Genomic DNA, 72,089 nt, shown 5'->3' on the forward strand with positions numbered 1-72,089 from the left:
TTTGCTCCTAGCCAGCAACCACTATCTTTCTACATTAAAAGCATTTTGGACCCCAGGTCTTCATCCGTAAATGAGGTTTCAAATTCTGAGAAAATTCCAGGAATCGCTCCACTGAGACCCAGAGGGAAGCTGGAGGAAATTTGAGAGAGTGGATAGTCACTAGGTATTGAAGAATCTGGGCTCTTTCTGGTATAGAGCAGGGAAGACACAAGAAAGGGTGCTGCTGTTCAAGGACACTGAACTGTGAGAAGGGCAATGGCCATGTAGCCCTCTGAGGAAGCAAGAAAAGCCTCAGCATCGCTGGAAAATTGTTAGCCCACTGGGTCCACCTGAGTGGGACTGTCTATTGCATTCATCTCCACATCGCTGGAGCCTCACTAGGCGCCTGGCATGTGGTGAGCATCAGACACGTTTACTATAGAGTGGAACAGCCTTAAGCTTTAGGTTCCCTTCTCTATGCATTCTAAAAATATTCACTTTTGTACCTGACTTTGTATTTACAGTCTTACATTCTTTATTATAAGAGGGTCTCCTGACTCCTACAAACTTCAAGCCCCACAAAGCCTGTACCTGTCTCCTGTAGACATGCAGTAAAGATTTGTTGACTTAATGAGTAAGCAAAAATAAAATAAGGAAAGACAGGAAGTAAAGAAGAGAAGCAGGGAGGGGAAAAGGGGGAAGAAAAGGAAATCCAAATAAAAAAATCCAGTGGCAACTGGGAAGACCGAATTCAACCCTAATCAGTCAGAGGAAGCATTTCTAAACTGTTCCTAAATAGCAGTAAACAGTGATTTACCTCAATTAATTCAGCTAGCTAGAAGTTTAGTTTTCACTCGCCAACCGGAGGCTAAAAGGCAGGTGTGTCTGAGCCTCTGTTCTTAGGGAGTTTTGTGTGACTGCAGTATAGGTTGTAAATATCTCCAGGGGGGTTCAGGAGGGGGAACTTATCTAAACCCGGGGCAAATTCATATCAATGTATGGCAAAACCAACCAATATAATATTGTAAAATAATTTGCCTCCAATAAAAAATAAATTAAAAAAAAAAAGGAAAATAAATAAATAAATAAATAAATATCTCCAGAGGTAGGCGAGAGAGGTAAGAGCAGCTTTGTGCTCGGCACTTCACATCCCTATCTCACTTAATTTATTGTTCCCATTTCATAGATGAGAAAACTGAAGGTCAAAGAGGTGAAATAATTCTCCTTGATGACGCAACTATTAACCAGTAAAGTTGGGATCTGACCCTCGATCTGCTGAGTCCGCAATTCTACATCTGTTCTCCACTACTCTCTGCTATTCTACAGGGAAAAATAGAGGACCTCTTCTGCGGGTTATAAATATGTAAGTAAGAAATAAGCACAAAGGAGGACAATAGGAAACTAGATTGAATAGGGAGTAGCGGACACTGATAGCAGTTTATTACCTGATTACCTGTGGCATCTTTATTCCACTACTTATTGGAATAAGACCCATACAGTTTGGTGTAGACTGGGAAGAATCGTATGGCATTTGGGGCCATAGGAACTTAATCAGAGAAATTTGGAGGAGCAATTTGAAATGGAGGCTGTGGATGATTCAAAGATCAAATCTGAGGAAACTTGTGATCAGAGGGAGCCAAAAAGATGCTCAGGCTGAAATGATAAAAAAGGAACTTCTCAGTGGAATTTTAATTTCTGTGTAGTTCTGCAGAGCTCTTAGTTATTCATTCCTGGTATAGGAAGCCCTCAAGAAGTCGGTTTTGGGACACTGCAATGTGTCTATGGCTGTGCGAGGCATTGTGGGTATTCAAAACAAACACATGGTGTAATCTCTGCCCTTTAGACTAATAGGGTAGGGAATCATGATAAGCTCCAGACCACAAGGAGATAGAGTCATTTGCAATTATAGAGGCTAAAATTATGAGGAAGGGGTAGAAAATAAGACAAATAGAATGCACTGCTAATTTTGTGAATTTCTTGACATTTTGAGAGCCTCACAGTTTAGAATATGGTCTCATATGCACCTCCTCTGACAATCTTGTGACATAGGCAAGGAAGGTTTCATTATTTCCATTATGCAGATGAGAAAGGAAAGGAAGGCTCAGAAGGGAGAAATGAATTGCCCAAGTCCACCCACTAAAGAGCCTCTTGATGAAAGTGAAAGAGGAGAGTGAAAAGGTTGGCTTAAAACTCAACATTCAGAAAACTAAGATCATGGCATCCAGTTCCATCACTTCATGGCAAATAAATGCGGAAACAATGGAAACAGTGGGAGACTTTATTTTCTGGGGCTCCAAAATCACTGCAGATGGTGACTGCAGCCATGAAATTAAAAGATGCTTGCTCCTTGGGAAAAAAGCTATGGCCAACCTAGACAGCATATTAAAGAGCAGAGACATTACTTGCCAACAAAGGTGCATCTAGTCAAAGCTACGGTTTTTCCAGTAGCCACGTATCGATGTGAGAGTTGGACTATAAAGAAAGCTGAGCACCAAAGAATTGATGCTTTTGAACTGTGGTGTTGGAGAAGACTCTTGAGAGTCCCTTGGACTGCAAGGAGATCCAACCAGTCCATCCTAACGGAGATCAGTCCTGGGTGTTCATTGGAAGGACTGATGTTGAAGCTGAAACTCCAATACTGATGCCACCTGATGTGAAGAGCTAACTCATTTGAAAAGACCCTGATGCTGGGAAAGATTGAAGGCAGGAGGAGAAGGGGATGACAGAGGATGAGATGGTTGGATGGCATCACCAACTCAATGGACATGAGTTTGAGTAAGTTCCAGGAGTTGGTGATGGACAGGGAAGCCTGGCATGCTGCAGTCCATGGGGTCACAAAGTTGGACACGACTGAGTGACTGAACTGAACTGAACTGAACCCAGCTGGTGAGTGGTAAAGTCTGGAGTCAAGTGATTTTCCCAGTTCCAAAGGCCAGGTTTCTTCTGTCCAGACAATAACTTTTTACTGAGTCACCTTTTATTGGGCAGAATCTTCATTACCCATTGTATTTTAAAAAGTGGCAAGTTTCCTATTCACTGAATTGACCACTAAAGAAGTAATTTGACTCAGGATTAAAAAGTGTGAGAGTAGAAGTCTGCAACTTTGGAATCAGGCTCAAGATGTATTTGGACACATTCTAGGAGTTGACCAATAGTGTGCAATAAGTGCTTCTGGGGGCAGGGGTAAAGGGTAGGAGGTAGATGGGTGGGTGGGAAGCCTGTTTTGTAGCATTTGCTTATTTCTGTTGTGTAAATACTCCCTCCAGGGTCAATTTTAAGCTATCAACCGTCTAAGATCTAGTTCAGGAAATTCCTGAATATGTTAAATATAAAGCCTCTTAGCTGGTAAGAAGCTAGCTTACTGCTGGCAGCTGACTCTTCAGTCTTTTCCACTTTTATTTTTGGTTCTAAGAAGCACCTGTATAAAAATTTTGGACCCGACTTGAAAATCTTGAGTCTAGGACTGTGGTTATGCCTTCCTCTCTTATTTCTTTGTTCCTGTCCATTAGAAGATAAATTCATATTCTGTATCGCATTGATTTTTTAAAAGTGGCTTGACTTTATCTGTCAGACATACACAAGCTGACTACATTATTGATAATTACTTCTCCCTTTTAATTCTTAAAGAACAATGTACTCCTCATGGAGCTGAAAACCAGACTTCTAGGGCAGATAAGAAAGATGTACTTTCATTCAATCATTCTTCCTTTCTTTATAGTCTGCAACATTTCTATAGGGAGCTAATTCATTTACAGTCTCCACTGTTGATGAATTTAATGTAGCTCAATGTTAACGAATGGTTAATTCTGAATTTCTGATGTCCTGGTATTCCTTGCTTAGTGGCACTGCTTGACCATGATTAAGTCAAAAGATCTGCTTTGTTCACTTTGCTCTGAAAATTGGAGTGCATGGTATCTGTTCAGTTTTGTTTCTCCCTGGTGGGTACAGCCCTCATTGGATACTAATGAGAATTACAAATGTGGGTAAAGGAAAAACTGGTGCCTTTGGAGTTGAGGGGCTGGTTATTTTAAGATGTATTGCCATGGCACTTAAGGAAAATGATTTATCTGTTTTGTTTTGTCCTCCTATAAATCAAGAATACAGCACAGTGTTAAACATTCCTCAATATTTATGCTAATATAAATTTGGGTTTACATACTTGACACTAATTCAGAGGGAGCGGTGGCATTAGAATAATGGCTACCTGTGACAGCCACGAGTGTTACTTTAACTCTTTCTTAGGCTGTGGATGTTTCCATGTAGAGCAGACACATCAAACAATTCCCCATCTAGAGTGCTTTCTCTAGTAGGTGCGTTCTGATCACATTCTCTATCTTTTGTTTGGTTCTGTTTGGGCCATTAGATTAGCAATTATATTTCTAAATTTTTCATTAACAAGTCGCTGGAACAGACGAAGAGACAGAGGATGGGCTCTGTGGGAAATGAGAACCCAGGATGTTTGACTGTATCTTGCAGGTCTTAGGGCAGTCCGTGGATACAGCAAGCAAGCTAGCAAACGAATGAAATACACAGTTGTGCAGTTTCCTTATAAGCAAAATGGGCCTAATAATAGGACTTGCCTCTTAAGTGTACTCTGAGAGTAGGGAGACACAATCCACGGTGCTTATATGTGCTCACGGTACATAGGCTCAATACATGCTCTGGGCCTCGGCAGTCACCACAGCTGGAATCCTGACTGTACCTTTGCCCTTTCCATCTTACTACAGTACTTGTGAAAGTCCAGTGGACCCCACCAATCACAGGCAATTTTCTGAGATGTTTTGTTAGGGCTGTCACTTCCCCAACCGGGCCCAGTCTACAGTAGATGCTCAGACTTGCTGGAGTTCACTGCGTTGCCAGTATCTTCAGAGCCTCCCTAAACCTTACGAATAGGGTCAGTCTCAGATTAGCTGCTTGGCTATCTTTGCAGGGAGAGCACTGCAGCTCTACTCTCCATATTTCTCATGTCTGCGTGCATTTTTGATGTCCCTATTTGTACTCAACCCAATACGCACACATTGAATTTGGTGATAGGCTTCCTTTGGAAGATGTAACTGATGTAGACCAACTATCGTACTTCCTGTGAAAATTTGTAACTTCTTTGATTACTTTCGATGTAAAGTACAATGAGAATTCAAGGCCTTATTATTATTCTTGCTAACCAGGAGACATGCCAGGTTTAAAGTCAGATTTGTTTCTGTGTTAATAATACATTTGTATTACCTTTCCTTGCAGTCCGCGTCTCTACTCCTGCTATCTTCAATGTGAGTTTGCACTTGTCAAAATGAATAATATGCGGCATCAATTCAAACTCCACTTTTCCAGTGTGTTCAGCCATAATAGTTTCACTTTGCCTTGATTCTGTTGATTGCTATTAAATCCTGGATTGCTTTAAATTCTGTGAGATAGTCCTCAAAGTATCACTTATAAATTGTGTGCATTTATTAGAATCTTGCTTAAAACAAAGAGTGTTTAAGCCTCTGGAAAGACTGCCTTCTACTTCTGCTGTCTAGATAGAAGAGGCTTTGGAAACATATTTTATCTTTTGAGAAAAAAATTAATTGTTTAAAAAATAAATATAATAAATTATGGTGGGGAGGCTTTTTGCTTGTATTCTTTTCTTTTTTTATTTGGTGGAGGAAAAAGTAATTCAAGCCCAAAACACTTTAGTGAAGAGTGTGGATTGAGGCCAAGATTTATAATAAATTCCTTTGTGTTCATCTGTACAATATTGATGTAAATGAAGTGTTGGTTGAATTTATTATGAGGGCATTGTTCCTGTGTAATTTATCTGGTTTCAAAAGCCAACCTCCAGTTCTTTTATTCTTGCAAGTATGGTTATTATAGACTACATTTTAAGAAATCCTGTCAGATAGAGTATTACAAATACCAAATTTATTTTCTATTAAAAAATTGGACTCGCTTCAAATAAAAATCCATCCAAAGTGTAGTTAAGTTGAGTTGAATAGTGGTTGTACATGTTGATTAGTGCTTCCCAGGTGGCTCAGTGGTAAAGAGTCTACCTGCCAAGCAGGAAAGGGCAGATTCGATCGCTGGGTTGGGAAGATCCCCTAGAGAAGGAAATGGCAACCCACCCCAGTATTCTTGCCTGCAGAATCACATGGACAGAGGAGCCTGGCGGACTCCAGTCCCTGGGGTTGCAAAGAGTCAGCTAGGACTTAGCGACTGAACAACAATGTTGGTTAAGTACACTGTGTAAGCGCAGCTGTGTGCTGGGTGCTGGGCCTGGGAATCCTAGGAGGGGCTGGCCTAGAAGAGCCTAGAGAGGAGGAAGGGTAGAAAAAAGTGATGTGTCGATCCCGGTTATTGTTTCAACTATCCTCAGGTTTACCACAATGCTAATGAACCCTAAACTTAAATGAGGTCCCTCATTTGTTTACATTTCCTTCCAAGACACTGTATAAGGACCAGGTCATATGTTTACATGGCCACATGTTTCTTTTTTTAATTTGGAAAAGTCCAGTATTTAAATGCAATTAGTTACGATCACTGCAACTTCCCTTCTTGATCTTTCTGCTAGTTGGTAACCAGTATGTCTGGAATGGCTACCAGTATTGTGGCAATCCAGTTGAGGGAAATTGAGTTGGAACAACATTTAGTTTGGGTTTCCTGAGGTGTATTTATGTGGCCTGCAGTCACTTCCATGTTTAGTTAGGTTCTTGTTAACCATCCTAATATAGAAACTTCTGTCCACTGTGTGGGCTCACTCAGCAACAGGATATAAGAGGCAGAGTCCAAAAGTCATATCATAGTACTGGCATGGTTTACAGGTCCCAGCATAGAAATAAGTGAATGGTGAAGGAGATATAAAGTTTAAAATGTACAGAGACAGAATCTAGCCACACCAATGACTAGTGAAAATCAAAGTTCTTTTCTGTCAGAAATATACTCAATAATGAACCATCCATCATATATGTGGATACAATGCCCAGATGTGGATGGGTCTGGTGGTGAAAGTAAAGTCCGATGCTCTAAAGAACAATATTGCATAGGAACCTGAAATGTTAAGTTCATGAATCAAGGTAAATTGGAGAGCGAACATCAACATTTTAGGAATCAGTGAACTAAAATGGACCAAACTGGGCGAATTTAATTCAGATGACCGTTATATCTACTACTGTGGGAAAGAATCCCTTAGAAGAAATGGGTAGCCCTCGTAGTCAAGAAAAGAGTTTGAAATGCAGTACTTGAGTGCAATCTAAAAAAAGACAGAATGATCTCTGTTCATGTCCAAGGCAACTCATTTAGTGTCACAGTAATCCAAGTCTATGCCCCAACCACTAATGCCAAAGAAACTGAAGTTGAATGGTTCTATGAAGACTACAAGACCTTCTAGAACTAACACCAAAAAAAGAGAAAAGATGTCATTTTCATCATAGGGGACTGGAATGCAAAAATAGGAAATCAACAGATACCTGGAGTAACAGGCAAATTTGGCCTTGAGTACAGAATGAAGCAGGGCAAAGGCTAACAGAGTTTTACCATTTTTACTGGTTATTGCAAACACCCTCTTCCAACAACACAAGAGAAGACTCTATACATGGACATAACCAGATGGTCAATACTGAAATCAGACTGATTATATTCTTTGCAGCTGAAGATGGAGAAGCTCTATACAGTCAGCAAAAACAAGACTGGGAGCTGACTGTGGCTCAGATCATGAACTCCTTAATAATAAATTCAGACTTAAATTGAAGAAAGTAGGGAAAACCACTAGGGCATTCAGATATGACCTAAATCAAATCCCTTACAATTATACAGTGGAAGTGACAAGTAAATTCAAGGGATTAGATCTGATAGAGTGCCTGGATGGAGGTTCATAACATTGTATAGGAGGCAGTGGTTAAACCATCCCCAAGACGAAGAAATGCAGAAGGCAAAATGGTTGTCTGAGGAGACCTTAGAAATAGCTGAGGAAAGAAGAGAAGTGAAAGGCAAAGGGGAAAAGGAAAGAAATATCCATCTAAAGGTCGAGCTCCAAAGAATAGCAAGGAGAGATAAGAAAGTCTTCCTAAGTGAACAATGCAAAGAAATAGAGGGAAACAATAGAATGGGAAAGACTAGAGATCTCATCAAGACAATTAGAGATACCAAGGGACTATTTCATGCAAAGATGGGCACAATAAAGGACAGAAACAGTATGGACCTAACAGAAGCAGAAGATACTAAGAAGAAGTGGCAAGAACACACAAAGTACTATACAGAAAAGATCTTAATGATGCAGATAACCATGACGGTGTGATCACTCACCTAGGGCCAGCTATCCTGGATTGTGAAGTCAAGTGGGCCTTAGGAAGCATTACTATGAAGAAAGCTAGTGGAGGTGATAGAATTCCAGTTGAGCTATTTCAAATTCTAAAAGATGATGCTGTGAAAGTGCTGCACTCAATATGACAGCAAATTTGGAAAACTCAGCAGTGGCCACAGGATTGGAAAAGGTCAGTTTTCATTCTAATCCCAAAGAAAGGCAATGCCGAAGAAAGTCCAAACTACCACATAATTGCATTCATTTTACAGGCTAGCAAAGTAATGATCAAAATTCTCCAAGCTAGGCTTCAACAGTACGTCAACTGAGAACTTCCAGATGTTCAAGCTGGATTTAGAAAAGGCAGAAGAACCAGAGATCAAATGGAAACATTCCATGGATCATAGAAAAAGCAAGAAAATTCCAGAAAAACATCTACTTCTGCTTCATTGACTATGCTAAAGCCTTTGACTGTGTGGATCACAACAAACTGTGGAAAATTCTTCAAGAGATGGGAACACCAGACCACCTTACCTGCCTCCTAAGAAACCTGTATGCAGGTCAAGAAGCAACAGTTAGGACCGGACATGGCCAACAGACTGGTTCCAAATTGAGAAAGGAGTACATCAAGCCTGTATATTGTCACCCAGCTTATTTAACTTTTATGCAGAGTATATCATGAGAAATGCCAGGCTGGATGATATACAAGTTGGAATCAAGATTGCTGGGAGAGATATCAATAACCTCAGATATGCAGATGACACCAGCCTTATGGCAGAAAGTGAAGAGAAACTAAAGAGACTCTTGATGTGAAAAAAAACTGGCTAAAAGCTCAACAGTCAAAAAACTAAGATCATGGCATCCAGTTCCATCACTTCATGGCAACTAGATGGGGAAACAATGGAAACAAATAAACAGACTTTATTTTCTTGGGCTCTAATATCACTGCAGATAGTGACTGCAGCCATGAAATTAAGACACTTGCTCCTTGGAAGAAAAGCTATGACCAACCTAGACAGCATATTAAAGAGCAGAGACATTACTTTGCCAACAAAGGTCCATATAATCAAAACTATGATTTTTCCAATAGTCATGTATGGATGTGAGAGTTGGACCATAAAGTAGGCCGAGGGCCAAAGAATTGATGCTTTTGAATTGTGGTGTTAGAAAAGACTCTTGAAAGTCTTTTGGACAACAAGGAGATCAAACCAGTCAATCCTAAAGCAAATTAGTCCTGAAAGTTCATTGGAAGGACTTATGCTGAAGCTGAAGCTCTAATACTTTGGCCACCTGATGTGAAGAGCTTACTGATTGGAAAAGACCCAGATGTTGGGAAGGATTGAAAGCAGGAGCAGAAGGGGAAGACAGAGGATGAGATGGTTGGGTAGCATCACCAGCTCAATGGACATGAGATTGCGCAAGCTCTGGGAGGTGGTAAGAGACAGGGAGGCCTGGCATGCTGCAGTCCATGGGGTCACAGAGAGATGGACACGACTGAGTGACCGAAAAACAGCAACAATCACCATATGTAAATCCACTGCTACAGACTGAAAGTGTCCTCCCCAAATTTATGTTGAAAACCCAATATCCAAGTTAGACAGCACATTAAAGAGCAGAGACATTACTTTGCTAACAAAGGTCCATCTAGTCAAAGCTATGGTTTTTCCTGTGGTCATGTATGGATGTGAGAGTTGGACTATAAAGAAAGCTGAGTGCCGAAGAATTGATGCTTTTGGACTGTGGTGTTGGAGAAGACTCTTGAGAGTCCCTTGGGCAGCAAGGAGATCCAACCAGTCCATCCTAAAGGAAATCATTCCTGAATATTCATTGGAATGACTGATGCTGAAGCTGAAGTTCCAATACTTTGGCCACCTCATGGGAAGAGTTGACTCACTGGAAAAGACTCTGATGCTGGGAGGGATTGGGGGCAGGAGGAGAAGGGGACGACAGAGGATGAGATGGTTGGATGGCATCACTGACTCAACGGACATGAGTTTGAGTGAGCTCCGGGAGTTGGTGATGGACAGGGAAGCCTGGCGTGCTGCAGTCCATGGAGTCGCAAAGAGTTGGACATGACTGAGGGACTGAACTGAATTGAACATCGAAGGTGATGGTTAGGAGGTTTGGTCTTTGAGAGGTGATTAGATCATGAGAATGGACCCCTCATAAATGAAATTAGTGGTGTCATTGAAGAGACCCCAGAGAGCTCCCTTGTCCATCCTGCCATGTGAGGTTACAGAGAGAAGACAGTCATTAAGGAAGAAGCAAGCTCTCACCAGACACTGAATCTGCCAGCACCTTGATCCTGAACTTCCCAGCCGGGTACTCTGCTTGGAATTCACTCGTCAGTCTTCACCTCAGTGATTTTATCTCCCTGTGTTAAAGACTTCACCCACATTGCCTCCTGCTTTTGGCTCACTTTTTAATAATCTAGTTGCTGCTCCTGTAATGAGCTTCACGCTGGCCAGTTTTGACAGTGCTTTGCCTCAGGTCCTCTATGGACCTCTGGCTTCCTGCCCTTCTGACATCAAGGCTGAGAGAGTTGCCTGTGGAAACCCACTGCTACACGCAACCTGGAAGGGGGAACTTGCAGCTCCCATGATAGACGGGAACAGAGGCTGGAGGGAAAGAGCTCCCCTTCCTGTTCCACAGGTCTGTGATGCTGAGGTGCACTCTCACCGTCCTGGTGGGGCTGAGCTCCGGTCACAGCGCTGACCAACTGGACCACACACCTTTCTCTCCTATTATATCGTCCACAATATCTCACTCGCATTTCCTGTGTTTGCCTTTCCACCTTATGCAACCCACCGTCTTTGACTCTGCCTGGAAGCGACAGTTTGGGGTAAAGAGTTGAGGAGGCATCCTGACTCAGAAACCCACGCTTTGCACCATTAAATCGTGGACATTAGGGCTCTATCTTGGAGCCAAATGATACTTCTGCAGACAAAATACAGAAAAGAAGCAGGGCAGGGAAAGAAAAATTATCAGAATGGCTGGTCAACACCTTCTGTAAAAGGATTTGTTTTCACTAAATATTAAAAAAGTTACCTTCTAGTGTCAATAAGTCAATTCATTCTTTTTTCCATAATATGGACACAGGTCCCAGTGAGAATACATTTTTTTTCCCCCAGAAACAAATGACCTCAAGCTGAGAATCCTTGTGAGGTGATCTGCCTTTTTACCTGATAAATGGACTTTCACATAAAGATATCATGGATTCTGCCGCCAAGAATATTTTTAAAAAGGAAACTTTCTCACTGTGAAATATCCTGTGAAGGCAGTTGTCACAATTTTTATGTGAGCTTTCACAACACATACTTGTTTTGGAGTTTATACAGCATGATTTTGTCAAGTCTTTCATTTATTAATTATTCAAAAGAGGAGAATTCCACTAATGTTACTATTATATTTCTAAAATGTATTTTCCCACAGGGATTTCCTAGGGATCAGGAATCATGGAAAAATCTTTTTTAAAAATATGTATAAGATGGGTTTGTGTAGACAAAAAGGAAAATAGAGCCCAGAAATCACAAACACAAGGTTGTCTTATTATCTGAGACATTTCCATTATAAAATGCGCACAGGAGCAAAAGTAACCATGATCTGAAAGCATTCACTAAAGCTATTCATTTATTTATAAAATTAGCCTCCTCTTAAAAGTCTCTCCCCTAATTAATATTAGATTTGCCAATTACTTTGACAAAATAATATAAATCTACTGCAAAGTGAAGTTGTAAATCTTGCAGAAGATGCGAGAGTTTGTGAAGCTGATAAAAGCAATGTTGACAATTGCACACACAAAGCTGCTGACAGATAGGAACAGAAGGCTTAGAAAACTGAGCATAAGGGGAAAAATCAAGGAGAATGATGATGGAATAGTAAGTCTCAGAAATGTTTGAAAAGTCAATTGATGAAGAGGGCCTTTGGAAAAAAGGTTAAGTCCTAAATTATTTTACTATTTTTATGTCTGTAAGGGTTATCATAATGTGGTATTATCAATCATAAAATTTGGTAGAAAAATTATGTGAAAAAAATCTATTGCTTTCATTCTTGGTTCCAAAATGTAATTAACAGTTGTAATTAAAACCTCATATCAAATTTAAAATATGATAAAGTAAGCCTCTTTTAATAGTTTTTAGTTTTACTTTTCAAATTGAAGTCTCATTCACACCTTACCCACAAGCTCCAATAATTTACTCTGAATTTTTTGTTTTTGCTTTGAATGGATTCACTTGGAGAAGCTTTTCTAAATTATGCTGTATATTAAATCAGAGCTATGGGTCAGGCATTTTGGAACTTGGATAACGCTTTTGAGAAACCATCTGCCGTTGTATGGTGTTCACTTTGCAGTTGAACACCTAAGAAGTTGGATGACACAGCTGATGGCTGGGGACACGTCGGGTAGCAGAATGGACACCAGGTTTGCTGGGGTGACTTCTCCGACTTGTGATACCCAGCACCACAGCTCCCTGTACTACGCTTCTGGCAAATCACCCAAGTGCTCTGCATCTAGGATGCACTATATTTGGCACCAGGTCATGTCTGTGAAGTTTTTAAAGATCATTAAGTAAAAGTGCTATCAAAAATTTAAATATAGTTAGTTAACTCTTGACTGTGGATTAGAATGAAAATGCAGGTTCATGGGGAAAACATCCAAACTTTAAGTGCTTAGACATATTTTAGCTCTGTTCTGTTTTATAATGCATGACTTATTCTCAAAATTACTTGCTTTCTACTATGAAAGTTTAGCAATGACTTCTGACCAAGCGTATTAGAGAGATATTTTCAGACCACTAAAAATACTGATTATCAATAAGAAGTACAAATAAAGCACTCATCTTGTTATCCATTTCATCTATGTCCTTGATTTTCTCCCCTCTTCCCTTTTGAAATTACAGCTGGTAAACAGATGGTAGGCACAGCAGTTGCACAAATAAGCACACACACACACACACACACACACACACACGATCTTAGTGGGGGGACTTTGTTGGGGTGTCTATTGAAGACCCTGACTGAGGAAGACCCAGTTCTGTCAGAGTTGTGGAGATGGAAGAGTTTTGGAATATACTGGCTCTGCATGTACGTCCCACAGCAAACAACCAATTGGTGAGTCATATATCCTAGGTCCCAACATAATGGAGCCTTCTCTCAATTTCTATGTTCTTGAATTTTTCTTCAAGTCGCTGGGAGACAGAAAAGCTCCTGAAGCATTTTGAGAGTGAGAGTGGCATGATCAGATTTAAAACACTGTGCTGCTTGCAGTGAGGAGAAAGACTTCGTAGGTGTGGGGACGGAGTGGAGAGAGAGGAAGTGGCGGAGCGGGGGATGGAGATGAAGCAGGAGACTAATAGTTGATTCTTTCAGTGGTTCAGGTGAGTGTGATAGAACCTGAGCTAAAGAAATGCCCATATTCTGGAAAAATGGAGTGGAATCACCAGGGCATGGTGATGAATTGGCAGTACTAATGAGGGAGTTCCGTTCCAGTCCGTCGCTCAGTCATTTCCGACTCTTTGCGACCCCGTGGACTGTAGCCTACCAGGCTTCTCCGTCCATGGGATTCTCCAGGCAAGAATACTGGAGTGGGTTACCGTTTCCTTCTCCAGGGGATCTTCCCGACCCAGGGATCGAACCCGGGTCTCCTGCATTGGAGGCAGACGCGTTAACCTCTGAGCCACCAGGGAAGCAGGAGGTATAAAAAAAAAACTCATAGGCTTCTGGCTTAAACATCTTGTTAGGTGGTGGAGCCATTTGCAGAAAAGGGAAAGTTGAAGTAGGTAGAAATTTGTGGAGGTCCATATTGGATGTGTGTGAGATGTCAGTAGACCAGATAGAAATAACAAATAGAGCTCTCTCCACCCTCCCACCCCCAACCCTTGCCCCAAGCTCAGAAGAAAGGTGTGGAGGGATGTACATTTTAGGGCATGTGGTATCTTTCAAAGCACCTATACAAATTTTCTCTCATTTAATCATGAACAGTCTCTGTATGAAGTCAGCAGAGCAGATACTGTTATCCTGTTTTTCATAGTGGGGATACTGAAACAAAAAGATGTTCAGAGACTTGGCCAAGTTCATGTGGGACGTGGCCATTGGGCCTATTCATCCATTTCAAAGTCTTACTGAGTGTTTTATTCTGATTTAAGGCTTATTTTCTAGTTTTCTGCCCGTGGGGCAAGAAGTAGGCTTTGTCCCCTTTACAGAGAGTCTCAGACTCCACAAACATTGATAGAACGCGTCAACTTTATTGCTGTCTCTTGTCTTGAGGTCCAGTGAAAAAAGAAAGAGGATGATTTTTGGTCAAAAGGGTAGTTCAGGGCCCTGGTTCCCACCAATCCAGACAGAGTTGGTGCAATAGAAAGTATGGTAGAGGTACAACCTGTGGGTTCTGAAGAAAACTGGTCCTTCTGTGACTGGCCAGTGGAGGGATGGTTCTACCATTCACTGGGCCCGAGCAGGGACAACAGCTGCCCAGCAGACTGAGCCTGTCCTCTTCCTTCAGACGGCCCCAGAGAGGTGATCCTCAGGCCCTCCTTCTCTCGGTGGAGCTGTCTTACTGAATGTCTGGGTCTCCAGGAGTGCAACTACCAAGGCACATTTAGCTAAAAGCCACATTTCAAACCTATCTTTGGTGTCTATAAGACACCTCTGTTTTAATCAAGGTGTAGTAGCTTCGATTTTTGAGGGACAGTCTGGTAACCCAAGAAAGAGTCTTGTAAAAAGTTTTGTTTGCTGAGTGAACCACATCCCCCAGGGAGCTGTGAGTCTCAAGAACCAGAACCAAGACTTCACATTCTCTTTTCACTACCAAAGCCCTCTAGTTTTAAAATTTCTTTCTGTGTGTATTTGGATACTCCCTTCTCCTGTTAGCGCCAACATACCTTTTTCTCCTTTTATTAGCTTGACATTAAACATGTCTCCCCGCAGCTGCTACACACACTCTATTTTCAGTAGGAGAAGGTGAACGTGGTTGCACTTTGGGTTCATCTAACATCTTGAACTATTTTTCAGATGTTGTGGGTAAAGCCAAACCCTAAATAACTTTAGCTGAACACTTTCCCTTAATTTCTAGCCTCATGTATAAAGGGAAATATATTCCACATGTTTCTGATTTCACGTATACCTAATTCCTCGAGAGGTTATTTTCTGAAACGTGGTTGAGGTTCCAGAAGCCTCATGTTGCCTTCTCCCTCCCATTCAGTCAAACCCATCTTTCTCAGGCTTAGATGACCACTTTGCACCAAGAGTGAGTCACTTAATCATTGAAGTTTCCCCCTGATATATATGTGTGCGTGTGTATTTCAGAAATTTTGGTCCAAAAAGTGTCCACAGTTCTCTTCCAATGTGTAATTTTCCAAGTCTTCTTTGGTCTATGGATTTAGGGTGTTAAAAACTGCATATGCATGACAAAGATTTTCTTTTGACTTAATTTTCTGATTTCAATCACCCAACAAAGATTTATTTAGTATCTCTTGGAAGTCTGGCGCTGAGATAGGTCCTTGGAGGATGTGGCATATGATAACATTAATTTTGAACAAGATGCCTTTTATGACATCAGGACAGTTTAGGAAATATGTCCATGGCTGCAGAGCGGGTGTGAGCACAGAGGGCAAGGTAGTGGTCCAGAGACGAAGTGTGCTCCCAGGGGTTAGAGAGAGGAGGAGGAGGAGAGGACCCACAAATGGGACACCGAGGGCTGGGAAGGAAGCTCGGAGGTGGAACCCAGGAGGGCACATCTGTGCTGTGAGGTGCGAGTGAGACCTGGCACTCCACATCTAGGCATCTGTCTTCTGAGATTACAGATCACTGTGGCAACAGGAAGTCTTTGCTGACGGAAGTAATTCTTCACCTGGCGGTTTTTTTTTTAACACCAAAGGAAAAAGTGGGCAGAGAATGTACTCAGAACTCACGTCCTCACAGGTCACTTGGGACATGCGCTGTGAAAAAGTTACAGGAACCAGTTTTTTTCTTTCAAAAATATATTTATAAAAGAACAAACAAACTGGAGCAACAGCCTTAGGGCCACTAATGACCCAAACATCAGCTATTTCAAACGCGCAAACACGCAAGAGGCTGGGGGGAAACGAGAGGAAATTCCAGCGAAAGAAAAGGAGAACACTTGACAATAGGTGGGTTCATTTCCTCCCTGCCTGGCGTTTTCTCCAACACTTGCCTCAAGGCTCAGTGCTTCTGGTATTAATAATTCACAGGAAAAGGTAATGAAGTAACTCCAGCTAGTCAGGACTGGAGCTGATTTAGAACCTGCATGAAGGACGAACCTTCCTGGGAGTTTCACCCTGGCCCTGTTGGGCATCTCCCAGCGTACTCTCTTGGGTTTGTTATAACTGACCGAAGTGTGGTTTCATTGATGATACACAATAGATTAGTGTTTGGCAAAAGAATTACTACCTCATGCTTGGTTCAGCTGACTATGGATCAATGCCATTTCCACGGCCAATTTCTGTTGAGCAGGAGCATCTAAAGGCAGCTCTTGGCTCATGTATACCGTTAGCAGGGTTAAATGAAGATTTAATGACCCGGAATTCAGCTGTTTAGTTTTCAGTACACCTACAATTTCCACCGAATCATTCGGAGGCACCTTACCTTGGAGGAAGCAGAGCATCTGGGATAGCTTTTTGTGGGCACAGTTTAGGGGACTCAAGGGCCAGTGATGGTGCCATCCTAGAGGAACTGACTAGAGGAGCTGATGAAAGTGAACACTGCAGGGTTATTCCCATCCGGAATTTCCCCAGAAAAGTGAGTGTGGACTTAGCGCCAGTATTAAAGGTCTGTGTTTCTCAGCTGTGATCCTGGTCCCTCATGTAGCCCAGGGAAGCCAGGACCCACCACCCATCCAAACCAAGAAAGTAAGTTCGTGGCCAGAAGAGATGAACTCTCTCGGCTCTCTGTGTCCAGTTTGCTGGTTATTTCACTGCCTCAGCCTTGTCTTTTGGCTCCTGATATTCACACAGAAAACCCTCCGACCTTCCTCTGCAGTTAACAGAGATGTCTTAGTAGAGGGTGACTGCTTTCGCCCACAACCCCCCAACAATGACAGCATCCCGGCGAAAGCAGACAGGGATGCTCCCCCGTCCCTCCCTCTCCTGAGACCCACTGCTGTGCAGCGGCTGTGGCCGCACTGCTGGAGCCGCTGGGGCCTCTGTGTAATGTTACCTGGCTTATACATATTTTATTATGTTTGGCTGTTGGTGATATTTAGATGAAAATTATTTCCAGATTATAAGAAAGGCTGCCCTCTATTAAAGGAGTGCAGTTAGATCACTGACCATATTAAAATCGTCAAAACTGGGGACTATATATCAAAGCCTTGAGGAAGCAGGGGTTTCAAAGGTTGGTGGGGGGAACGACATGGGGAACCAGCAACCCACATGTAGTATTCTTGGCTTAAAGGAACTGCTGAACCTTGGGAGAGATTTATACCACATTTATTCTGATGCCGCAACGTCACCAAGGATATAAACCAGTCACTGGCACTCTCTCAAAGAGCACATCATTGTAACTTGTTCTAACAATACTGCGGTGATATGTGCTCGTAATATTTATAAAGGCTAAGCTATGAAAACAGTACATGCCAACTGTCAGCGGTGATGGATCATTTTGAAAAAAGAGAATGTACACGACATAATGGTTTAAATGAACTCGGTAAAAATATGCTGCTCTGCTGAGGCCGCTCGGCCATCTGGACCTCCGGTGTCGGGCACCGCTTTCCAGGACTCGCTGCAGCCTGGCCTCTGGGAGCTCCCTCCCTTTCCTGACGCTCCCGCTGGCTGTTTTCAGAAATTCTGCAGTGTTCTTAGCAACCTCCCCTGATCCCGTACCTGGTTACTCTGCTAGTGCCTAGCAGAGTGCTTTGCTCAGAATGCTGGCAATCAACAGATGTGGGTGATTTGATGTTTATACAAAAGTGTGATCTTCTTTGGCAGCTAAAGGATGGGACAGGTGGTTTTGCTTCTTTGTGGAAAGAAAAGTGACTGAGGCCATTTTGAAGGGGTGGTCATGGCGTAGGGCTGACGACTTAGCTTGTAGAGTTTTTCAGAAACTGGGATGATGTGATGAGGCAACAAAACCCCAGCCAGACAGCTACTGGATAGTTAAAAACCACAGCTGCGACCATGGAGCAGAGAAGAAACATTTAATAGTCAACCCAGGCACCAACCATGGGGACTGACTTCTGAGGAGCAGCACAGGGCTTAGCCCATAAATTACTCTATCTGGTAGAAAGCTGAGAGAGTTGGTAAAATTCCTCCTGTTCTTCCAGGAGGGAGGAGACGGAGGGGGATAGGGAGAGAAGAGAGAGTGACTGCCCTGTAAAGTATGAGTTCTGAGCATGTGGACACAGACAGAATGGTAAGTAATTAGCAGGCCAGAGATAAAACTCAGAAGGGAACGGTCCTCTAATGATGGTAGAAGGTGAGCAAGACAGGCACATTTCCTTCGGCCTGTCTGTGTTAAAGATTCCAAACAGATATGGAGGTGCTTAAGAGCCGAAGGGTTACTTGGAGCTTTATGTGCATTTATGAACACATACATGTATGTGTGAGTTATCTATTTAGCAACCTCTATATTGGTTATTCCAGAAGGCAAGTTTATTTGTCTCAATACACCTTTATTCTTTTTGTTGTCCATAAAAGTCTTGAGTTAAAAACGAATTCTGGCATTTTGAGGAGTAATACTTAAGTAATTTCGAGCCAATAAACATTTATAATCAAAATACTTGGCCCAGCTTTATCAACTCCTCCGGAATGATGATCGACATTCCTGCTTTACAATGCCAGCTGGCCTTGGGTGTAACAATCACACAAATGAGATGCAAATATACCTAGAGCAGTGAGGAAAGGAGATGGAGGAAGGGGAAGGAGCTAAAGAGTGGGGCCAGAAGGCCCAGGCCAGCAGGGTGGAGCTGTGGCTCCTGTGAGAACGTGAGGGCAGAGGAGGGAACTCGCAGCAGGGAGGAGGCCAACCTAGAGGAGCAGAACACATTTCACAGGCTTCTTCGGGAAGGGTTAGCCATGCTGAGAGCCCTCTGGGCTTCTGGCTGATCAGACTGCAATAACCTGGTGACCCTAGTTTCAGGAAGGTATCAATCCACTATGAAATTCCTACAGAAATTCCCACTCTTGTCAGAGGTGTCAGCAGGGAAGGAAGCTGGGTTCCATGCTCTGAGAACTCTGCAAGTTAAGACGTTGTCTGGGAATGCCCACGTCTCTCTGGAGAAAGAAGGGCCCCGTTTCTCACGAAGCAATCATTCCTGGAAGCTGACTTGCTTTATCCACGCTCTATCAATCTGCCACCTTTTAGGAGAACTAAATCTAGTCCAAACATTTTTATAATGCTATTGGATAGTTTGAAACCAAGTCGTATTTTATCAGGCCCACATTGTCATAGCTCCAACAGAGAGGCGAAAGGGCTGCCTCCGAATGTGCAGTTTAAAAAAACCTGTGTTCCTCATTAGCCACAGACTTTAAATTTCACTGTTGGAACCTTCTCAGCTTAGGAAAATGTTAGGTGAAACAGCTTTAACCATGGACATTCTCACAACTGGGAAAATTTGATGTGCATACTGAGAAATGTTCTTGCCACAAAGTTGGATATGTATCTCTCTGTTGTCCTCAAACCCTCAGACTTAACAAGGAGAGGACAAAAATGTGACAGAAAGACTTAGATGCTCTGACAAATCAGCTACATCCTGCCAGGGTTTGGTATTGAACACCCAAGGATGATCCTTTCCTAAGAGGAAGAAAATGGTTTCCTGCTGAACAGCAAATCTTCCTGCCCATACGGCTTCCTGGCCGATGTCCTCACTGGGTCCCAGAGGTGACACTGTCTTCTCATGAAGGAGCATTAATTTAGATATGACCTCATGTGACAGCAAATTATCACCACTAGAAGTGCAAACTTTTGGAAATGGAGGTTTTGCTGGAGAAAATGCTGTACTACTTCATTCTGAAACTTTGTCTCTCGTGTTCTTCATTCCAGGACTGCACTGTACTTTTAAATAAGGAGAGTTCCTCCACAAATGCCTAAATAGACATAACTTTTCTTCTAATTTTGGACCTGGAAGACAACTTGATCCAACCCCTCAATTTTACTGAGGAAGAAAAGACAACCAGGAAAAGACCACTTGACTCACCCATGCTCATATTTTAAAAATGATTTATTTTAGGAATTAAGGGGCTGACCTTTCAAAATGAAAGGAGCTACCCAAGCACCTGTTTTGTTTTCTACTGTAGCCAGAGTGGAGTTTACAATTCAAAGCCAGTATTTAAACTGTCATGGATACACTTCTATTGTTCCCCCTGCCCCTCTTCCAGACTGAGGAAGCAGGTCTAAAGATCTTCCCAGTGACCTTTATTCCCGGGTCACATTCAGCCCTTCCTTCTTGGTGGTATCAGAGAATGTGTCACAAGTCTACAGGGACACCAGGCAGTCAGACTGGCTGAAATGGAGCAGAAGGAAGAGTGACAAGAGAAGAAGGTGGCCACAGTCCCAGGACATGGTTCTGAGTTTCCACCTGGAAAAGAGCTTGTGTTTTTATCACTCTTCCCTGACCATCGTGGAACCTCTTCTGAGATAGCCCGACATCCTGAGAAGGTGCTGTGACTCTGGAGGGCCGCGTTGGCCCCTTTATTTAGGAAGGAGGATCCCAGAGAAGACGGGGGCATCTCTTGTCCCATTTGTTATACCTCTAAACCATTCTGTCTTCTATTGGAAGATCTGTTCACTCTCCTGTCTCCCCAACAAGCAGCCAATGGCAGGGCTCCCCCGAAGGACACAAGCCTCTTTAGTGGACAGCATTAGGCTTTGCACTCAGGAACTGGCTGGGTCGAGCCCATCTCTATGCCCCTTGCCCCCCAGCTCTGTCCTCTTTCGCGACTCCCCGTTGCCCCCTCCCCGCCGCCTGTAAGCTGACCTCCACCCAGGATTTCCGGGGCTATTCCCGCCCGCGGGGTGTCTGTCAGGCCTTGCGGGCCCTGCGCTGGCTGTACGCTCAGATCATCGAAGGCAGGTGTGGGGAAAGCGAGGACGTGCGGCCCCAGGCACCGGCTGAAGGTACACCCTGACGCCGCGAGGCCGGCTCCTCTCGCTGCAAAGGAGCAGATGACCCGTCCGCCCTGCCCGCAGCGGCCGCCGCGGCCCCCTGCGGGGCAGCATCCCGGCGCACCCACACAAAGGCCGCGCTGCAGGCGGAGGCGCGCCCCCTGGCGGCGGGCTCGTGGGGAACAGCCCTGGGCGCGCCCGGCTGCCAGGACCTCTCCGCGGCTGCGCGAGAGTGCGGGTCCCGAGGCAGAGCCCGAGGCGTCCTCACGCGGCTCGGGTTGCGCTTTCTCCCTCGGGCCTTCTCAGACCATGCCCATTTTGACGTTTGTGTAATCCAGTCGGAAAAGAAGCCATTCACAAGCCCAAATCTTTTCCTCCATGAAGCAAAGAAGCAAGTGATTGTTCCTTTCTCTTAACAGGGTGAGAAGGGGTTCAGAGTTCACACTTCCGTCCTTGGGTTTGGACACTAAGGATGGAGGCTGAATTTGTCAGTTATTTGCTCCAGCTGGAAGCAGGGGCTCAAAGCAAAACTCTTGAGGAAAAGTTTTCTGGGAATGCAAATGAACCTACTGGATTTGGGATGGGTTCCAGTTATCAGGAGAGGTAAAAGATGCTGGTTCAATCCCTGGTTCAGGAAGATACCCTGGCGGAAGGCATGGCAACCCACTCCAGTATTTTTGCCTGGAGAATCTCATGGGCAGAGGAGTCTGGCGGGCTACAGTTGATAGGGTCGCAGAGTCAGACCCTAGTGATGCGACTCAGCACGCACCTAGTTATCAGAGCCATCTGTGACAGCCAAGCACAAAGGAGATCATAAATGAGAAACAAAACAAAACCCAAACCCCAAAACAACAACCACAAAAAAACCTACCACCCAATAGCCCCCATGAAAATACTGACCACTTTTATTGATTCAAATGTAGAGTCTCCTTCTGATTGGAAAGGGATGGGTTCAGGGACCATTCAGAAATTGACCAGAGCCAGATGCGGGTGTCAGTCTCTGGGGACATCTGATGTCTCCCCAAGTAACCACAAGCAGGGGAAGAATAGAACCTCCATCTGAAGACTTCTGGCTTGTGAAAATGACTCAACTTGTTGGGTGGTGGTGGTGGTGGTGAACTTGGAAGTGTGCAGTCCAGATGTAAAGTTTAAGACCCATTCTGCCTGACACAGCTGGGCTCTCCAAGTTGCCTTTGGATCGAGTGGGGCCACACCCACAGCTGCAGCCAAGCAGTGCTATTTGAAACTCCCCCAGGGCCAACTGCTGTGAAAAGAACAGTTTATTACACAAAATAAAACAAAATGCCAGCTCATCTTTACAGTTTCACAGTCCGCCTCGGGGAAAAGAAAAGGAGTTTTAGTTTTCACCCCTTGTGCCCCAAGAGCCGTTGTCCTAGGGCCGGTTCTGAAAAGCTCTGGAAAGTTCTTTGTTATGCTGGTGACTCACAGTCTGACCGTGGACCTAGCATTTAACTTGATCAGCCTCCACTTCTCTTTTTGGGAAATGGGAAGAATGACGTTCATCATTCACCTCATGGGGTTGCCATAAAGGGCTCTGGTGATGAGGCTAGATTCAAATGACATGCTCAATGTAATCAGTTTACCCCATCATTTTAAGCACAGGTAGCTGAGTCTGGGCCAGTTGTTTGCCATGTTATTAACTTTAGAAGGGTCATTCAACTGGATGTTTGGTTTTCAGGAGCAGGTTGTAGAATAAAAAAGATGTACTTGGAAGACTTTGTAAAAATTGGAATATTGAGGTAAATGTCTTTTTGTTCGCAATACAACACATATATAAGAAACAGTGAAAGAATCTTGTCAAATGAAGCATTAGAACAAGTGGACTAAAGATAAATTCTCACCCCATAATATTTAGCATATGGATTAAATGCAGTTTATTTAGTGTTAAGGCGAAAAGCCCCCTTGTCTGTTTATTATCCCTCAGACCCTTGCTATACTGAATAAGACTCTTTGAACCTAGAAAAACAATTAATTTGTACTCTACAAAGGAGCCCGTGAGTGGGCATGAGAGTGTATTTATGGTACTCAAACATCTGAAAGAAACATGAACCAATTTGATCAACCAGATGTTTTGTCTACACAATAGTAAGCATTAAGATGTTTCCCCTATATGTGGATGCTTGGTGTCATATAGATGAAACACTTGGATGGATAATTGAGGTTTTTTTTTTTCTTCTTGCTTCAAAATCTGATGATATCCTGAAACAGGTGAAGAAGTATTCAGTTCAAGGTTTAGAGGGAGGAAACAAAGAAACAGAAGACCAGAAAGTAAATAAAAGCAAGGATGAGGACTTTTGCTGGCCCCTGTGCATTCACAGTCCTGTGGGTACACAGAGGGTGTGAAGAAAAGGCACTGCTTCCTGATGACAGCAACCCTATTCCAAGTTGTGTGACTTGGCTGTCAGAGGGTGGGCTACTACCATTCTCCCCGCAGTGCAAAGCATTTGCACAGTGCGCTAACCCTACAACTGTACATGGTATCCCTAGAAAGTCATCAAAAGGAGTAGGAGAAATGCTTATAAGAAGGTAGGAATAGGTATGAAGAAAGGGAGGCAGAGTTTGACTTTGCTGACAGATTTTCCCAATGGTAGTACACAATCCAGAGAACACTCTTGTTAATATCTCTGTTTGGCCAAACCAGAAACATATTTGCCTTTTTTTCCCTCAAGTGTGAGTACCATCTATTTATTTATTTGTTTATTTACTTTTAATTTTAAGCCTAACGAAAGGCTCACTGTTAATTCCAGTCATGTATTTACTGCCTTTGCTATTTGGTGCCGTGCCTGTCAGGTTTTCCCTTCCCTGGAATTGTAACTCTCCAATTCCCTCCCCACCCCTCTCACCCGTCTGTAACACAAATGCCTTTTAAAATTTTTGCTAGTTTAATTAGTGCATGAATTCATTTTGATTGATGAATTGATGTGGCTTATTGGCATGAAGACTTTCCTTCCCTCCCAGCACTGTATGTAATAGAAACGGCTTGTGTGGGGGTGACACCTGCTTTGATGCTGCAGACATTCTGTTTGATGCGGAAAGGCTAGCCATTCAGCTGTGATGCTCTGGTCTCTGGGGAGATAGTTTTTCATTGCTGCTGGTGGAGTCAGGGCAGCGGGTGTTGGTCGGGGGGGCGGGTAACAGGAGGAGAAAGTAGTGTGGAAAGTGATGGCTGAGAGACAGCATAGCTGAGGATTTAATGTTTATATTTTATTGGACTGATTTTGAATTGTTCACACCCTGGACCCAGGAGGGAAGGAGACCTTGACTTTCTGCCATCGGTAGTAAGGCATTGTGAATTAGTGCAGCCAGTTGAAAATTTCCAACACCTCTTGCCAAAGAATTAAGCTGAAATTAGCACACAGTTGGTAACAATTTGATTTCTGGTTTCACTTTAATCAGTGAGGATTAATGGCTAAAATTTTTATTTCTAATCTCTCTTTAGCCTGACTAACAAAAGCTGTCACTTTCTTGAAGACTGCTAAATGAAGAGGGATTTATAAGCTCTCTGAGAGAATAAAAGCTAAAGTGCTAAGGCCCACTTTTCAGACCATAAAATTTTCAAATTCCCCCTATGGTCCCTCACATACTGCTGGAAGAGCTGACTGCTGCTGGGTTCAGTAATGTTTATTGCTGGACAAAGGTGCTGGAAGGACTTGAGTGCATTCTTAATGGTTTCAAAACTCTAGATGAAATGCAATAATCTTCCTCGGGAAAATTAATATTACACAACAGAGGAGGAAGTAGGACTTGAATTATGAATATTAGCATTGCCTGGCTTATATATTTTTTACCCCTCTTTTCCTGTTGCCACCTGAGCTAGACCTTTCTCTGACCCTCGCCTGCCTATCCATCCGACAGCACAGTTGTGAAGCTGGTGAAGTCTGGCCCCGTCCTACCAAGGTTTTCCCTAAGTATCCTTAATGAGTTTCTCGTCGACTTCCACCCCCTGGAGACCTTCGCTGCAGGCTCTTGTCCTTGAGGAAATCCCCCCACTCAAGACTTCACCCAGTCTTATCAGCCTACTTCTCACCCAAGCTGATTGTTGTTACAGACCTTTATGCACTCCTGTCTCGCTTCTCTGTTCTGAGTGTCTTGAGGGCAGAGTCTATGCTCTCACTTCCTGTTTGTCCCCCTGGGCCCAGTGCCTTGTGGCTGGAAGTCATGCTCAAGTCAGACTTCTAAGAGATGTAATGATGGGGATATTGGAGAGGGGGTTTCAGCATCACGTGAGTAGTAGGACCAAGGGATCTTCAAAGTCCCTTTCAATCCCCATCGTATGATTCTGCAGTCTCACCAGAGAGGCAACGGGCTTCCTCACCCCTTTCCTCTAGTTTGATAGAAAATAAATACGAAACTTTTCTCCAGGCTTGATTATATTTGGATAAATACAGTCCTTGGCAACTGGATTTCTCCCAAATATTACCCTGCAGAATGAACACCACTCTGAACAGGGGCCTGGGGAATAGGAGTAAATTCTCCAGTGCTCAGAATCGGGAACCATTAACACTCACAATTTTGTGTTTTCTCCAGTCATATTAACTCTGAGTTCCCTCTTATCAAAGCAAGTTCACTGTTATTTATTTTGGGGGTTCCTTTCAGCTCCGATGAATTAACAAGAATCCATGAATTTTAGCAGTGTAGGGAAAACTTGAGACACCATGGTGCTAGTTTATGGTGGCCTTAATTTTTACAATAAACCTTCTGCTGAGTGAGATGCAGGGCAGCCCACAGAGCTGTCCTCCAAAGTTTCTCTCACCCACTTCAGGCCAGCCATAGGGCATCCTGACAGTTCTCAAGGTCATGATCTTTACCATCCATCTACTGCCTGGCTCCCTGCTGGGAGTGGGACATGGTCTTCACCACTTGAGGGACTAATTAGACCCTCTGTTTCTCATCCTTTATGGAAGGGACGTCCTTGTTCTCTGGATTTGGTTGTGTCTCCTTTCTCTACCCCTTGGGGCCCTTCCCCATGCTGGACCACTTAACTCGTCTTCTCTATGATCTTTGGAATAAAAAAAGTCTGAGTTTTTCCTCCCCAGGAATACAGAAGCCTCCAAATTCTTTCTTAATTCATATAGCACAGAAAAAGTCACAGCCATAATAACTTACAGTCTGTGAGGAGAACTTGAGTAGATTAATGAAACCCTTCATTTTTACTGAAATAAAGCAATCAATCATCTATCTATCTTTCTTCTATCTGTCAAGTATATCCAGCCTACCTCCACATATCTCATATCTTTGTGCTCAGTTGTGTCTGACTCTTGGCAACCCCATGGACTGTAGTCCTCCAGGTTCCTCTGTCCATGGAATTTTCCAGGCAAGAATACTGAGGTGGGTTGCCATTTCCTATTCCAGAGGATCTTCACAGCCCATGTCACTTGTGTCTCCTGCATTGGCAGGCAAATTCTTTACTGCTGGTGCCGCCTGGGAAGCCCTCTGCATATCTAAGGTTGATTCATATGTAGCCATTTATGGCTGTAATTTGCTGTTTGGAAGATGCTGCTCTAGTCCTCCTTGTCCAGTTGTCCCATACTTGTGTTGGCTTGGATTCCTTGTGATTGTATGGAACATAAACTTGAGTACAGTGGCCTAGTACCAAACAGAGGCTTGTTTTCCTCATGTAATAAGAACTCCCAGGATAGGGAATTTAGGGCTAGCACCCTCCATGTCATCACCCGTGTTCCCTTGTCACACTTAGTGTGCTCCTTTCATCCATATGACTTAAAGCTGGCTGCTCCCAGGCAGGAGGAAAGGGGATGCACAAAAACCTTCTCTCCATGAAGCTTCATCTTTTTCTGTAGGAATGGATGTTTTTCCCCAAGGACTTTGCCTGTATCTATGACCAGAATCCTGCCATATGGCCACCTTGATTATGTGGGAAGCTGGGAAGATATGTCAATTTTCCAACCTTCCTAGTAGAAGGCAGGGGAGATGGGAGGGGGGATGGAGTGGGTACTGAGTGAGCTATTCTGTGGCACCTGTCAAAGTGCATGACGTGCTCTGCATTATTTAAAAAGAAAAATCATGGTTTCTGTCTCTGTGTGTGACTGTGACTAAAGAGACAAATGCCTACCCAAAGATTTTACAGTTGGTGTCACCTTCAAATTAAAAGGTAACACATCAAGACTGACAGCAGGAGCAGGGTCACAGCCAAGGCACAGGTATTCAGGAGTGTCCTCCAGGGAAGATGGTTATGATCAAAACCACTGGGAAAGAAATGAAATCTCCAAGCTGCAAAGAGCCTTATATGTTGCCCTGGGCTTCACACTGGGAATGCAGAGGCACCTGTGGGAGAAAGAAGGGTGAGCATCAGTCACAAAGGCCTTTCACCTTGGCTGAAGCACACTGGAATCACACTTGGAAAACTGTTTTGCATTTTCTGAAACACTGACTCCTGGGACCTGTCCCTGGAAATTCTGGTTTAACTGGTCTAGGGTATGGTCTGGGTATCAGGATATTCCAAGAGCATAGCTAGGTTGGAGTTGATTATATTATGTTATTCTGAGATAACCAGTACCCCACCTGCTTTGGAATCATGCTGGCTCCATTGGACCTTAGCTGGATCCCACAGCAGACAAAGAAAGATGGACCTGCCTTCATGGACCCCTGGTAGCATCTGTTGCAGCGATCCTGTGGGCATCAGCCTGCATCCTCTTGATAGGAAGTCACTGGAAACGTGCTTCCAGGTCTCAGTTCCAGGAAGTGTGATCCTCCTGAACATTTGGATTGTTTTGGTTTTGTTGACATGCTGAATCTTACAAATGACTCTGTATCACTTTTTGTTTTGGCTCCCATGAGGCTGACAGCAGGAGCAGGGTCACATATGTAGCATACATTCCTCTCTGCTAATATCTCTCTTGGAACGAGTACTTTCTCACCTGAATTTTTTACTCTGACATTTCAATTTTAAAAAGTACTTTCCTATTATATTTCTGTAAGCCACCTCAAAGCTTGGTAGAAACAAGGCAGAGGATTAAAGCAAATAAAATAAAAATTTTAAAAATGCCCGAAGGATGGGGAAGCCTGGAGTGCTGCAGTCCATGGAGGTCACGAAGTGTCGGACACGACTGAGTGACTGAACAACAAAACCTCTGACTATCACCCAGGCAAAAGCCTTTCATCCTCTTATTCCCAATTTTGCTGAGGTTTGAATTTTAAAAATTGTATTTCTTTTCCTCATCAAGAGTGCCCTTGAAATTTATTTCAATCTGGTCTCATCTGTAGAAAAATGTTCTCAATCAGAACTTGACTATCCCCTCAAATAATTGTTTCTGGGTTTCTGCCCTCAAAGGATGGCCTCAGTTTTTCATGGGGGCATTTTGCCTTTGGAATTTAAAGAGATTAAAGTTTAGGGAATTAGACATTCAGTTTATACTAATAGAGTCACTCAGATAGTGTAAAGTGTAGTAGGTGTTAGAGAGTGGTTGTGCTTGCCTCTCATAATTTCTTCCTAGGTTTATTGTTTCAAGGACTTGTTTACAATTCAAAGGAAATCGGCTGCTGTGGCAGTTCACAGTGAGACCGAGAACCAGAAAGCTGTCTTCATTTTGTTTCATATCATTTTATTTTGCTTCACAAAGACAGCACTTAGGCTTTGATTTTCACTGTTGTCCAGTATCAGTTATTTGTTTCCCAGACATACTCTAGATAGCTGCAGCCCATTTGTAAATTACTTATTTTGTGCATTACAGCCTAATGTCTAGCAAAGTATTTCCAAGTTGCCTATTATCGTAAAAGTTAAGAACTCTGAGAGATATTAGGAAACATAATGATACAATATTTATGAGGCACACTACCAGGTAATATCTCATGATGGAAAAAGAGCTAGCAAGCACTTTCAAAATAAGTTTGCTATTTGTCAGCCATTGTTCACTCACGGAGCGACAGAAACAAGTCAGATGTCCGAGATGAATTTCTAAGCTCTTGCTGTGCGTGTTTGGGAAACATACCTAACTTCTCTGAATTCCAGAGCTCAAGGGGGACAGTTAAAATGACAGGGGCTTTTGAAGGTTGTTTAGTATTCTGAATTAAAAATGGATGGCAGATTCTTCTACTGTTGATTGAGGTGATAATAAGAATATGTCCCAGAAGGGAGACAGCCTTTCTTGAGTGGCCCACAGAATCTCTTGCTTCTCTTCCTTTCCTTTAAAAGCTTTGGCATGTAAGAAAGGACAGATATGGACAGAGGCAGCCATGGATTCCATCTTTTTCTCCCTTAATTTTTCCACCTCTCAGCTTCCACCATTTATATGTGTGTGTGTTTTGGTGAGATGTGGCATTTGGAGTTAAAAATTTTGTTCCAATGCCCTCCTCATCCCTGTCCTGTAATTAATTAATTCATTTATATCATGAAGATCCTGTAGAGAAGAACTTTGCAACAGTAAAACATGGTTTGAAGTCACGCCATGAAAACTGTTGAAGTCTTCACAGTATAGCAATGACCATGGACTTTGCGATTTGATTCCTAGTTTCAGGGCAAGAATTGTCCTTTGTAAAATCTTGCCCATCCCTGCCGTCCTCTCTGGTAAGCAGCAATATTTGTTTTGAGTATTGCTCTTCTCATTGCCTGAGAGTTCTGTCAAGAGGAAAAATGATAATTGTTGCAACTGACGTAGTGCATTTTTGTGATACTGGCAAAATGACTCGCAGTGTAATTGAAACTGGGCTTCCCCGACGGCGCTAGTGGGACCCCATGCCAGTGCGGGAGACGTAAGAGGTGCGGGTTCAATCCCCGGGCATGGAAGATCCCCTGAAGGAAGGCATGGCAAGCCACTCCAGGGGTGCCTGGAGGACCCCATGGACAGGGGAGCCTGACAGACCACAGTCCACAGGATTGCCAAGAGTGGGAACATGACCGAAGCAACTTAGCACGCACACACAATCAGCGCTAAGAAGGAGAGAGACTCTTTGCAGTCAGCGATCCCCCAGCTCCACATGAAATTTTCAGTTGCACTGTGATGTCTTTACAGTAGCTTGAGAACAGAATTGCTGAGATTTTATGGTGCATTTTCCCCTGTCCTGTGAAGCTGGGAAACGTGTGGCAACGTCAGCCGAAGTAAAGGGCTTCTCTCCTCAGGCTCCATCCTCCCACCCACCTCTTGCCCAGTGCTGCAGGCTTCTGATTTGATGTACTGAGGAACCCGGAGACTCCACGTTGCCAGTGAGGCTGCCTGGATGGTCGTATGTGCAGAGCCTGCCCCTCTCCATCTCCCCCTTCTCCGTGCTGGGTCAGTTCTGTCTTGGGGTGCAGGTTACTCTGCTAGTTGCTGAGACAAGCTGCATGACCTGCACACCCTAGCTTACTTCTGGACAAACAGAACCAAAAGAGGGGAACAGGATGGCCTCTCAGCTTCCCCGGCTTCATCAGGAAGCATGCAGGGTATGGTGGGAGGTTTGAAGTGTGCTCCGGAAGAACTCAGGGGCCTGTTAGCACAGAGTGGGGGATCACCACAGCTGGAAGGGGGTCAAATGATTTCTCTCTGGCAGAAGTTGGCATGGGATGCTGCCTAGATACCTCTGATGGGAAATGAGAATACCAGTATCCAACAGACATGGCCCTAAAACCCACTGTCTCCTTTTGATTTAAGTTGAACACCTTGGGGATTTTTAGGTGTGAATAATTGTCTTTTTTGTAGCTGACAGTGGCCCGGGCCACCAGTGTCCCCAGAATATCTGTTTCTTGAGCACCATTGCATGGTAGTCATGAACATGTGCTCAGGGCCAAATGTCACAAATGTCAATCCTGGAACTGGGAGGTGGGGGTCAAGCTATGTGGTGTGAGACTGAGGGAGGAGTAGCATCCAAAGAAAAACTGGGGTGTCCCAGACGGGAAGGAGTGGCAGTTCTGAAGTAAGTTAGACCAGCCCTCCCACAGCTTAGCCCCGTGGGCTTGACCACATTCTAGAGGCTCTGTCCACTTCAACTGCTAAATAGGCGTAGTGGTGTGTGTTCTGGAAAGGACTCAATGAGATTAAATTGTAAAACTATGTGTAAAGTACCTGGGACATGCTGTGCTTAGTCGCTCAGTCATGTCCGATTCTTTGCGACCCCATGGACTGTAGCCTGCCAGGCTCCTCTGTCCAAGGGGATTCTTCAGGCAAGAATACTGGAGTGGGTCGCCATGCACTCCTTCAGGGTATCTTCCCAACCTGGGGATCGAACCCAGGTCTCCCGTGTTGCAGGTCGATTCTTTACTGTCTGAGCCATCAGGGAAGCCCAGAATACTGGAATGGGTAGTCTGCCTTCTCCAGGGGAACTTCCTAACCTAGGAATCGAACTGGGGTCTCCTGCATTACAGGAGAATTTTCTTTACTAGCTGAGTTACCAGGGAAGTCCATCTGCGACATAGCAAGCTCATAAAAAAAGAATTAAAAAAATAGATCTAGCTTATTGATTGCTCTCTTTGTATTAGACATCCTCTAAGGTTCTTTGTGGAGAAGGCAATGGCACCTCACTCCAGTACTCTTGCCTGGAAAATCCCATGGACGGAGGAGCCTGGTAGGCTGCAGTCCACAGGGTCGCGAAGAGTCGGACACGACTGAGCGACTTCACTTTCACTTTTCACTTTCATGCGTTGGAGAAAGAACTGGCAACCCACTCCAGTGTTCTTGCCTGGAGAATCCCAGGGACGGCGGAGCCTGGTGGTCTGCCATCTGTGGGGTCGCACAGAGTCGGACACGACTGAAGTGACTTAGCAGCAGCAGCAAGTTTCTTTGTACTTGCTTATACTTTTTATCATTCCCTTAGCCTCTGAGTTTTCCTAAACTTAATATAAAGAACCCCTTCCAGCTGTAGCTTCGATTTTGCCTTCTGTATCCTCTGGGAACAAAACTATTTTTTGTATGTGTTTATTGTGGTGGTGCTGATTATTAATTTGCCATCAAAAGAAATGTATCCTTAATCAGTTGGTTTCTGCATCTCACTTCACACATTTCTAAAATCAAAGCCCTGAAAGGCAGAACTCAGCCTTCTGGTGAAGGAGACTTTTTAGTTTGTGTAGCTTGTACAAAAAAACGTTCCCTGTGACCTGCCTCCCTAATAATTCCTGGGGGTTGAACTTAGGCTCAGATAGTTACATCTGGTTCTACAGTTAAGTGGGTCAAAAGTAAAAGAAGGAGTGAAAAAAACCATTCACTACCCCCACCCCACTTTTCCCTCAGTGTGAAGTCATTTGCTTTTCTTTCTAGCCCGTACCAAGTCTTCAGAAGTGGAGCCAGGCAGATGGTGGGGTTACAGCGTGGGCAAAATGTGTTCTAATGTTATCAGCTTTAAAGGAGCACATGGAGCAGACAGGAAAGACGGTTTGTGGTATCTTTGTTTATTAAATTTGATGGTTGGATTATGACATTTGTATTTATTAAATGTACAGAGTCTCATCCATCACTGCTGACAGTCAGAACATGTCCGCTGTGGTTGGCATGCCTGCCTCCTCCTGCAAAGAGATCTAACATTTATTCTTATTTGGGAGACTAAGAAGAGGAGGGGAAAAAAGGAGACCCACCCTTGGTGCCACCACCCTGGGGAAATGGAAGTATGAGATAAGTGTTATTGTGTTTGATTCTGTCATGTTAAGAAACATTTTTCCTTGTTTGGGCTGTGAGCCGGTTTGATGGTGCTGTGGAGGGAATCCACTGTGGCATGGGAGCAGCACAGCCAGTGAACCCAGTTCAGGAAAAATATATAGAAAGAGGGCTCTCAACCTTGCCCCATTAAAATCCTGGCATCAACTATGGCTAAAATAATGTCGCGATGGCTTTGTCTAGTGGCTGGAACCCTTCAGCAGCCAGGCGTCTTCATTATATTCTGGATTTTATTACCTACCAGATGTGGATATTTATTAGAGCGCCAGGTGAGCTGATGAAAGGACAGCACTCCGACTGCCTTCCAAATGACTCTGGGTTTGCTGGAGCTTTGTTTACATGTAAGGGGAGACAGCGGCTGGTGAGGCTTAGAGACGAGAAGGCATTATCCTCCATAAAGTTTCTCAGTGGGTCTTAAGGTGAAAGAGACGGTGTGCTTGCTGAAGGTTTACGGATCTTTTCCAGAGTATAACTGAAAGATGTTTTTATAGCCAATGTGCAAATGAATGACACACATGGGTTCAATCTCTCCAGCCACATACAATTCCAAAAATAAAAGGTTCATTTAGATTTGAGCAAACCCAGTACATTTGGAAGCCAGTTAACCCAACATATTGCCTGCACAGCCTGGAAACCTTTGAGTAATGATAAGTATTTAAGATACTAACCTGGAGAAGAGATTAAATTCTTTTCTTCCCCCCATCCTACTTTCTCGACCTCCTTTTTAGGGCTAAGATTGGGTTCTAACTTTAATCATTAGTGTCCTAGCTGACATTTTCCAAAGCAGCGGCCCACATGCACTTGCTATGTCTAAGGAAGATTTCAAGGAGTATCAAGCACTTACGTAGGCTTCACACAGATTTTGACTGTCAGGTATTTCCTTCTCTTAGGTTGACAGGACTTGGGAGATAGTTTACATGGGTCCCATATACTAATCTTTTTTTTTTTAAATAAAATTGGGACGATAACTGTGCATAATACTGTTAAGTCATTCACAGAGCATCTTTTGGGTATGCTGTAGTCTATGTATTATGAGGGCTATTAAACAAAGGTAAATGGCAGTTTATCTAAGTTTAAACAAAGCGTACCAAAAGCCAGACCTTGACAAAGAGGCACAATTTCCTGCTAGGTATTGTGTGTGTGTGTGTGTGTGTGTGTGTGTGCGCGCGCGCATGCACACACATCTGATTACATAAATAGACTGTAAACATTTGCAGGGGTGGGAGAGAGTGCAGGTCCTGGGTGTTAACAAGGCAAAGGTCATGAGTGCACTCCCCACATGGTCCAGTTGGCTCTGTTCCATCCCACTATCTCAGAGGCCTCCTGGGAGGCAATCCACCTGACTAGTCCATCGTTCACATGAGGGAAGCCAGGACTCATTTACTGGGGGTTGCAGGGATGGTACTCCAAGTCTTCTTTGTCTCTTCTTGAATAGAAGCAACACTCTGCAAGATATTATCATTTTAGTTCTATATACAATATATTTACTGCAATTCTTACCTGCTACTTTAATGAATATTTGTGAGTACATAGTATATGCAAGAGTGTATATGTATAACACTGGGGATAACTTCCCCAGTGGCTCAACTGGGAAAGAATTCGCCTGCAATACAGAAGACTGCTTGTAATACTGGAGATGCGGGTTTGATCCCTGAGTTGGGAAGATCCCCTGGAGAAGGAAATGACAACCCACTCCAGTATCCTTGCCTGGGAAATCCCATGGACAGAGGAGCCTGGTGGGCTAGAGTCCATGGGGTTGCAAGAGTCGGACATGACATAGGCTTCCCTGGTGGCTCAGAGGGTAAAAAATCTGCCTGCAATGTGGGAAGACCTGAGTTCAATCCCTGGGTTGGGAAGATCCCCTGGAGGAGGGGATCACTCCAGTATTCTTGCCTGGAGAATCCCATGGACAAGAGGAACATGGTTGGCTACAGTTCATGTGATTGCAAAGAGTCAGACATGATTGAGTGACTAAGCACACACATACACACACACACACATATTTTCCCCTCATTTGTTCTCAAAACAGCTTTTTAGGATTTAGGATCACTGTTTAACTGCTAAAAATTAAAAAACCAGAACCTACTATGTAGTAGATGTACATAGATCTACTACTATGTAGTAGATACTACATAGAACCTACTATGTAGTAGTCATTAAATATGTATTAATATTCTCCAAGCCAGGTTTCAGCAATATGTGAACCGTGAACTCCCAGATGTTCAAGCAGGTTTTAGAAAAGGCAGAGGCACCAGAGATCAAATTGCCAACATCCGCTGGATCATGGAGAAAGCAAGAGAGTTCCAGAAAAAGCATCTATTTCTGCTTCATTGACTATGCCAAAGCCTTTGACTGTGTGGATCACAATAAATTGTGGAACATTCTGAAAGAGATGGGAATCCCAGACCACCTGACCTGCCTCTTGAGAAACCTGTATGCAGGTCAGGAAGCAACAGTCAGAACTGGACATGAAACAACAGACTGGTTCCAAATAGGAAAAGGAGTACGTCAAGGTTGCATATTGTCACCCTGCTTATTTAACTTATATGTAGAGTACATCATGAGGAACGCTGGGCTGGAAGATGCACAAGCTGGAATCAAGATTGCCGGGAGAAATATTAATAACCTCAGATATGCAGATGACACCACCCTTATGGCAGAAAGTGAAGAGGAACTCAAAGGCCTCTTGATGAAAGTGAAAGAGGAGAGTGAAAAGTTTGGCTTGAAGCTCAACATTCAGAAAATGAAGATCATGGCATCTGGTCCCATCACTTTATGGGAAATAGATGGGGAAACAGTGGAAACAGTGTCAGACTTTATTTTTGTGGGCTCCAAAATCACTGCAGATGCTGATTGCAGCCAGGAAATTAAAAGACGCTTACTCCTTGGAAGGAAAGTTATGACCAACCTAGATAGCATATTAAAAAGCAGAGACATTACTTTGCCAACCAAGGTCTATCTAGTCAAGGCTATGGTTTTTCCAGTGGTCATGTATGGATGTGAGAGTTGGACTGTGAAGAAAGCTGATCGCCGAAGAATTGATGCTTTTGAACTGTGGTGCTGGAGAAGACTCTTGAGAGTCCCTTGGACTGCATGGAGATCCAACCAGTCCATTTTAAAGGAGATCAATCCTGGGTGTTCATTGGAAGGACTGATGCTAAAGCTGAAACTCCAATACTTTGGCCACCTCATGCGATGAGTTGACTCACTGGAAAAGAGTCTGATGCTAGAACGGATTGGGGTGGGAGGAGACAGGGATGACAGAGAATGAGATGGCTGGATGGCATCACCGACTCGATGGACATGAGTTTGAGTGAACTCCGGAAGTTGGTGATGGACAGGGAGGCCTGGCGTGCTGTGATTCATGGGGTCGCAAAGAGTCGGACACGACTGAGCGACTGAAATGAACTGAACTGAACTGAACTGAATGACTAAATGAATGAAACTCAGATTAAAGATCTTGCTTTTGCTCCTGGTCACAAAGCAAGTGAGAGGCAAGGGTTGGGACACAACTCATGTGGCTCCAAAGCTTGCTCTTTTCTTAACAGTGGATGTGAGAGACCACACAGGTCACAGCACTGCCCAGTCCTCAGGTGCATGTGGTTCAGGAAAGAAGCTCACCCTAGACTAAGTCTCCCTCCCTGCACCTGAGTGCTGTGGTGCAGATGCAGCCATAGTTGTGGATCTCCCAGCGTTCCCTTCTTTGATCTTCAGAACCCCAGCTATGGAACAGAGATCAGAAGAGGCCTGGCCTTGCAGCTGCTCCTCTCCGTGGAAATATTTGCAGCCAGTGAAACTGGGAGTGCTGAGGGCATGGCAGTGCAGGTAAGTGTCAGGGACCCAGGAACAATCCTGAAATCTTTGATCTGTGTTTGCCTCCAGTAGTCTCTAGACCCATGGAAAACAGTTCTGTATGCTGAAACAACCAATTCCACACTCGGGAGAAAACCGCTACTTTATTGCCCCAATTAACTGCTTTATTTGTTTATAAATTCTTCCCTTTTCTGTTTTATGATGCAGTTGTGGTGTGTTTAATGGAACTGCAAGATTAAAACTGGCAAGATGACTGCATGTTACGTTTCCAAAGCCAATAAATGGTTTGAATCCAGAATGTTTGTGGCCCTTTCCAAAAATATTTGGTTTCTCTAAAAAGCAACAGCTGTTGGGAAATGGATGGAAGTTTTTACTGTAGTGTATATAGCATTGTATTTAATGCTTTTATTCCTTTGGGGAATTTGCCTGCCTTATAACAGATAAAACAACAGGGACTTAGTAAAAGAGAAAACTTCATGATGTTGTAATCAGTGAGCTGGATGCTAAAGTCACAGAGAAAAATCAAGACTGTCTTTCTAAAAATAGTTTTTGCTGAGTGGCACTTTTTGCTTCTCTGAAAATATTAATAGGTATAAGTTTTTTTTTTAATTCACATTCTGCTAATATTTCTGTTGTATTTTTCAGTTTACAAAGCACATCTATATTTAAAATTTTGATTTTGCTACAATTCCTGATGTTCTAGAATGTCTATCCCATTGCTTTTTTTAAAAACAAGCACAAAAATATAAGGTTGAATGTCCCCAAAGGCTGTCACCATTGCTTTTGACAAGCTGCTAAAATCGTAAGTCTGGAGTGGGACTCAATCTATTGTTTTTTTAATAACTTAGTTATTTTTGGGTATGCTGGGTCTTCGCTGCTGACTGGGCTTTTCTCTGGTTGCGGAGAGCAGGGGCTACTCTTCCTTGTGGCATTCAGACTTACCGTCACAGTGGCTCCTGCTGTTGAGAGCACGGGCTCTAGGGCTCCTGGGCTCTGGAGCACAGTCTTGACTGTCGTGGTGCGTGGACTCACTTGCTCTCGGGCATGTGGGGTATTCCCAGGCCAGGGATTGAACCTGTGTCTCATGCATTGGCAGAGGGTGCTTTACCACTGAGCCACCTGGAAGTCCAGAAATCTGAGTTTTTACCAGGCCTTTAGGTGATTCTGTCACAGGTGGTCTACAGACTTTGCTTTGAGAAGGTTGAACCTGGTCAGAAGGTTCACAGGAGACAGTTCTGCTTAGTTGATAGCTGGAGACATCACAGTCCAGCTTAGCTCTGGCCCCTGCCTCTGTGCTTTATTCGATGGACTTAATCTCACCCCTAAATTGAAGGCTTTGCCTCCATTTGTTGCTTCTAAGCCTCTGCAGGGTGGCGACCCTACCCATCTCCATCAGCTGATTCCACTCCTGCCTTGGCTCCTAGTAGCATCAGAGGTCACCAGGGAATTGGATAGATCTGATGTGCTTTGGTGGAAAGAGAGCTGGACTCTCAGTGAGGAAGTTTAGTGCTGTGAGTGTTATGTGTGAACCCTGCCACTCCTTTGCTATGTGAGAGACTGAAGAATTGGTGAGAAAAAAAATAAGAAAGAAATAAAGGTAAGATAATGAAATTCTCTCTGTCCTCACTTTATGATTTATATAGAGCTTTCTGTCTGTTGAAAAGCTTCTAGAAAAAGATAGATATGAGCTGAAAGGTCCTGACAAAAAAAGTGAGATGGAGGACAATTGGGGGAGTGGAAGAAACCTTCAGGGGCCAGGAAGTGTGCCTGGTTACACAGAGTGGCGCCTCCCATCCTGAGGTCCACCATGTCAGGGCGAGGAAGTGGTGACTACCACAGCTCCCAGAGGAGGGAGCCTGTAACATCACATACTGGCAGCTTGTCAGAAGTACAGGGAATCATCTGAACTGCTTATGAATTGTATGTCTAGAGCTTTGTGGTCTGTTAAAGTTTTGCACAGTTTTTATTATCACGGAAAATAAGAACCAAAAGCTACCATACAATCGCACTCCCACCCCCACCCTCTCACCACACCTCACTTGATTCAGGCTATTCTTCCTGACACTGATTTCTCTTAACACCTTTCCTAGTTGTTCTGGTGAGAGTTAGACAGCAGTGGGCCGGGGTCCAGGCCCTGTGCCCACATCCTTCCTGGGATTCATTGCTGGCTTGCAATGACTTTGGGTGACTTTGCAAGTCTCAGGTCACCTATTTGGGTTGCAGTTTCCTCATCTGTAAAATGAAGGGGCTGAAATAGTAGCATACCCCTTCTTTGGCTAACACTCTGCATTCCCTTAATATATTCAGGGTAGTTTTTTAAAAAACTTGCTAAAGCAAAACTTTCATTTCCTGAAAGAAAAAATAAAAATGCCACTCTTTAGAGCAAGTGTGATTTTCCTTAGACGTTAGAATAATTTTCCTAACAGTAAATAGACTAAAAGGTTTAGTCTCTATTAACCTGCAAGGGCTACCATACAAGGGTCCACTGGGTGGATGGTTTAGACAGAAATTTATTGTCTCATAATTCTGGAGGCTAGAAGTCTGAGGTCAAGGTGTCAGGGTCGACTTCTGAGGCCTCTCTCCTTGGCTTGGAGACGGCCGTCTGCTCACTACATCTTCACATGGTCTTCCGTCTTCGTGTGTTTGTGTCCTAATCTTTTCCTATAAGACCATAGTCAGATTAGGACCCCACTCTAATAACCTCATTTGAATTTAATTACCTCTTTAGAGACCCTGTCTCCAAATACAGTCACATGATAAGTCCTGGGGTTAGGATTTCAACATATGAATTTGGGGTGGGGGCACAATGCAACCTATAATAGTCCCCAAACCGGGTAGTCTTTCTGAGCATGGAGAACATCTTAGACCTCAGCGTGCTTGGGCCAAGCCCTAGATTAGTGGAGCTAAGAGGAGGATTAGATGAACCCTTGAAGACCTCGCCTGTTCTAGGGGTTTGTGATGTTGTATAAAGCTCCTCAAACCTAACACCTCATTTCCAGGAACATGAACAAAAAGGGGTACAAAGGACAGAGCTACAGCAAAATAAAAGAGCAAATGACTTGCACTTCAGGGAAAGCAAAGATGGGAAAGAACATTCCAAATGCATTTAGACAGTTTCTTAACATCATAAGGGCCGAGGTATTATCACACAGCTATTATTGTTTGATCTGTGTCTGAAGGTGAACTTTTAGAGAGGCTAAGAGTCTATTTCACATAAATCCCACTTTTAGCAAATACAAGGCAGAATCCTGCTGGGGACAAAGGAAAAATTCATGATGCAATTCCATGTATCCTCATGGGTGTCTTTTTATGACTAAGAAGGGGGAGAAGAATTCCTTTCCAACGTCACCGTGAAAGCATACTTACAGATTGCTCTTTCTGATTGTTTGGACAGTAAAAGCAAGTAATGAGTCTCACACCACATATCTCTGGTTTTTATTGCCCCAATAACCTATTTGTCTCCTTTGGTACATTCTCAGCAGCCCTGAGTCCTGGGAAAAGAATGAACGCATAGATTCTGGTGCTCAGGCCTGCATCACTCCCTGTGGCTTCTCATGGCCGATAGCCCACTGGTGGTCAATTCTCTGCCTTTGTCTTCCCTTTGGGAGAAGATGTACATGGTACTCACAGTGAACTTCTCAGACTCTCAAAGACAGCCAGCAACACCTGCAGAAAAATGTACATCTTCCTCAAGAAACCATCTCTCCCTGCAGTGAAACACATTTCTTTTTAAAAAATATTTCTGATGTGGGCCATTTTTAAAGTCTATTGAATTTGTTACAATACTGCTTCTGTTTTATGGTTTGGCTGTTTGGCTGTGAAGCATGTGGGATTTTAGCTCCCTGACCAATAGATTGAACCCACACCCCTGCATTAGATGGTGAAGTCCTAACTGCTGGACAGCCAGGGAAGTCCTAAAATGTATTTCGTTAATAGTGAAAATAGCCTTCCATGTCCAGTTTAGATGGTTATCTTTGACACTAACTTATTTGTAGGTCATAGAATTCTTCAGGCAAGAATACTGGAGTGGGTTGCTATGCCCTTCTCCAGGGATCCCCATTCAGGAATCAAACCCAGGTCTCCTGCATTGCTGGTAGATTCTTTACCATCTGAGCCACTAGGGAAGCCCCATAGGTTATTAACTCCTGGAAACTATTTCTTAACCACATTTTCAGCTCACATTAGTGAGGGGGGTTCATAAATTTTGTATTAGTTTTCTATTGCCACCGTAACAAATTACCATAAACAGCAGCTTCAACATACAAATTTATCTCCTTACAGTTCTGTAGGTCATTAGTCCAACGTAAGTCTCACTGGCTAAAATCAACCTGTTGGCTGGTTAGGGGAGAATCCTTCCTGCTTCTAGAGGCGGCCCACATTTCTTGGCTCATACTCTCCTTTCTCCCTCTTCAAAGCCAGAAAAGTTGTACTCTCTGACTCCTCCTCGGAGTCACACCTCCCTCTGCATCTCTGACTTCCTCCTCTACTTTTAAGGAGAGAGGGTCCACTGGGATAATCCAGGATACTTATTTCAAAGTCCTCAACCTGGATGACATTTGCAAAGTCCCATTTCCAACTAAAGTTCCGTATTCACAGGTTCTGAGGACTGGGATGGGACATCTTTGGAGGCCATTCTTCCACCTACCACAGGCTCTCACCAACATTGCTGCTCATTTTGATGTCTTTCATTTGCAAAATCACAGGAGAGGATGCATGTAATTTCAAGGCAGACGTTCTTGTTCTGGAAAAAGCCAGTTTTCTTTTTCTGTCTGCTCAGGGTGCAATGGTGTTTCTTTTAATCACAGGGAGGTGAGGAGGGACCTATATTTAGAGCCCTCGGGGAGGGGCATGAGGTCTGTCAGGAGACCTTTTCCTGCCCACCCAACCATGCAAGCTAGTGGAAATCTTTGTCACTTGAGTTAGTCATGACTGCTGAAGTGTACCAAACACATAATATTTATATGTGTTTATTTAGGCAAAGCTTTATCTGTGCCTCCTTGGCTCCTCTGACTGTTCGGGTGTCTTTCTTTCTTGCATCGCGCAGTCAGAACTCATCCTCAGATTGCTCATCGCACTCCATTGTATTTGCCTGTTCTTATCTGTTGTGTGTGCATGCTAAGTCGCTTTAGTCCTGTCTGACTCTTTGCCACTCTGTGGACTGTAGCCCTTCAGGCTCTTCTGTCCATAGGATTCTCCAGGCAAGAATACTGGAGTGGGTTGCTGTGCCCTCTTCCAGGGACTCACCCCAACCCAGGGATCTAATCCTCATCTCTTGTCTCTCCTGCATTGGCAGGTGGGTTCTTTACCACTGTTGCCACCTGGGAAGCCCATCTTACCTGTCACTGCAGGACAGCTTGGAAGGCGAGAACTCTTAACTTGTTTCCATAATGCTCCCAATACTTAACACAAGGCCTGGCACATGAGCAGGGTATTGAATTATTGAATTAATGGTAATTTGCTGAATTAATGATAACTCTACATAAAAGCTCCTACTCAGAGCTTTTCCAGCCCATCCTCTGAGGTAAGTGGGTGGCCTAGCAGATATACCAGAGATAAAGTAGGAATCTGAAGACAATTAATTTTCCAGTTTTTAATATTAGATTAAATTGGGAAAATTCAGGGAGTTTTTTTTTAAATAAACAATCTGGCAGATGAATTATATACAATACTAATACAATATATATATTAATAATATTACTAATACTACATTAGCAATATATAAAAACAATAATATCGAACATAGTATTAAAACTTACCAATGGTGAACACGAATTGGAGCAAACTCCAAGAGATAGTGAAGGACAAGGAAGCCTGTTGTGCTGCAGTCCACGGGTGGCAAAGGGTCAGACATGACTTAGAGACTCAAGAACAACAAATGGTAAGTCAGAGATGTGATAGTATTCAGGAAAACACTCTGATCTAGGAATTAAAACACTTGAGGTCTGTTTAAGTTAGCCGTGTATTATGGCCAACTCATTTACTCTCTCTGAGATCCTGTCCTTATCACTAAATGATTCTATCTGATACTATAGCATATGTATCTATGTGATACATAGCCACGGACCTTCTCCAGGCTGAAGCGCTGTCATTTCTGTGGTCTCCTTATTCTAATGCAATGAGACTCAGTCTTTCCCAAAGTATAGAATGGGGCATGTGGGTCCTCGAGGGAATGTAGCATGATTTTAGGGATACGATAATGAATATTTCTAACTTTAACAATTTACTGAATGGACTGAATGTCAGGAAATAGCATTGTTTTGATTCTGGGCTGTTTTGCTATTTGCTCTGTCATATATTTGTCCTGCTTCTGGGTAATATTCCAGAACCATTCTGGAAACGTGCAAGGATCAAGTAAGTCAATGTATATGAAACAGAGAACAATCTAAAGAGCACTGTACAGTGCTACATCAGTCAATCCCTGCTAGCTATTGTTTTAAATTTTTTTCATTGAGGTGTAAAATATCTACAATAAAATGGATCAGTTTTAAGGTATAATTTGATGTGTTTTTAAAAAATTTATTCATTTTTTATTGAAGGATAATTGCTTTACAGAAATGTGTTGCTTTCTGTCAAACCTCAACATGAATCAGCCATAGGTATACATATGTCCCCTCCCTTCTGAAACTCCCTCCCATCTCCCTCCCCCGCCCACCCCTCTAGGTTGATACAGAGCCCCTGTTTGAGTTTCCTGAGCCATACAGCAAGTTCCCGTTGGCTGTCTAGACTGAACTGAACTGAATGTCAGTTTCCATGTTACTCTCTCCACACATCTCCCCCTCTCCGCCCCTCTCCCCACGTCCATAGTCTGTTCTCTATGTCTGTTTCTCCACTGATGCCCTGTAAGTAAATTCTTCAGAACCATTTTTCTAGATGCTGTATATATGCATTAGAATACAATATTATCTTTCTGTTTCTGACTTACGTCACTCTGTATAATAGGCTCTAGGTTCATCCTCCTCATTAGAACTGACACAAATGCAGTCCTTTTATGTCCGAGTAATATTCCACTGTGTATATGTGCCACAGCTTCTTTATCCATTCATCTGTCAGTGGACATCTAGGTTGCTTCCATGTTCTAGCTATTGTAAATAGTGCTGCAACGAACAATGGGATACATGTGTCTTTTTCAAATTTGGTTTACTCAGGGTATATGCCTAGAAGTGGGATTGATGGGTCATATGGTGGTTTTATTCTTAGTTTTTTAAGGAATCTCCGTACCATCTTCCATAGTGACTGTATCAATTTACATTCCTACCAGCAGTGTAAGGGCATTCCCTTTTCTCCACACCCTCTCCAGCATTTATTGTTTGTAGACTTTTTGATGTTGGCCATTCTGACCAGTGTGAGGTGATATCTCATTGTAGTTTTGATTTGGATTTCTCTGATAATGAGTGATGTTGAGTATCTTTTCATGTGTTTGTTAGCTATCTGTATGTCTTCTTTGGAGAAATGTCTGTTTAGGTCTTTTCCCCACTTTTTGACTGGGTTATTTGTTTTTCTGGCAATGATTTGTATGAGTTGCTCATATATTTTGGAAATTAATCCTTTGTCAGTTATTTCATTTTCTATTATTTTCTCCCATTCTGAGGGTTGTCTTTTCATCTTGCTTATAGTTTCATTTGCTGTGCAAAAGCTTTTAAGTTTAATCAGGTTCCACTGGTTCACTTTTGATTTTATTTCTGTTACTCTAGGAGGTGGGTCATAGAGGATCTTGCTTTGATTTATGTCATCGAGCGTTCTGCCTATGTTTTCCTCTTAAGAGTTTTATTGTTTCTGGTCTTACATTTAGGTCTTTAATCCATTTTGAGTTTATTTTTGTGTATGGTGTTAGGTAGTATTCTAATTTCATTCTTTTACATGTAGCTGTCCAGTTTCTCCAGTACCATTTATTGAAGAGGCTATCTTTGCCCCACTGTATATTCTTGCTTCCTTTGTCAAAAGTAAGGTACCCATAGGTGCATGGGTTTATTTCTGGGCTTTCTATCTTGTTCCATTGGCCTATATTTCTGTTTTTGTACGAGTACCATACTGTCTTGATGCCTGTAGCTTTGTAGTATAATCTGAAGTCAGGAAAGTTGATTCCTCCAGCTCCATTCTTTCTCAAGACTTCTTTGGCTATTTGGGATCTTTTGTGTTTCCATATGAATTGTGACATTTTTTGTTCTAGTTCTGTGAAAAATGCCATTTTTAATTTGATAGGGATCACATTGAATCTGTAGATGGCATTTGGTAGTATAGTCATTTTCACAATATTGTCTCTTCCTACCCAGGAACATGGAATATCTTTCCATCTGTTTATGTCATCTTTAATTTCTTTCATTAGTGTCTTGTAATTTTCTGTGTACAGCTGTTTTGTCTCCTTAGGTAAGTTTATTCCTAGATATTTAATTATTTTTGTTGCAATGGTGAATGGGATTGATTACTTAATTTCCTTTTTTTGATTTTTCATTTTTAGTATATAGAAATGCAAGTGATTTCTGTGTATTGATTTTGTATCCTACAACTTTGCTAAATTCACTAATTAGCTCTAGTAATTTTCTGATACTATCTTTAGGGTTTTCTATGTACAGTATCATGTCATCTGCAAACAGTGAGAGTTTTACTTCTTTTCCAATCTGGATTCTTTTTATTTCTTTTTCTTCTCTGACTGCTGTATCTAGGACTTGCAGAACTATGTTGAATAATAGTGGTGAAAGCAGACACCCTTGTCTTGTTCCTGATCTTGAGGGGAATGCTTTCAGTTTTTCACCATTTAGAATAATGTTTGCTGTAGGCTTATCATATATGGCCTTTACTACATTGAGGTTGGTTCTTTCTATGTCCATTTTTAAAAGAGTTTTAATCATAAATGGGTGCTGAATTTTGTCAAAGGCTTTTTCTGCATCTATTGGGATGATCATATGATTTTTATCTATCAATTTGTTAATATGGTGTATCACATTGATTTGCATATATTGAAGAATTCTTGCATCGCTGGAATAAACCCAACTTGATCATGGTGTGTGAGCTTTTTGATGTGCTGCTGAATTCTGCTTGCTAAAGTTTTGTTGAGTATTTTTGCATCTGTGTTCATCAGTGATGTTGGCCTGTGGTTTTCTTTCTTGTGTCTCTTTGTCTGGTTTTGGTATCAGGGTGATGGTGGCCTCGTAGAATGAGTTTGGAAGTGTTCCTTCCTCTGAAATTTTTTGAAAGAGTTTTAGAAGGATAGGCATAGCTCTTCTCTAAATGTTTGACAGAATTCTCCTGTGAAGCCATCTGGTCCTGGGCTTCTGTTTTTTGGGAGATTTTTGATCACAGCTTCAATTTCAGTGCTTGTAATTGGGTTGGTCATAATTTCTATTTCTTCCTGGTTCCGTCTTGGAAGATTGAACTTTTCTAAGAATCTGTCCATTTCTTCCAGGTTACCCATTTTATTGCCATAGAGTTGTTCATAATAGTCTCTTATAATCCTTTGTATTTCTGCATTGTCTGTTGTAACCTCTCCTTTTTCTTTTCTAATTTTGTTGATTTGATTCTTCTTTCTTTTTTTCTTGATGAGTCTGGCTAAAGGCTTGTCAATTTTGTTTATCTTCTCAAAGAACCAGCTTTTAGCTTTATTAATCTTTACTATTGTACCTTTCTTTTTTCATTTATTTCTGCTCAGATCTTTATGATTTCTTTCCTTCTTCTAATTTTGGGGGTTTTTGTTCTTTTTCCAGTTGTTTTAGGTGTAAAGTTAGGTTGTTTATTTGATGTTTTTTTGTTTCTTGAGGTAGGATTGTATTGCTGTCAACTTCCCTCTTAGAACTGCTTTTGGTGCATCCCTTAGGATTTGAGTTGTCATGTTTTCATTGTCATTTGTTTCTATACATTTTTTTATTTCCCTTTTGATTTCTTCAGTAACCTGTTGACTATTTAGAAATGTGTTGTTTAACCTCCGTGTGTTTTGTTTTTTACAGTTTTTTTTCCTTGTAATTGGTATCTAGTCTCATAGGATTGTGGTCAGAGAAGATGCTTGATACAATTTCAATTTTCTTAAATTTACCTAGATTTGATTTGTGATCCAAGATGTGGTCTATCCTGGAGAATGTTCCATGTGCACTTGAGAAGAAGGTGTATTATTCTGCATTTGGATGGAATGTCCTGAAGATATCAATGAGATCCATCTAATCTAATGTATCATTTAAGACTTGTGTTTCCTTATTAATTTTCTGTTTTGATGATCTGTCCATTGGTGTGAGTGGGGTGTTAAAGTCTCCTACTATTATTTTGTTACTGTCAATTTCTCCTTTTATGTCTGTTAGTGTTTGTCTTATGTATTGAGGTGCTCCTATGTTGGGTGCATAGATACTTAACAATTATTTTGTCTTCCTCTTGGAATGATCCCTTGATCATTATGTAGTGTCCCTCCTTATCTCTTGTAATCTTCTTATTTTAAGATCTATTTTGTCTGATGTGAGGATTGCTACTCCAGCTTTCTTTTGCTTCCCATTTGCATGGAATATATTTTTCGACCCTCTTGCTTTCAATCTATATGTGTCTTGAGGTCTGAAGTGGGTTTCTTGTAGACAGCATATATATGGGTCCTGTTTTTGTATCCATTCAGTCAGTCTGTGTCTTTTGGTTGGAGCATTTAATCCATTTACATTTAAAGTAATTATCGATATATATGTTCCTATTGCCATTTTCTTAATCGTTTGCGGTTGATTCTGTAGGGGTACTAGAAGAAGAAGAGAAAAAGAAAGGGTATGAGAACGTTTTTGAAGGTATTATAGTTGACTATTTCCTTTTCCATGTTGGGGAAATTTTCAACTATAATACCTTCAAAAATGTTCTCATACCCTTTCTTTTTCTCTTCTTCTTCTAGTACCCCTATAATTTGAATGTTGTTGCATCTGATATTGTCCCAGAGGTCTCTGAGGCTATCCTCAGTTCTTTTCATTCTTTTTACTTTATTCTGCCCTTCAGAAGTTATTTCCACCATTTTATCTTCCATCTCACTGTTTTGTTCTTCTGCTTCAGATATTTTACTATTGATTCCTTCTAGAGTATTTTAATTTCAGTAATTGTGTTGTTTGTCTCTGTATGTTTATTCTTTAATTCTTCTAGGTCTTTGTTGATTCTTGCATTTTCTCCATTTTTTTTTCAAGGTTTTTTTTTTTTTATCATCTTTACTATCATTATTCTGACTTCTTTTTCAGGCAGTTTGCCTATTTCCTCTTCATTTATTTGGACTTCTGTGTTTTTAGTTTGTTCCTTCATTTGTGTAGTATTTCCCTGCCTTTTCACTAGTTTTTTTTTTAACTTATCGTGTTTGAGGTCTCCTTTTGCCAGGCTTCAAGGAAAGTTTAATTCTTTTCTTGAAGAAAGTTAAATTCTTTCTTCCTTTTCGTTTCTGCCCTCCTAATGTTGGTCCAGTGATTTGTGTTAGCTTTGTATAGGGTTAGATTTGTGTTGAGCTTTTGTTTGTTTGTTTTTCCTCTGATAGGCAAGAATGAGTGAGGTGGTAATTCTGTTTGCTGATGATTTGGTTTGTATTTTTATTTTGTTTGTTGTTTAGATGAGACATCCTGCACAGGGTGCTACTAGTGGTTGGGTGATGCTGGGTCTTACATTCAAGTGGTTTTGTTTGTGTGAGTTCTTACTATTTGATACTCCCTGACCAACCTAGATAGCATATTAAAGAGCAGAGACATTACTTTTCCAACAAAGGTCCATCTAGTCAAGGCTATGGTTTTTCCCGTAGTCATGTAAGGATGTGAGAGTTGGACTGTGAAGAAAATTGATTGCCAAAGAATTGATACTTTTGAACTGTGGTGATGGAGAAGACTATTGAGAGTCCCTTGGACTGCAAGGAGATCCAACCAGTCTATTCTAAAGGAGATCAGTCCTGGGTGTTCATTGGAAGGACTGATGCTGAAGCTGAAACTCCAATACTTTGGCCACCTCATGCGAAGAGTTGACTTACTGGAAAAGACTCTGATGCTGAGGGGGATTGGGGGCAGGAGGAGAAGGGGACAACAGAGAATGAAATGGCTGGATGGCATCACTGACTCAATGGACATGAGTTTGAGTGAACTCTGGGAGTTGGTGATGGACAGGGAGGCCTGGCGTACTGTGATTCATGGGGTCACAAAGAGTCGGACACGACTGAGTGACTGAACTGAACTGAACTGAGGGTTAGTTCTCTGGTAGTCTAAAGTAGTCAGTGCTTCCACTCCTAAGGCTCAGGGCTTGATCTCTAGTTTGTGTGGTTCTTTATATTCTTTTCCACTGGTCAGGTACTCCTGTCTGCTCTCAGCTGGTGTTCTGCATGCACTTCTGTGTCTGACGGTATATTCTGGATGTGTCCATGGAGAGAGATGTACTCCACATCCACCTACTCCTCTGCCATCTTGTTCTCCCTAAAACTTCAGGCCCCTGCCCACAACCTCAGCTTCACAAGGCTTTGCAGCTCTGATATTGGGTTAATTACTTTTGTGAGGGACCGAGGTTCCTCTGGAAGAAGGTTTAAGCCAGTAAATAATTTGCGAGAACTTCTCATTTGATTTGACAAGTGTATACAGTTATATCTTTGATACTACAGTGATGTTACAGGGCATTTCCACTACACATTCTATTGTGTCTTACTGCCAATAAATCCTGCCATATCCCTGCTTTAATCTTTTGTAGAATTTTATATAAGTGGAATCATGTAGCGTATACTCTTTTGTATCTGGCTTCTTTCATGTGGCTTAATGCTTTTAATATGCATCCACAATGTTACATGTATCAGCAGTTCCTTTTTATTGCTGAGTAATATTTCATTTTGTGGATACACAACATTTTGTTTAGCCATTGACTACTTGGTGGACATTTGGCTTGTTTCCAGTTTCTGGTTATTATGGACAAAGTTACTATAATCATTTGAGTATAAATCTTTGTATGAATATGTTTTCATTTTTGCTGGGTAAATACCTAAAAGTGAGGTTGCTAGATTGTATAGTAAGTCCATGTTTAATTTGTAAGAAACTGCCAAATTGCTTTCCAAAGGGATTATACATTCATTTTGTATTTCCACTAGTCATAGATGAAAATTCCCAATTTTTCCACATCCTCAGCAACACTCAATATTGTCAGTCTTTGTAATTTTGTTAATCGAGTGAATGTGAAGTGATATCTCATGGTTTTGATATGTATTTTCTTAATGATGAATGATGTTCATCATATTTTCATATGACTGTTTGTCATTTGTACACCTTCTTTGCTGAAGAATCTGTTCAAATCTTTTGTCAGTTTTTAAAGTGAAGTTGTTTGTTTTCCTATTGTTGAGGTGTAAGAGTTCTTCTACATATTCTAGATAAATGCCCCTTATAGACATATGTTTGCAAATATTTCCTCCTGGCCTGTCACTTGCCTTTTCATTTTCTTAATAGTGTCTTTTGAAGTGTGAAAGTTTTTCTGTTGTTATCTCATGGAAACAGGATGGGTTCCTCCCCGTCAAGTTTGATTTAGGTGTTGAGACTTTGATTCAACACATGCATCAAGAAGGTATGAAAAAGTTTATTACTCAACAATGAGACTTTCTGGGGAGAGCAGGGCAGGCACCTAAAAAGGTCCAAAAATGGCTTGAAAAAGCAGGGAAAAGGTTTTATTTTTATTGTAGTTAGGGAATGGGGTTGGAGTGAGGATTCCTGTGTATGAGAGCTAGGCCTTGCCTGTTTTGAACTTGCCTGCTTGAACTTAGCAACAAAGGTGGGAACACCTCAAACTTTTTATCAACTAGCCCAGATGTGGGGCAGAAGGGGAAAGTGGAATTGTGGGGTTTGAAAGATGTCAGCTGTAAAAATGAAACATAAAAATGTCAGGCTCCTTATTACAGTTTAGATTTTCATAAAGACTAGTTTATCATAGTTGTTCTTTTGTGGTTCATTTATTTTTGTGTCTCCTAAGAGATATTTTCATAATTTACATAAAAAGTTTTTTCCTACATTTTCTTTTAGTTAGAAGTTTTTATACTTTTAAATATTACATTTAAGTGATACATTTTGAGTTAATTTTTTACATGGTGTGAGGTAAGGGTCTAGGATTCTTTTTTCCTCCATATAATCAATTCTTCAAGGACTTTTTTTTTAATTGAAAAGGCTCTCTTTTATCCCATTGAATTACCTTGGTACCTTTGTTGAAAATCAATAGACTTTGGATTTCAGGGTCTATTTCTGGACTCTATATATACTATTTCATTGATCTCTATTCACTTCAATATTAATACCACAATATCTTTACTATTATAGTTCTATTAATTCTTAAAATTAGGTAGCATAATTGCTCCAAATTTGCTCCTTTTTTCAGAAAAACTCAACTGCCTAGATCTTCATTTATATTTCCATATAAATTTTAAAATCCATTTATCAATTTCTACAAAAGAAAATCTTGCTTGGATTTGATTGAAATTGCACTGAGTCAATAGATCAGTCTTTGGAGAATTGACATCTTATCAGTATTGTGTCTTCTGATAAACAAACTCAGTTCACCTCTCCATTTATCTAGGTCCATTTTTAATTGCTCTCAGAAATGTTTTATAAGTTTTAGCATACAGGTTTTAGTATACAGGTTTAATACACATTGTATTTCTTTTTTCCCTGAAATATATATATATGTATATATTTATACAGATTAATTTTTATTGGAGTATAGTTGATTTACAATATTGTGTTAGTTTCTGCTGTGCAGCAAAGTGAATCAGTTATACACATACATATATCCATTCTTTTTTTTAAAGTTTCTTTCCCATATAGATTTTTATTTTATTGTAAACAGTTTCTTTTTTTAAATTTCAGTTTCCAGTTATGAAACTCGTTTCCAACCAAGATGGAGTAACAGAGATATAGTCTCTTACTGAAAGAACTAAAATGCTGAACAAAATAGATAAAACAAAGGTTTTCAAGTCATGGGACATCAGGCAATAAAAGACAGTGATTTTTTAGTGATGGGAAAAAAAACCAAAACTAATTAAGCCCTATGATTGCCTCACCCATCACCTGGAGAGTGTGTCCAAACCATAGTAGGGAGGGCAGCAACTCCGGCAGAGCCCCGCAGTTTCCTGGCGCTGAGAACAAACAGTTAGGCATTCAGGGAGGCCAAGCTGGCCAGAGTTTGCAGGTCAGGGTACAGGAGGGAACAGAACTGCACTGAGAGAGAATTCAGACATCTGCAGAGTCCCCTAGAGTCTTTAAGCTGAGTACAAATCAGTGCATGCTGGAGAGGAAACTACCAGAGGCCAGGGAAAGAATCACTCACAAAGTTTAGAGTAAACAATACTTAGAGCTTACACAGAGCCAAGAACAGTTATTGTTGCTACCAGTGAGAGTAGAAAAACCTCAAAAAATTTATAAGCTTTAGACTAAATGCTGCTTTGGTTTTAACAAAACCTAACCACAATACTCAAATGGATCAAAAGTAATGTTTCCCGGTAACATAAGTCCACTCCATAACTAAACTCAAGAATATTTGGGAAAACAAAATCCAGCACTCAAGGAGGTAAAAAATTCACATCGTATGGCATCCAATGTAAAAATGACCAGATATATAAAGAATCAGAAAATTGTGATCTATAATTCTGGGAAAATTCATTCCATTGAAAATGACCCAGAAATTACTCAGCTGATAGAATTAGTGGACAAGGACATTAAGAGAATTCCTAACTGTATTCTGTATGTCCAAGATACTAGAGGAAAGATGGAAAATGTTAAGTAGTGACATGCACAGTATAAAAGAAAAGAACTAAATTGAACTTCTAGTGATGAGAACTATGATGTTTGTTTCAAGAACTGTTACTGTTGCTGTTGTGATTAAAATAAAAAACATTATCAGATGAGACATTTAATCTCCATGTCAGGGCTTTGCAAGCTGTGAAGTACTCCATAAATTTTTATTAACTATAATAGAAAAAAATCATTTATTCTCCTGGGTACCTAAGCAGAGGGGGTTTCTCTGTAGAAGATGAAGACCTGCCTATACTGAGGTCCTAGAGTCACGTGAGAACACAGGACTCTGAATACCCAAGGGCCAGGCCGTCATCCTTCTTTAACAATTGCAGGAAATGGACTCAGCTCCCTTTTCCTCAGAGCTCGTGTGCCAGCTCCCCTGGTGGGGAAACCCCTGCATCCTGTCTGCTCAGTATTTGATGGTTGGTGATAATGAGCCCACACTCTCCAAGAGCTGGGAACTGCTCAGAAGAGAAGTATTTATGAGTTCCCTGGAAATGCCTGCTGAACGCACCCTGGAGCCTGGCTGGAGAGCTTGTCCCCAGCACTGGCATGCTTGCTGCTGCCCAGCTATTGAGCTTTTGTCAACACCAGCAGAGAAGGGGAGAGAATTTTCTACAGAGCCCCGTTCACGTTCCTGGCTTGCTCTCCATGGCCTTCTACAAAAGGCCTTCTACATCCACTGGCCCCACCACTGCAGTTTTCCAGTTCCATAACAGGAATAACAGGAATTAGTGTTAGAATAACAGATCCTATTTATCCTTTATGAGGAATTAATTATTCAACTTTGGTAAACTTATTAAGGGTTCTCCATGGGCTGCCAAGAGTAGAAATTATACTAGAGAGCAACTTGGATGTGCTGAAATCCATACATTTATATTCCATTGTTTTCTTAGCACTGTGAGCAAATATTATTTCATATGGACATCACATTTCTTTTTAGTCCTGTCAAACATTTGATGTGCAGTCAAGTTTCTCCTTGCTCTATGGATGGCAGTGTGACAAGTTAGGCTTCCAGCTATTCCTCAGGGGCCTTAGCTAAATTCACATACCTCCAATTTCTCCTGCTGCTCTGATTTCCCCTCTTAAGGGACTCATCTTTGCTCCAAATGTCTTCTTTAGCAACACAGAAATTTCAGCAGCGAGTGAACTCATTTTCTCCAAGTTCAAAAATTATTCCAACTTCAAGGATTTTGGAATTTAAAGGGGATTCTTGGTTTTTGCATCAGGTCACCCATAACACAGTGCAACTTCTGTTTTTAAGTGGGATAAAAACCCTTTTAAGAAGCTTATTCAAAGGGCTCAGAAGATTTTGCAGACATCAAATAGTTTTTAAAGGACAATATTTTGATAGTTTAATTATAAGAAAATAGGAAACATGCAGATTAAATTGACCCTAAAACACACATGGTTTTAAAAATTAAGGGCAAAGAATTCTGGCAGAATACACTTTTTGAATCTAAAACACATGAACAAAACCCAAAGGCCTGATGGATTATTGCACTTGGACTAAGGTGATCTGCCATATAGGATCCTGAGAACACAGGCCGCTTCTTAGTGCTGTCTCTGACCTCGTTGTCACCTGGGATTCAGTTTCACAGCTCAGTTTTTGTCTCCAAGAATGAATAAAGATACTAAATCCCTCCTCTTGTCATTGTTTTAGATTCTAAAATAAACTATGTGCTTTTTGAATTCCAAGTATATGAAGTTTGTTTATAAGTAGATATGATTCTTACCTGAAGGAAGTGATGACTTTTACTCCATTAGGAGTAAATTCTTAATTGTCAGGAAGTGGGGTGTCACTCTGAGTCATGTAATTAAGAATCCCAGTGTTTCTATTTTCTTAAGTACCTAAACAGGTATTTCCAACTCTTACAGCCACAGAGACTTTTGATCACCTATTAAATGGATTAAAGGGTACCTGCTTTGGAGATTTCCTGCAGAGCAGTGGTCCCCAATCTTTTTGGAACCAGGGACCGGTTTCGTGGAAGACAATTTCTCCATGGACTGGGGATTGCGGGATGGTTCCAGGATGATTCACGTGTGTTACATTTCTTCTGCATTTTATCTCTATTATTATTATATCAGCTCCACCTCAGATTATCAGACATTAGATCCTGGAGGCTGAGGAGCCCTGCTCCAAGGCTCTCCTTCTCTCCTAGGGATGCTTCTCTCCTGGAGCAGTTTGGGGCATCCCAGCAGAGAACAAATTTGCTTGTGGTGCTTTGTGTTGGTGTATCTGGCAGCTTGTGTGTGTATATTAATTGTTTTTGAAACATTGTCTGTGGGAGTCCTTGAGGCTTGTCATGGAGGCGTAGTCCTTTAGAGAGGCTTTGCGTCTGCCTGGCACTTGTGGGCATTACCAGCCCTGACCATCTTTAATCAAATTCAGAGTTTGAGGATTTCTGGAATCTCTAGGCAAGGCAAACCCAGTTGCAATCCACACGAGAGCTGGTAGTACCGCAGGGATGGATTTCCTTCTTTGCCTCCTACTTGTCTTCCCTTTTCCACCTATGTGTGTAGTGGAGGCTAATTTACTTCTGGTTGACATGTACTCTGAGGATGGGCTTCATTTAATGCAAGGAAGGCTTCTTTCTTAGGCTCTTCTCTTGCACTGGCCCTAAGTTGTGGCTTCTGTCTTCCTCTGCAGGAGATCAACAAAACTTAGCAAATGCCTTCTGGATAAAAGCATCTGTGGTGCTCAGGTCTTATTTTCCTCTCTAGCTTCCCTCTTTCCCTTAGATTTTGACCTGGTAGTTCCTTACAGTCTTGTCAGCTTTGTCATTCAATTATGAGACTTTTTGCTTAATATTTTATTCAATGTTTTTAGTTATTTTCTGCAGGAAATTTGGTCTGAAAAAAAAACCTATAGAACTTCTGGAAATAGAACTTACCTAGATATAAAATTGAGTTGAAAGTTTCCAAGCATTATCAATAGATGCTACCTCCAGGAACTATATTAAGTCAGGGCTTCAAGGGTTGGAATAAGGAGACCAGTTTCCACTTCTCCTGTACTAGCTGGCAATGTATGCTCTACCATTTTTGAATTTATGAAATCCTGTATCAGAGATTTCACAAGAACTATACCAGCCTTATAGCACATGTTGCTGCTGCTGCTAAGTCACTTCAGTCGTGTCCGACTCTGTGTGACCCCATAGACAGAAGCCCACCAGGCTCCCCCATCCCTGGGATTCTCCAGGCAAGAACACTGGAGTGGGTTGCCATTTCCTTCTCCCCTATACCACATATGGTGGTATTAAATGTGAGTGATTTTCATACAATTCTAAAGAATTTGGGATGCAGCCTACTATAAAGGCTCAATTTAATTGGCCTGTCCTTCAGCTTGAGGGAAAAAGGTGATATGTTTTCAAAATGAGTTATATTTATCCTCAGTAGAACCACAGCAGTTCTCCATTTTGCCCGAGTTGGTGTTAAACTGGTTTCCATGCTCCACCTCTGTCATCAAAACAAAGAGGGTCCAGCCTGGCCATGGAGTGATGTGGGCTCAGACTCAAAGCCAACCATGGACACCTCCAGAATCAAAGGGTAGACTGAATGGTGACAGCCAGAAGTAGAACACGGTGCTTGTGTGAGGCCTTTCTGGAAGGAAGAACCATTTGCTTGTGGTCTCAAAGAAAAATTCAAGTGGAAAATAAATACTCTTCTGCATCTGATGATCCTATTTCTGACAATGGACTTCCCTATTGGCTAAGCTCTGTTTATGCTTGGGGCCTCCAGAGGAACAACAGGGCCTGGCGAGCAAAGAAATGCTTTGTAATAGGTACTTAGTGGATTTTAAAGAACGAATGAAGGAAGGAGTGAATGAGCAAATGAACAGAGCGTCCTTTCTTTCCGGGTTGGCAGTGTTCCTTCTGTTCTTCAGAGGACATTTGTCAGCCCACAGCTCTGTGAAGCGCTTCTTAACTTACTGGAAATACATGGTACTTTCTTCACAATGGATGGCCTATGGCAATAGTTTTTCAAAGTGTGGCCCACAGACTAACTATATCAAAATTACCTGGGGTGTTGGTCAAAATTGCCAACTCCCAGGCCCCATTCCCTGACTACTGATGGGAATGGGCCCATCTGGGGATGGGCTCAGGAATCTGCACTTTTAATACAACCTCAGGTGACTCTTTTGTACCACGGAGTTTGAGAGTCACTGTATTATGTGAACATTATCATCACATCAATAAACATTTATTAAGCAAACATTCTGCTAAATGCATATTTTAGTCTCAATGAAAATGACCTGTAGAAAGTCTGTAATCTGTTTTTATCTATTTTATGAGGTTGTCTGATGCTTTCCAATGTTGGATGCATCTATTAGCCTTATCACCGCAATCATCTTAAAAAACCCGTACACATAGTGTGCCATGATGACTTTCCTATGGAATGAGAAAATATTTCCTTTTAGAATCTAGACAGTTTAAATCTGAACAATGACAGTAACACTAACGATGTACAGTGGAGAACTCGAAGACTTAGAGAGGAAGGGAGTTGCTCCTTTCAATTTTCTACAGTTTGGAAATTCCTCCAGTCTTGAAATAGTAATTCAGTTAAGCAAGTTCGTCTTATCTTTGTCCAATATGGCTTCATATAATAAAATGGAATTTCCTAATCAGCATTCCTTTCATGAATTGACGCGGGATGAGCCCAGAGTATTTGGCTTGGCTAATTTTCTTTGTTAAGGAAACCCCATGACTGTAAAAACACAAAACACTGTGTGCTTTTTTTCCTTTCTTTTTTAGAAAGAAAAAAGGAATTTCTCAACATAGGTCTGTGTTCCTAAAAAGTAAGCTTGCATAAAAATTGATCTCTTTGCCAAGATCACGAGATTTCTAACATGAGATAGAAAGGATCGGGTGACATGCTGAAGAGAGAGACTTGAATAGTTAACTCTGCTGCATGTGAGCAGAAAGCCTCTACCCTCTCTACACAACATCCTGTGTGAAAGAAATGTGGAGTAAAAACACAATAACAGGGCGCCACATCCTTTGTTGCAGACAATAGGGAGGTAATTGATTAGTTGCTTTTTATAAGACAAGGCAAGTCTCAGCTGAATCTCAAACCTCACATTAAGAGCAATAAAAATATAAAGAGTTACTCATATGCAGACCTTGGCAGAGAACCACAGTGTAGCCGATTTACTCTTTTCTCTGTATAGTTTCAGATTAGAAATCGGCTGAACTGGTAGGTTTTGAGCCCTCATTCGTCAGTGTGTGGGGCCAGCCTGCCTGCCAAAGTGAGCTGTGTTGCTGCGTAAACATGAGGTCTCCAGGAAAACGGGGTTCTGACACAGGCACACCCAGACCGAGCTGGGGACATGCTTGAAGTGTGCTTTGCCAAAGAAAAGGAGTTGATTAAAAGACAGGCTGCCAGGAGCCTTGTGAAGGAGAGGATGTAGGGACACTAACCATTTTGGATCATCTGGTGTTCTACCACCCTTAGATGAGAAATACATAGCTCCCTGGGTGGTGGGTACTGTAAAGGAGAGTTTGTTATACTTCCAAAGATAAAAGCCAATTTTATAAGACAGCTGAAAGGATTAAAATAAGACATAATATCCTTCAGTTTATGAAGGTGCTTTGGTGGCCCATTGCCTGGTGTCACTCAGAATCTTGTACCAGCTATGAAGAATAAGTTAAAATTGTCCAAAAAGAAACAATTTTTAGAAGATCTGGTTGATTTAGTGATTATTTAATACTTGTGCATTGCAGTAATTACAAAGAGTTTGATTTAGCTTCAACTCTTACTTCTCCAAAGGCAAATAGAAGATTTTAATTATTTTAAAATGAAATCTCCAGAGTAATTTACGTGCCCTGCACATTTTAAACAATGAAAGGGGAAATCCGAGGCATTGTCTGAAACAAGCTGTGTAAAGGCAAAAGAGGCTAGGAGTTGTGTAGGACATAGGCAAGCGCAGAGCATGTATCAGACCAACCAGCAGTTGATAGGAGAGGGTTCCATTGATGAGGACCATTCTCTCACCTGCAAGCATCTGGTAGTTGAAAAGTTTAAACATTAGAAAGTCCATCCACCAGCTGGATTCAGCTGTGTGAATATTGTTGCCAATTCATCTGCAAAACACACAATCTACCTCACTTATAAAAAAGGGCAAGAAGAGAATCCTCAGATGGGGTAAAACAAACCTCACCATAGATTCAAAAAGGCCAAACAGATCTTGTTTCTCTCTCTTATCTTTTCCTCCTGGTCTGTCTTGTGTAAAGATGCTGCCCCTGGTTTATGTCTTTGATATCCTCCTTCATCTAGTGGAATTTGTGCTGTGTTTTAAGAGCTCTTCCAAACCATAAGTAGCATATTAATTAATTATTGGGTTAGTGAAACAAATTGCACATCAGTGTATTTTACAATTATTCTGCAATTAGATTTGGTTTATTAAGTTAGAGGAGAAGGAGAATGGGATTGCTGGTTAGACTAGAGGGAGCAGCAGGCAGGGTTACGTTCTAAACTGGGAAACATTCTGTGTTTTCTTATTAAATATAATCAAGCAGTATGTATATGTGCAGCAGCTGGAAGAGGATGGGGAGGGTGATTCCAAGAATCAGAGGCCATGTCCCTTCTTTGCGAGATTTCTCCAACTTTTGGAAAGTCTGTAGTTCATGTTCAAGGGTGAAATATTGTCTGGAGAAGATATGCTGAAAGATGAGAGAAAAGGAGTTGACATGTTGTTGGCATGGGGTCAGCAACGCACAGGGTCAGGAATTTAGAGTATTTCAGAGGGCATAACAATTTGGGGCCTGGGGTATAAAGGAAGGGAAACAGAAATCACAATGGATAGCATGTCCGAACTGTCATAAGCCACAGAGATCCCATTCAAGAAGAAAATGTTTCTTCCACACTTGGAAGTAGTATCCTCCTATTTTTGTGATTCCTGGGGTATGTTTAGTACGTGTACTCCTGGGCCCTTTGCACTTAAAACTTTTCTCCTTTACACCAGGATCCCTCCTAAGCCAAGGCCCTCCACACCCCTCCATAGCACTGTATCCAGGGCATCCTCAATGCCTTATACGATCTGGTCACTGGCTTCTTTCGAATGTTACTTTCTTTGTTTCGCCTCTAGCAGCCTCTTCCAACCGCTCTGGTTTGCTCACTGAACCCTCCCTGGGCATTTGCTCAGGACGCTCTCTCTGCTCTCTATCTGATCCTCTTCCTCTCCGCTCATCCAGATTCTACCCAACCTTCAGGGTCCAGACAAACGCTACTTCTCCCAGGAAGCCCCTCTGCTTTCTTGACCCCTGGAGCCCACGATGCTTCTTTCTGAGCCAGTAGATTGGCAATCTACTAACTGCCGTCATCTAGATCATTGTCTTATATTGTTATTAATGTCTCAAGGCTCTCCTACCCCTTGTCCTTCTTTCTGGACTGTCAGTTCCCTGAGTGGAGGGGTTGAGGAGTTTAGGGCACTACCCACTGTGTAGTGTACATTCAGTAAATGTACAGTGATGACTTTGTAAACAACAACAAAGTACTGATAAATATTTATTTCATTTCTTCCTAATACTATTAGATCAATTAAATTTCTTAGTTACTTAACTAAAAAACTGATAAATTATTAGCATTTAATTTCTATTAAGTAGGCTTTAAGGCTTATGGACTAATTTATATCTTGGCATAATACTTGTATTTTCTCATAAAATAAAATGGAATAATACTATTTTAAAGAAATGACATCCATCATCACATTTTTGTGTCTATTCTTTCCCCTCTTACCTTCTTATTACTGGAGAAGAACTGATAAACCTGCCATGTGACAAGAATAAGAAAGGAATGGAGAGATAGATATTACCTTAGCTTTCTGATGCTTTCTCATAGAACTGTCCAATGTTTGACCTCATTTCTTTAATCCACACCCTTTCCTCCCCGCCCCCTGCCTGCCACCACTTCTGCTCTTTTTTTACAGGTTAGGGCTAGGCAAACGCCCAGTGAGATGTTTCATTAAACCACTGACCTGTTGGAATGGGCAGAGCGGGTCTAGAGGGAGCTAAGTGGTTAACTGCAATACTTGGGCCCAGCCAAATGAAAATGCGGCCTGTTCACCAAACCATCCTCTTCTCCACCCCCCTTTACTCTGGATAAATCCCAACTCTAATTAAAATGTAATATTCTCCTTATGTGACTCCTTGGAAAAGTTTGTGGAATGACCACATAATGCAGAGCAGCTTTTCCAGATGTTCCCTGTCTTGGCTGGTGTTCACATGCACAGCATCTCCACCCCCAATTTCTCCACTCCACACTTAGCATATGAGCTCCTCTCCCCTCCCACTTCTCCTCTGCTGTCCCTGATATGCTGTGCATAACTTCCTGAGTCTGACTGTAGTGCCTTCAGTGGATTAGAGCCATTACTGAAGTGCAGTGGGCCAAGAAAACAGTAACACTTGCCTTCACAGAGCACTTGAATGCTATTTACAATGGAAAAAACAACTTTGAACTGCATCCAAAACAACAGGCATTAAAATCACTTCTGCTTGCAGTTGAGATGGATTTTACAGCAACCTTTCCAAACCTGCTTCCTCTGAATGTTTTTCAGCCAATAGAGCGGCTTTCTCAATGAGAATTGAAAATGCTGCTGCTGCTAAGTCACTTCGGTCGTGTCCGACTCTGTGCGACCCCATAGACCGCAGCCCACCAGGCTCCGCCAACCCTGGGATTCTCCAGGCAAGAACACTGGAGTGGGTTGCTTTCCCTCTCTGAGAATTGAAAATGGTGCCCCTTTAAACCCTTGACCTATGCCTCAAAAGGTCATTTCCAAACACTCTGTGAAACCATGCTTGTGAAATCATGGTCTGCAGTCACAAGCTCTCCATGAAAGTTGTACAGACATGGTGGTGTTATGAAACTCTGTTCCAAATGCAGATTCATAAGACTGGCTGCTATGACACAATTGTCAGGTTTCAGCACATTTTTGATAATGTGATCACTTAGCTCTGTTATCTGAGTTTAATTTCCCATGCTGCTCCCCACACATATTTTTAATTTCCCTTCAGCCTTTTGATCTCTCTTCTTTAGATGTTATGAAACTTTCTCAATGAGAGGTTGCAAAATGGCAACCTGTAAGCAAAAATCCATGTTCAAAACACAATTTATATAGTTTTTTCAAAATTTATGAATTAGTAGCTAATGTTTGAAATTTGCAAGATTTCACTCACAGATTTGAACTCCTGGCTTCTCTTGAGAGAATTTGGGTGTAGCATTGCTCTGACGGCACTGAGTCTGGTGGTCACCTCCTTCATATGGGGCAGGAGCTGTTCACTCACTGGACCTTTTGATTCCAGCCATTTTCTCCCCAACTCCTACCTGACATTTGACTTTCACATTTTGAGTCATAACTTTTTCAGTTAAAGTATTTTATGGATAGAAATTCACCCAAGCAAGACATGTCTTAAGCCATAAAGCTGTATGTTGCTAGTTCTTCTTCTTTTTTAATCTAAATTCTTCCTCTTGAGTAATATGTATCATTTATCTAAGTTCTTGACACTGGCTTCCCAAGTAAACTGAGGTCTCCCACACAGCACACCCCAATTGTTAAGAGTATATCCTAGTGGTTGGAGTCGTGTAGCCTTGATCACTTTCTAATTGTGTGGTGCTGGGAAAACTGCTTCAACTCTTTCTGCCTCAGTTTTTCTATCTCTAAAATGGAAACACTCTTTAACCCAGTGGTTCTCAACTGTAGTGTGCATCAGAGTCCCCCAGAGGGCTTGTTAGAATCTGGATGATTGGTCCTGCCTCCAGTGTCTGATTCAGTAGGTTTGGGATGGGGCCTGAGAATTTGTAACATCTCCAACAAGTTCCCAGGTGATGCTGCCACACCAGGAACCACACATTTAGGATGACTGCCTAAGCCATTATGTGAAGATTAAAAGTGGTAATTGTATAAAATGCATGGTTCAGTGAGTTAGTCATTTGATTGAAAGAAAAATTTATGTTTAACTTGATTGAGGTTCAATGTTTAACTCTTTATAAAACCTGATGAATCACTGCATTTTGATAAATAGAGTAGATACATGGTGATTCCAGATATAATTAAATTATTTCATTTCTGATACCTATATATTTTCATACTACTAATGGGAAATGACAGAGAATGAGATGGATGGATGGCATCACCAACTCGATGGACATGAGTTTGAGTGAACTCTGGGAGTTGGTGATGGACAGGGAGGCCTGGTGTGCTGTGATTCATGGGGTCGCAAAGAGTCGGACACGACTGAGTGACTGAACTGAACTGAACTGAAAGGGAAAATCCACACCTTAATGTCATTTTGGTCTCAACTGGGTTTATCTCTTGTTCTTCCCCCACTGTATGGGAAGGGTTAATAGATTTGCCCAAAGCTTTGAAAGGAAAGGTGAGCAAGAAGGGAATCATCTTAGATTGCCATGAAGAAGTCATATTCTCTTCTCCTACTGGCTCCTCCTTGCTCTGTGTCCTCCTGGAATCTAGACCCAGCAATGGAGGAATCACCTCTCACCTGCATGGAACACAAAAGAGTTGTGGCCCATCAGCTGTCTGCTCTTCCCCTTTCCCTTGATGCCTTAGTGATGAGCAGTGAGAAGTGAGATGACGTCACATCAGACTTGGGAAGTCTAGGAGTGAGTTCCATGCAGACTTAAAATCACTGGACAAACACTTTCCTTCCTTCCTCTCTCCCTCCCTTTCTTCCTTCTCTCCACCTTACCTTCCTTTCCCCTTTCTTTCTCTCTCCTTCTTTCCTATACTTTAATATTAAATATCATAGGAGTATAGTATGTATTTTGCAATACTGGCAACTGACATCTATTAAAAAGAGACTCTAGAATTCAATCCATTTTGCCTGATTCTAAAAAAAAACAAAACAAAACAGTTCTAGTATGGTGTTCAGACAAATTTCATTCACAAAAATAGCCCTGGTGTAGATGCAACAAATAGAAGCTGTATAAATAACACCTGAGGTGTAATGCATTATATCTAATTAAAAATTTCAATTCAGTTCAGTTCAGTTTCTCAGTCATGTCCGACTTTTTGGACCCTATGGACTGCAACACGCCAGGCTTCCTTGTCCATCACCAACTCCTGGAGCTTGCTCAAACTCATGTCCATTGAGTCAGTGATGCCATCCAACAATCTCATCCTCTGTCCTCCCCTTCTCCTCCTGCTTTCAATCTTTCCTAGCATCAGGGCCTTTTCCAGTGAGTCAGTTCTTTGCATCATGTGGCCAAAGGATTGGAGTTTCAGCTTCAGCATCAGTCCTTCCAATGAACAACCAGGACTGATCTCCTTTAGGATGGACTGGTTGGATCTCCTTGCATTCCAAGGGACTCACAAGAGTCTTCTCCAACACCACAGTTCAAAAGCATCAATTGTTCGGCACTCAGCTTTCTTTCTAGTCCAACTCTCACATCCATACATGACTACCGGAAAAACCATAGCTTTGACTAGACAAACCTTTGTTGGCTAAGTAATGTCTCTGGTTTTTAATATGCTGTCTAGGTTGGTCATAAGTTCTCTTCCAAGGAGCAAGAGTCTTTTAATTTCATGGCTGCAGTCACCATCTGCAGTGATTTTGGAGCCCCCTAAAATAAAGTCTGTCACTGTTTCCCCATCTATTTCCCATGGAGTAATGGGACCAGCCAGTAGACTGTACTCCACCTCCTCCTGTGTTAGCCCATGGAGGATTTCAATACCCCTTCATTTGGGAGAGATGGAAGTGAGCGTGAAATTAGGGGCTTTGAAGAGGCATTAGGGAATGTTGTTGTACAGTGAATTTTGCTATCCAGGAAGTTTGTGGAACCCCCTTTCCTGAAGATTTTACAGAATGTTCTACATGCATTTCCCCCCCCAGAGGCAGCAGATTGGACTGAATGACCTCAGGCGGTTCCTTTATAGACTGTGATTTTGTGAATATTTTTGTCATGCAAATCACTCCTTGTGTCCTAGCACTCCAGATGCTTATAAAGCACCATGTGTCCTCCACTGCAGGCTGACTGCAATTCCTAAAAGGAACAATTCTAATAAAGAACCCACTGCAGGGAGGCAGAGACCATCAAGTCAAAAATGGCTGTGACTTAGCGCAACCTTTGAGGTAGAAGCTCTCGACTGGTGTTTAAATTTAATACTGCACTGTAATTCAGGATGCTCTATCAGTGTATAAAAAGGGATCAATACCCAGTAAAACTGGAAGCAAGGCTGGCATAGACCACACAGCCCTCATTTCCCTCTAAACCCTCCCAACTGGTGTCCAGACATACTTGACACTTTGTCATTTGACTTTAGTCCATAGAACTTCACACATGCATAATGGGCAACAGTAAGACTGGGCAGTGACTGTGGCATAAAATGGGAGAGAAACGTTACCAGACCATCAAATATGGACATTGTTTTCTAGCCAAATGCTTTATTAATGATAAATTAGCAGTCCCAAATCAACACAGTTGTGATGAAATGTCTACTCCATTTATCAGTTTTCGTTACTGATTCTGACCTATACTTACAGGCTCACAACAAACTATGGAAAATCCTTAAAGAGATGGGAATACCAGACCACCTGACCTGCCTCCTGAAAAATCTGTGTGCAGGTCAAGAAGCAACAGTTAGAACTGGACATGGAACCACAGACTGGTTCCAAATTGGGAAAGGGGTACGCCAAGGCTATACATTGTCACCCTTCTTATTTAACTTATATGCAGAGTACATCATGCAAATGCCAGGCTAGATGAAGCACAAGCTAGAATCAAGATTGCTGGAAGAAATATCAATAACCTCAGATATGCAGATGACACCACCCTTATGGCAGAAAGTAAAAAGAACTAGAGAATCTCTTGATGAAAGTGAAAGAGGAGAGTGAAAAAGTTGGCTTAAAACTCAACATTCAGAAAACTAAGATCATGGCATCTGGTCCCATCACTTCATGGCAAATCAATGAGGAAATAATGGAAACAGTGACAGATTTTACTTTTTTGGGCTCCAAAATCACTGCAGATGGTGATTGCAGCCATGAAATTAAAAGACACTTGCTCCTTGGAAGAAAACTTATGACCAACTTAGCATATTAAAAACCAGAGATGTTACTTTGCCAACAAAAGTCTGTCTAGTCAAAGCCATGGTTTTTCCAGTAGTCATGTATGGATGTGAGAGTTGGACTAGAAAGAAAGCTGAGCACCAAAGAATTGATGCATTTGAACTATGGTATTGGAGAAGACTCTTGAGAGTCCCTTGGACTGCAAGGAGATCCAGCCAGTCCATTCTAAAGGAGATCAGTCCTGGGTGTTCATTGAAGGGACTGATGCTGAAGCTGAAACTCCAATCATTTGGCCACCTCATGCGAAGAGCTGACTCATTGGAAAAGCCCGATGCTGAGAAAGATTAAAGGCAGAAGGAGAAGGGGACAACAGAGGATGAGATGGGTAGACGGCGTCACTGACTCGATGGGCATGAGTTTGAGTGAGCTCTGGAAGTTGGTGATGGACAGGGAAGCCTGGCATGTTACAGTCCATGGGGTCACGAAGAGTCAGACACAACCGAGAGACTGAACTGAACTGACACTTACAGGCTCAATCTGAAAAGACTCAGTTATTCCACAACTACTTCCAACTTGTGAATTAAGTTTCATTTGTGAAACAGAAATGAGGCATTTTAGGAACGTCTCAATACATTTCATCTGGAGTTTTTTCTTCAGTAGACCCAGTTCTATTGAAAGACAGAAAAATAGACTGGAGTTTCCATGGTGCCATTTACAAGACAGACCAAAAAGGAAGCCACAAGAAGCGTTTTGCTGCTGACATCTTGAAGATCTTACACCCTATAGCTTATTTGACATCATCAGACGATGCTGAGTATTAGGAAGGCGTAGAAGAATGGTGAGGAAATGAAACTACAGAAACAAGGGCACATTTGTGTCAAAAAACTGGAAGGAGGAGAAAGAATTCTTCTTTTCACGGCACCATTCACCACCCCCCTCCTTTCTGCTGTTCATGAGCCAAGTCAATGAACAGCTCTTCACGAGATGTGGAAGCTTAGAATTGCATTGCTTTTAAACAGGAGGGTTTCAGTCTTCTGGCCCAGGAGCCAGCCAGTATCTTTTTCAACTTGAGAACAAGCAGTACAGCAGATCTCTCAAGTCCTAACCTCATCAACCAAAAAAAGTTCTTCTCTTATTTCAGGTCTTTCCAAAGAAAAGAAGAAATGCCGACCAACAGTGGCAGTGCTGGTAATGGAGAAACACAACCAAGACCCAATTACAACGATTCCAGGAGACTTTTCCTGTATTTCAAGGTATATATTTTGACTTGTAGTAGACACAAATGTATGCAATGAATCGTAGAAGAAGAGGATTTTATTGTTCTTACTGTTGAAGCATCTTAACTATTGCCCACTCCTTCATTCTGAGATATACCCAGGCCCTCGCCACCCCCACCCCGATGTTACCTCAAAGCATTCTTCCCTGAGGACCCATGTGCAGTGGTGAGTCTTCAGCACACCTCCCACTTCTTTGCATCATCTGGGCTTTTGGATAACTCTCCAGATGCAGTTCTGGACCTTTCTCATGAAGCAGTAGCCGCCCTGTGAGAGTTTTGCCAGAAAGAAAAATGAACTGGAGTTCACAATCAACTAGACACAAGCATGAACAGACCCGTTCTCAGGCCAAATCAACATTTCTACTCCCGTCCTGACAACTATAAATTCAGAAGTCGTCACCACATAAAGTACCTCGTGCACAAATACTTGAACTCTGACTTCCTTTCAACAGCCTTAATGGTACCGCTTACCATATCATTTTAACGTGCTCCAGTGTTGTAATGTCATAAATGACAATCTCAACTACAGTCGGAGTCCTAGTTGCCAAGCCTAACTCCACAACACTTCTGTCATGTAACATGTGGCCCTGATGGGGTACACAGGGGACCTCCCCTCAAGCCCTCTGCTCTCCCAGGCTTTTCCTTCCCTATTAGAATAAGGAAGCCTGCAATCCACCCCTGAAAAGCACAGACACGAAAATAATTAGCCGTCTCTTCTGTTCAGCTGTAACTTATATTCCCTATGAGGAGGAAAATGGAGGGAAAAAAAATCAAGGCCCAGAGACCTACGTTTCATTTGGAACACTAGGGGTTCTTGGTGGAGATCATTAAAATGTGGTTTGAAATATTTTCCTTTTCTCATCAAGTCACTAGCCCAGTAATTGATGTCATAAAAAATATCTGTGTTCAGTTGCAGTGGGTTTCTCAAGTCCCTTCAAGTTATCAATTATTTACATCCCAATGAAATGAAACAATGCTGTAAAGCCAGGTCCTGAAATGCCACCAAGGGGTCTGAGGCGGGCATTGTTAATCTTGCATGTTAGCAGCACTCTGTTTGGGAAAGTTCATTTTCCCTTCTCTGTCATACATTATCTGTGTGGGTTTTATTGCAGCTCCTCATAAATAGTCTCATTGGGCTTTTTGTTTGTTTGTTCAAATCCTCCACAATTTATACTCCAAGGATGAAAGGAAAAACCCCAGCTTCTTCAGCTGCCACAGGCCCTTTTCTCTGCATCTCTGGGGCTTTGACCATTTCTTCCTGTATTCTGGGAGCACCCAGGGAATTTTCTTTACTTACCAAAGTTTGCACGGTCCAGATTTGACAGAAAACCGTGTGTGGGAATGGCAGGATTTCATTGGTATTCGGAGTCTTTCCCTTCTGTTATTTCCTCCTGCTCTCATTTCCCTCCTGAAACCTTCTTCCCCCCTCATGCAGCAGGGTAACTCCAGCAGAACCAAATCTCATACTAATACTTGTCCTTGGGGAAAGTGACAGAAAACGTTCGGTGAAGTCTTAAGACCCAAACTTGTCTGTCCTCCCTTTAGTCATATATAAAGGCATCTTGGCTAACACACAACCCTCACATATTCTGGTAAAGAACTTTATGGACATTGCTGATAAAATGTGATACAGTGTCTTTTGCCAGTTCATTAGTTTCAGGCTTCTTTGGAATGGTCCTTTCATAGGCCTCATCATAGCAACTGGAGACACGTGATGGAATCAGAGTTTCTTCTAAACTCCAGAGTGCAATAAGCTTAAGCTTTTCCATCATTCAAAGGGCAGATTCAAACCTATACAGATCTGTTCCTAATCAACCCATTTCTCTGATCTACGGAGCATAAATTAGTTTTTTACAAATGAGGTGGTAGGCAAAGGCCCCGGTGTTTTTGAGAGTGACAGCAAATGCCCCGGTGTTTTTGAGAGTGACAGCACAGCTCTTTCCAGGACTGAGGAAGGCACATACACTATTATTCCCCGTTCAGTCCAAAGGGAAGCTTGAAGACACATGGGGACGTGCTGGCTGTACAGGACTGCAGCCGTCATCCATTTTAATGCTGCAGTTGTGCGTTCTATATTTGCTGTTCCCCAGATAGTTAACCGTCCAGCTTGGGAGGGGTGTGTGTATGTGAGCAAATTCTGCCAGCATCCAGATCCTCAAAACCTCAGCAACTTCATTAACTTTGGAGACTAGCAGGCCCATTTGACAACAAGCGTGATGCCATCCAGAGCTTCACAACACATTGCAACAACAGAGATAATAGTTCTCTCTCCTTCATCTATTGAAAAGAAAAGGCTGTTCAGAACATGAGTGTGTTTGTTTAATGTAGCTTTAAGGAAGGAGAGAGGGACATTTTTGCAAAGTGATTAAAAGCGACTTATAAAAGTAGGTGCCCGGGACGAAGGACCCAGTGGTGGTGATGACTTCCGCTATAGGTCCGTGTCCTGTAGGATGGCGGGGCATCCTGTGGCTGAGAGCTCTGTGTTTCCTGTTCAGAGGAAGCTGAGAGGAGCAGGAAGAGAGGGACTTGGGGAAGGAGCAGGTGGGGAGGGGTGGGGAAGAAAAGTCTGCTCTAAGCTTTCCCTTGATCTTAACCAGGGGCCAACACTTGACAGTTCTTTTAATAGAATGTGGTTCTGTCAAGGACAGAGCAAGTGCAGTTTACAGAAGTATCCACACCTGATTTTAAAGCTGAAAGAGAATATGGGTGCTTAGCTAGAGAAACCACTCAAAATGTTCTGAAATGTGGGAAGAGAGGAGTGTGAATTTATAAGGAAGAAAATAGGTGCAAATACACCCCTGTTAACCAGATTTGTTCTTAGAGCTATAGGATCTATATTTTCTTTTTTAAAAAATCTTTATTGGAGTATAGCTGCTTTACAAAGTTGTGTTAGTTTCTGCTGTACGACAAAGTGAATCAGCTATATATATACATGTGTGTGCATGCTAAGTCACTTCAGTCGTGTCTGGCTCTTTGTGACCCCATGGACTGTAGCCCGCCAGGCTCCTCTGTTCATGGGGATTCTCCAGGCAAGAATACTGGAGCGGGTTGTCATGCCCTCCTCCAGGGGATCTTCCCCACCCAGGGATCGAACCCAGGTCTTCCACATTGCAGGTGGATTCTTTACTGTCTGAGCCACCAGGGAAGCCCAAGAATACTGGAGTGGGTAGCCTATCTCTTCTCCAGGGAATCTTCCTGACCGTGGAATCGAACCGGGGTCTCCTGCATTGCAGGTGGATTCTCTACCTGCTGAAATATCAGGGAAGCCCATACATATACACATATCCCCTCTTTTGTGGATTTCCTTCCCACTTAGGTCACCACAGGACACTGAGTAGAGTTCCCTGTGTTTTACAGTAGGTTCTCATTAGTATATTTTCTGTTATAGGTCACGATGAATGCTTTCATTTATGTCAAGATTAATGTTTTTTGAAGCTTGTTCATACACATTGAGTCCATTATTCCTTAGGTAGGTGGCCTGACTGGTGTCTTGTTTCCCAGTTTAAGGCTAAAAGGAGTAAGCGAGTTGCCTGAGGTCACGCAGTCCCTACCTGGAAAGAGAGTTCTTGGCCCTTGCTTGCAGCTGCTCTGTCTTCACCGCCTCCTTCATCCTTCCTTTGCTCAGCAGGGCTCTGTGCTGGTCCCTGTTCTCTGTGGCAGCTTGGTAAACACTGATTGATGAATTAATTGGCAACGGCGATAATGACTGCTCTCAAGTACCTACAACAAGAGTTGTTGTTTTCCTCAGGGATCTGCCCAGCCCTGATGTACCTAGGGCTGGCATTAGAAAAATAATGAACAATATCAGTGGATATTAGTGACTAAGGAAACAGACTCCGACTTAGCTCTAGACGCCACACTGAGATTCACACAATTAGAAGTTTATAGTCAACTGTGGGATGATACACTCCATTAATCTTTCTAACAGTTACATGGTTCCATTTGGACCAGGCTCAGCTCTTATAAAATGCAGACTCATTACACTAACTCAGATGGGAGCCAGGGGAACATATTCAAGGGCAGTATGCTTGCAAGCATACTTGAAGAACTATTTTGGTGTCTTAAACTTGAAATGGAAGTTGGGCAAGTTTGCCGGGAAGTCAGTCCTTGCCCTCTGCTCGTCTCGTTGCTTTCTTCCTGACCTGCTCGCCTTGTCCACTCGGGCTGAAGATTCAAAACAGAGAAAAGAGAGCATCTATAATCATTTTAGGGAACACGGCCAAAGGATTTCACCAAAGTGGGTCTGAAATAGGGATTATTCTGTGTGAAGCACAGTGGCATAAGCAGCCAGTTATTTGGAGGATGAATGAAGTCATTTGGTCTCTCAGATTCCTTCTGGAGTTTGAAATATCCAGATGAATTATATTAAATAAACCAGCATCCAGTTTTAGAATCTCCAGACTCAGAATAAGGAGAAAGCTGTTCCACTTATATCCTTTCTATTATTAAGAAGGATGTCTTGATATTAAGAATTTCATGACTATCATTTCATTCCTCATCCCTATTTTTTTCCCCAGTAGAGAAACTATGAGAAAGGTAAAATAACTCACCCGAACCAGGCAAGTTTCCCAAGTGGAACCCAGGCTTACTCTCACTAAAGGCCATACTCTGAAATCTGCCCTGGATCTCCAGCAGACACCGTGATATGAGTCATGATTAGTATTTCAGCCTGGAGATCCAGGGAGAGGAGGAGAGTGAGGCGTATGAAATGGGGCAGCTGGAAGATGAAGGTGACAGCCTTCACCTGTGTTACCATCGGCCTGGCTGTGCAGTCAGAAGTGAGGGGTGACATGGTTCTCTGACACGTGGGAATAAGAATCAGGACTCTTTGGGGAGATCAGCTAGCAAGAGAGCATTTTGATAACATCTTAAAAACGTATGTGATACTGGAAAAAGTGCAAGCTTGGGCTTCCCTCGTAGCTCAGTCAGTAAAGAATCTCCCTGCAATGAAGGAGATGCGGGTTCGATTCCTGGGTTGGAAAGATCCTCTGGAGAAGGAAATGGCAACCCACTCCAGTATTCTTGGCTGGAGAATCCCATGGACAGAGGAGCCTGGGAAGCCACAGTTCATGGGGTTGCAGAGTCGTACACAACTTGGTGACTAAACCACCACGAGAAGAGAGTGTAGATGTGCTGTAGGACTTGGCCAGTCCTAAGCACTAATACAACCCCGCAGTGGTTTTCAACAACCATGGCATTCTGACGCGTGCAGTACTGGTCTTCCCACTTAAAGCCACTTTCAAGAACTTTTATGTTCTCTCCTTGTGTTTGCTTAAACTATAACCACTGTGGGTAATATTTTCTATCAGTATATTCTGACTTTTGATCACTGAGACTGGTCTGAAAAGTTGGTTCCTGGAA

This window comes from Moschus berezovskii, chromosome 2 (genome assembly GCF_049115385.1).
Source record: "Moschus berezovskii isolate FMDL1 chromosome 2, NW_MosBer_1.0, whole genome shotgun sequence".
Taxonomy (NCBI): Eukaryota; Metazoa; Chordata; class Mammalia; order Artiodactyla; family Moschidae; genus Moschus; species Moschus berezovskii.